Source organism: Thalia democratica, chromosome 6, assembly GCF_965202585.1.
Source record: "Thalia democratica chromosome 6, ktThaDemo2.hap1.1, whole genome shotgun sequence".
NCBI lineage: Eukaryota > Metazoa > Chordata > Thaliacea > Salpida > Salpidae > Thalia > Thalia democratica.
In genome coordinates, this window is record NC_139170.1 from 16668525 (window position 1) to 16740613 (window position 72089).

The 72089-nt window shown below is 25.3% G+C and overlaps 4 protein-coding genes across 4 annotated transcripts in view; all 4 read left to right on the forward strand.

Annotated features, from left to right (window-relative positions):
* LOC145837853 (uncharacterized) overlaps positions 1 to 1315 on the forward strand; it is an 8413-nt gene extending 7098 nt beyond the window's left edge. Inside the window, exon 4 of the mRNA XM_082945315.1 lies at positions 730 to 1315. Within this exon, the coding sequence (XP_082801441.1) occupies positions 730 to 1059 (330 nt within the window). The 3' untranslated portion in view covers positions 1060 to 1315. The remainder of the gene's footprint in view (positions 1 to 729) is intronic.
* A 26433-nt stretch (positions 1316 to 27748) lies between these two features.
* Positions 27749 to 33930, forward strand: LOC145837904 (uncharacterized). The gene is made up of 7 exons (XM_082945389.1): positions 27749 to 27853; positions 28281 to 28406; positions 28892 to 28993; positions 29696 to 29837; positions 31789 to 31987; positions 32100 to 32244; positions 32579 to 33930. Exons 2-7 carry the CDS (start codon positions 28295 to 28297, stop codon positions 33775 to 33777), a joined length of 1899 nt encoding a protein of 632 aa, XP_082801515.1. The 5' UTR covers positions 27749 to 27853; positions 28281 to 28294; the 3' UTR covers positions 33778 to 33930.
* Positions 33931 to 39297: 5367 nt separating this feature from the next.
* LOC145838862 (translocation protein SEC63 homolog) lies at positions 39298 to 41421 on the forward strand. The gene is made up of 2 exons (XM_082946483.1): positions 39298 to 40832; positions 40896 to 41421. The coding sequence occupies exons 1-2, from the start codon at positions 39298 to 39300 to the stop codon at positions 41419 to 41421; spliced, it is 2061 nt and encodes a 686-aa protein (XP_082802609.1).
* Positions 41422 to 46627: 5206 nt separating this feature from the next.
* On the forward strand, positions 46628 to 57015 carry LOC145838141 (glycoprotein endo-alpha-1,2-mannosidase-like). Its single transcript, XM_082945689.1, has 8 exons — positions 46628 to 46793; positions 47797 to 47986; positions 52010 to 52102; positions 52281 to 52393; positions 53286 to 53362; positions 55237 to 55431; positions 55748 to 55918; positions 56300 to 57015. Exons 1-8 carry the CDS (start codon positions 46665 to 46667, stop codon positions 56589 to 56591), a joined length of 1260 nt encoding a protein of 419 aa, XP_082801815.1. The 5' UTR covers positions 46628 to 46664; the 3' UTR covers positions 56592 to 57015.
* Positions 57016 to 72089: the final 15074 nt, after the last annotated feature.

The following is a 72089-nucleotide window of genomic DNA, read 5'->3' on the forward strand; positions in this document are numbered from 1 at the left end:
TTACAATTAAATAATAGTGTGTTAGTAAAAACTAAATTTTGTAGTAGTTTTTTAATGTTTACACTTTAGTACTTGAAATTCTAAAAGGCATTATATAATTCTGTTAAATGTTTTTGTTGATCTAATAGTTGATACAGACTGTTAATATATTTTTTTAACTGTTTACTTCAATGTCTAAAACTTTAAAACGCTGATGTTTTTTATTTGAGTGAAAAGTACGTAAAATTTAATTTATTGATGACGTATATATTTTTTACATATCATTAATGAATTTATAAATAAACCAAAGCAGCAAAAAACTTGTAAACTTTCGTAACTAGAAATGAAATATTTTTTTACAACTTAAAATTAATCAAAGGAAATCAAGACAAAATTATTTCTTTAAACTCTTTATTATTGACAGATACTATTTTCAATTAGTATTTTCAGTTTGTTAACAAAAAATTTTTTATAGTTTTATATCACCTTAGCTACTTTACTTGTATTATACTGACTGTTAACAGTTTTTTATTCATAAATTTCGTGGTATAATCAGGAAAAAAATATTAATTATTATAATCACCTATTTACCATACTTTTCTTACGTATATAAAAAATTAAGGAGCTAGTTATAAAATATGTTGATTACAACTATATAAATTTGTAGCAACATAACTTTATGCAAATGCTAGTTGATATTGTTATCTTTTTTTATGTCATACACCATTTAAAATATTACACTTGATACAGAAAGCGCCCAAAGACAAGCTTTTAGTTATGGATATTAAGCAAGGATGGGGGCCACTTTGCGACTTTCTTGGGGTTCCAGTACCTGATAAACCTTGGCCCCATAAAAACAAAAACGCCTCGCTATTAAAAGATTTATACAATACGAACCCCGTTTTAATCCGGGTGCAACGAGAGTTCAAAGTATTCACGACTTTGTTTGGAATCACAGTGGCCTATGCTGGTTACAAAGCTGTAAAGAATCGAAATGCAATTATTGGAGTTTGTAGCTCGTTGACCAGCAGTTTGTTTGAAATTTTGGCGAATGGTAAGAGTTTTGTATTGAAAGATTAATCATGTTTTTATTAATCTTAAAAATTTATACTTAATATCAAATATATTCTGAAAAACACTTATTTATTTATTTTTTTAATCGAAAACTAAAAAACAACTTTAACATATGTGTTTTAAGGTATCTTAGCTTTATTAAGATATATTTTTAAGGTTTTTGCTAAATCTACTTTATATAAACTTTTCGTAAACTCAGACTAGATAATTCACTCAAGCTGAATTATTTGCATTAAAAAAAGGTAAGCCTGTAATTACAATTTCGACGAATTTATGTTTTTGTGTTTATATGCTTTACAATGTACATACATCATATGTTTTACATTTTAATATAATTTTTATATTCACTTCAAAGCATTTGTAATTCGTAAATAATTATACATTGCTTAATTTTTTTTAACTAATATTTATTGTTGGCTCTTAAGCTTACTAAAATCTAATTGATTTTCTTTACAATCATTTTGCTTATACTATGTATTAGTGTTTATCTGTTGTATTAGTTGTCCGAGTTGTTACTTCTATTGACAGCAACTATAATTTTTTTAATTGTACTGTTTTTAAAATTTTAATCATGGACTTAAATTTTTATCTGCATGCTTAATTTTGTTATTTTTCTATAATTATAATAAATGTTATAGCACTATAATAAAACAATTTTGTTCTTTTTATACGAAAATAAATTATAAAAATGTTTTAATGTTGATATCTCTTTACTATCAATAAATATAATGGCTCTGTAGACTTTCGTTGATTCTTTACTACAGACCAGAGTTTCCTAGTTGGGCGATATTGCCCTCAAGGAATGTTTCTGATTATCAGGCTGGTAACTAGTAGAGTGGAAAAAATTTAAATGGGACATCAAATAGTGAAGGAGTGATGTCTAAAAATTAGTGCGACTATTCTTTATATTTCCGTCAAGGATGAGTTTGAGTTCCGTATATAAAAATGAGTTTGGGAAACCCTGCTATAGACAAATAGTTAAATTATCTTTATTTTTGATAAATATTACATAACCTTGCTATTTTTTAACTAAAAGAATTAACCAAATATTTATAAATTGTTTCTTAAAAGTGTTCTATTTATTTCCAGATTATTAACTTGCTTTTTTTTCTAATAAAAAGATGATTAACTTCTTTTTATACATTTAGTTTAAATTAATTAATTTTAATTTAGTTTTACTTGGGTTTAAAAAAGTGAAACTAGTCAAAGAAAAAAAGCTAAGTCTAATTTAAAGATATTTAACTCCTATTTAAATGAATTAAAACTTGTGTTTCTAGTTAAATAAGTTGCTAAGTTTGCTTTTAATATAAACAAAACATTTACTTTTCAATACTAAAACAGAAATTATAACAACAAGTAATGTAATCTTAAAAAGAAACTAGCATTATTTTAACTAATGTGACTCAGAATCTGATTAATAAAATTATTTTCTAAATATTTATTAAAGTTATCCTTAAAAATAATTTGTAAGCCAGTTTTTGCAACTTTGATTCTGACTTTTTTTGATCAGAAAATTTGCTCAATCACGTTTTTCTAAAAAAGCTGTACTAACATATGTTATATATGCAAACTTAAGTCTTTATAATTTTTTGATAAATATAATTTGTTAACTACTTCATAGCCTCTGTAATAATTTATTTGAACATTAAAAAAATTAAATATTCTGGAGTCAGTTAGTTTCCTACTAAGTTAGTGGTAATGTATTGAAGTTAAGGTCAGTCTAATATTAATTATAAAATTGTATAAGTTTACGTAGGTATAAAATACTAACAAATATATTAAAGCTATATTTATTCCTTATGTTCTAAGTTTTTAAAATCTAACTGATTTTAGTAGAATTAAAAAATTGTTATAGTTTACTCATCGTTGTAATCTAGAGAGACATTAAGAAAATATTAAACTAACCTCTGAGGATATAATTTAAATGTGGTTAGTAGACCTTCACAATACTTTCTATTTAAAACTAATCATAAATATACATTTGAAAGAGACTGTTTTTATGCTATAAAGGAATTTGAGTTATTTTGTAGTCTTTGATTAAATGAACTAAATAAAATTTCTTGGCTAACAAAAAAGATTTTAAAAAAGATAAACCACAGAAATCAATAAGTTTAAAACACTTGTTTAGTATGAAAGTAATGGTTTTGAAAACTAGATTATATAGTTTTTAAAGGAAATTTATACCTTTTAAAAAATGATAAAAACCTAAAAATAAGTAATTTTTCATTTGTTTGTCTTTCCAATAACGCTTGCAAAGTTTAAATATATTATTAAAAAAATATCAATAAAAAGAATTCATAATCTTTATTCAAGGTTATTGAAATATTTAAGTTTTCTACACCCATAGTTTTAATTAAAATCATTATTTTTTTTTTAATTTCAAAATATTCTAGTTTTATTTCTTTAGAAATATTTTAATAAAGTAAATTCGTTATAATAGAGACTTCTAGTACTTAATATTGTTTTATTGAAAGTGTAGCATTGAACTAAAACTCATTTTACTATATATCAATGTTAATATTATATATGTGTGTTTATACTTATTATCGTTTAATTTTTTGTTGTTAAAAAGTATTTAAAAACAATTTTTTTTACATAATCACAACAGCGGTTTCTCGCGACTATGCCTATCTGATGAGTCCCAATAAGGACGAAACTGGGTAGGTTGTCTCGGATGCTGTTGTTGTTGGTCGTGTATTATTTGTTGTGTGATGAAATGGTAATAGAATAAAATATTTACTTATTAGGAATTGTTAGAGCACAATAGTTTCTAATGTTAGTTTAAAAAAGTACAATTTAAATTTAAAATAAGGATATACTTAGAAAATACAAACTATATCTATTCTTAGACAGTAATGTAATATGTTTACTAATAGTGTTTCCCAGCAGTACATCTTTATAAGTGACAGAGCAATTGTCATCTTCATTTATTAGTAGTCATTTTTATTTACAGTAACTAATTATGTTTATGATGAAACTTTGTAAAACAAAGATAAGTAAAGTCAATGTAATAGTAAGTATATCACTAAAATTGTAGTTAAATAGACTATAATCAATAAAGAACATCCTGATATTAACTACAACAACACACCTGGTTGTTGGTAATATTTGGTTGTAAATATCTGATTATTGGTAATTAAAATTTATTGTAAACACAAACGTAATTTTTTTACTGATAGTTTTGTAAAGCAGGCTTTGCTCCAATTTTTTTTAGCCAAATAGCGTGAAGTTTAATTTCGATGAAATAAAGAGATAAACTTTGAAATTAGTTTTGAGAAATTACTGCAAGTTTATGAAGGTTATTTCAGACCTTAATTAAGTTTTTTTTTACTTCTTTTTCAGGCTTTAAGCAACTGGTAAATAGTTTTCCATTATGTGCAATTATTGTAAGTGGAAGTTTTGCATCCTCGTTTTGGGACAATTTTAGTTTTGGGTTAAAGTACTAAAAGTTTTCTTTACTGGAAATTAAAGTTTTTAGACGTTATCTAACTGTTTGATTTTAAATTTTAATTTAAAAAGGTATTGTTATAAACATTTAAAAAAAATCTCTGAAAGCTAAAATTTAATAAACTTCGTGTCATTAAAGCACGTTTTAATAAAATTGCTTTGTATATTTTCAATTTTTTGTTTGTTAATTAATTCAAACTCAGTAGATCAAGCTGTGACTTAACTGATTACAAAATGAGTAGATTTCGAAAATAGCAGATTGTTTATTATAATTACAAGGTTACTACTTTGCAACTAATATAAGAATACTGCTTTAGAACATCTTATTATTAGCAAGTAAATAATGCAGAAAAAAAAATCATACTGTCATTCTAAAATTCACACATAAATAAGAACATATTTGTAGTATTTACAATAAAGTGTCCGTATAAAACTGATTATATGTTTTAAGTTATCAATAAAATAGAAAAAGTTGTCTTACATTTTTTTTTTCACTTTAATTTTTTTTTTAATAAATAGCGTACTTAATAGTAAGTTGGTTTTAATTTTTATTACTTTTTAGAAATTAAAGGTTATTATTATTTTTAATAAAAAGTGAAGATTTTTTTTATAAAAAGAATTTAAAAATCTTAATTTAGTAAAAAAAGAAAAACTATTCGTTATATAAAGTTTTTGGAAACTAAGGTATCATAAAAATACTTAAAACCTAAAATCTTGAATGCTTATTATTTTGTTTAGGTTATTGTGAAGCTAATAACTGCTGTACAGAACTCCTATTTGGAAACTATTAGCATGACACTTTTAAAGTATTATAACAAAGTAAGTGCTAATTGTTATTGAAAATACAACATTTTCAAAACATTAAGTTCAAATTGATAGCGTAATTACAGTGAATAATATTAGTAGGTTTTGGGTAAAGTAAAAGGAATGAAACAAGTACTAACTGATACAAAATAAGATAGTGTTTGGCAACTGTTTAAATAAATGATGAAATTATGATGATATTGAACTTTAACTTAAATTATAAAATTATATATTTTTCTAAAGAAGCATAGCTATACTTAACTTAAAAGTTTAAACTAATATTTTTTGAACGCTTGTAACTTAATTGCTTTTTTATAATTGAATTTTTTTACTCCTAGATATTGTTAAGTTATAGCTGTAAAGCTAGGTTGGAGTTTTTTACTTTAGAATTTCTGTTTTTTTAAATAATTTTTTTAATAAAGCAGAGTTTCTCTTTAGCATTAATTGTTGTAATCCAAGATGATTAGTGATATGATAGCGCTTAAAAGTTCATTTGGTCGTACTGAAAATGAAGAGTTTAACCTTATGCCTTTACTAACAAGTAAACAATTTAAAATGAAGAAATTAAAACGAAAATTAAGAAAGTCTCAAAAACGTTTAAATGAGTTAAATATTAAGATTAAACAGAAAGAAATGACAAGCTGGGAAAATATTTTAGTATGGATTAAAGTTAGAATAGAATTTTATTGTAAAAAAATTGAAGATATTCTCAAAAATCTGAGCAGCGACGAAGAACGTGAAAATAGTGAAGACAGTTTCATACGCAATAAGATGTCGAATCTGGAAAGGTTGAAGTTTTCAATAGATGATATAATACTTGTGAGACACACGGAAAAGGAAAAGGATGAAAGTTTAGTGAAGTCTATTTACAATCTGTTAAAAAATAAATTCCCTGTAAGAGCTGAAATATTGTTGAGTGAAGTTACGAAAGTTGATGCACTTTTGAAAGAGAAAGAAGCATGTAAATATATAAAACTTGATCTGAAAAGAAAACTTATTGCACTAAAAGATGAATGTATGCTACTAAAGCATAGATTGAGGCAATACTGAGTAATTAAATGATACAAAAAGTGAGACTGTAAAATTTTGAAGTATAAATAGTTTTTGAATATTTTCAGTTGTCATTTTGGAAATTTTGTTTATATAAAATCATTTTATTTTATAAAATTCCTCTGTTTTTGATATTTCGGTTAACATTTATAAATTAATGTTTAAAGTTTGTTCATTATTCATTTTATCTACTTTTCTATTTAGGTCTGTCTAAAAATAATAATTAATATTAAACATATTAATGCAATGTGTAGACAATTATTTATATTAAAAACCCACAACTTTTATTATCCATTTATATGTAACATAATTAATACTGATTGAAAGTCTAAATTTATTTTCTAAACTACGTATAATAACTTAAATAATTATATAAGAACAACTCACTTTAACCTAAGTAGATTTCGCTTTAATTTTTTTAAATTTTTAATTCCTTTACAAAATGGCATAAATCCGACTAAAACAATAAAACATAGGTAGTGATCTACCAGATCCACTATACGGGTCCTGCCGAATAATGAATTTGTACTAATATCTATATCATCTGGTAGTATTTTACTTAAATACAGTTCTGTTTCCGCTAGGGTTCTGTGATTTTTTGGATACGAAAGAATATTGATCATAACCCTTATTAGATTAATGTGTACTAGCTATTGTTTAAATACTTTATTATTGTGATTTTATGGTTTGCTAAACAGCCAGTGCTACTAAAGTATCACAAGTTTCTAAGCAACTAAGTCTAGGTTTAGAAAATAATATTTTAGTTTGTTTTAATTCAAACAATTCAAAGTTCTCGACTTGAGATTCTATTCGAATATGATTTATTTATTGCAACTGATGATCTTCTATATGCCAATACTGGAGTAAAACATTCTTCTGTTAATAATAATTTATAAAAAAAAATTATATTTTAAAATTAGAAAAGTTTTTATGAGAACTTAATAGGGCTTATAGAAATATATTTTGTAATGCTTTTCTTAAAGATACTATTAATTGGAATAGAGGAGAAGACTACATAAGTTAGATATAAATTAGATTTTTTGGTTGCAATTACATATCGTGACGAACAATTTTTTATTTTGTAAATATAAATAACAACATTTTTTCAGTCTTAACAATTTTAAGTTTTTACTTTTTAGTGAATAGCTTAAACAAACGTGTCCTTACTATATCTATTTTCATTTAAAGACAATATCTCAAAGTATACTATGCTGTAATTAAATACAATGTGACTTTATTTGAAAATTTAATAAAAACGTTTTTACAGTGTAATATACATATTTTAGTAAATAGCTCGTTAGTGTAAAAGTTATTGTAAAATCACCTGAAACTATGTTACTAAGAAAGTTACGTCGGACCCCTTTAGATTAACAGGGAGAGTATTTCAGAAGTCCTACTAGTGGTCTACCTGATTTGGTCAGAACCGACGTTTTTGCTAATATCCCTATCGGATTTTACTAAAAAGTACTAGAAATTAATACTTAAGTCACAATTAAGATAAATTCAATGAAAAGGAAAAAAAAACTACAAGTATTTTTTTAAAGTCAATATTTTATAAACTATTGTGTGAAAACAAATTTTTTGAAGACTTATTTAAATACTTTTTGAATAAATAAACGTAAATAGTTTTGCTTTATGATGAATAGACTTGTTTTTTATGTTTTATCTGAACAGAAATTTTTAGAACTTCATACCAATAAAAAAACATATTTAGATGTTTATTAAATAAACATGGTAAACATTTTGAGCGTAGTTAATTGACTAAATAGGTTACTTATCTTTTTTAAAGATTTTTTTTACTGAAAATTTACAATGATAAAAATATTGGTTTCTATTTTTAATCTCAATAGAAATTCTAAAAGCTACAAAGCAACAAAAATGTTTTAAGATGTTTAATGTTTTGATTAAACAAGAAATGTAAGCGTGATTAATTTAGAATAAAACGAATTTTTTAGAATAAAAAAATATTTAAAAATTTAGCACTCTATGTAAAACAAAATCGGAACACTAGAAAGCGAAAAGATTTTTTCAAGACCTGTACAGTTTAAAATATAAATTGTAAGCGTGGTAACTTAATCAAAAACTTAGAGAAACAGTAAAAAAAAGTTTAAATTATACGAATATCTGTTTTTTATATCTGCAAAACTTAAAAATATCATTTAATTACAGGACAGTTAATACAGCATAAGAAATATTTTCTAATTGTTTGAAAATATATACTTAGTACAGTTTTCCAAAATAATGGAGCAGGCTAAACTAATTTTATATATGCCTAACCGACAAATGACTTTTTTGATAAATGTGACCAACTAGAAATTAAATCAAAAATGAAGCAAATTAAAAGTAATAAACAAACAAAAGTCACTCGAGGTTATTTTAGAACTGATAAATTTAAAGATTTCGATACAAATTTATTGATCCCCACAAACTTATTTACTAAACAATGTTTCACTAAACTAATCAACTAAATTAATAAGGTTATCAGCTGATTAATGAGACTTTTTTTACTAAAAAAAGATCCAGATACGGCCGTATCCTTGTTTTTTAATAAATCATTATTTCTAAAAAATCATTAGCGATAGTAACGTGATAATTTTAGTGCTCAGAAACATTATATTTGTTAAAGAAATTTTATTTCACTACTACAGTGAAGTTTGTAGCCGGTAAGAAGGTTTTAAGTATAGCTTAAAAAAGTATCATTTGCTTAATAATCATTCAATTAAACTTTGTGTTTATTATTTTTATTTCACTACTACAGTGAAGTTTGTAGCCGGTAAGAAGGTTTTAAGTATAGCTTAAAAAAGTATCATTTGCTTAATAATCATTCAATTAAACTTTGTGTTTTTTATAGATATAAATAGAAAAAAAAAATTTAGCTTAAAATATGTACCACTGAACACTAAAAAAATATGAGTTTGTTTGGGTCATGAAAATGTTTAAATAATATAGTATTAATTTTTTTTTTATATTAATCATTATTTTCAACTATAAGGGTAAATCTTCGTAAGCAAACTAAAATAGTATTTTTAGTTTTTGTACCAAAACTACATATCATGTATTTTATCATTTATAATTGAATAATCTATATTTTTAAAACCCCCATTTTATATTTTCTTAACTAGCTTTGTTAGATGTTTAACTCTTTTTAAGATTTATACTTCCAAAAGTTAATATCCAGTTTGTTTACAAATCATTTATCTAGAATTTAACAAATTCATGCTTTTTTATAAAACTAAACTCTTTTTGATACAAATCAATAGCATTTTTGTATATATTAATATATCTTAAAAGTTAGCTACTCTTTAAATTTGAGTCTTTTTATTTAAGCTTGTGCAGTTTAATAAAATAAAAAATTTTGATCTAAAAAATACAATAGAACAATAAATATTATGTAGAAGATTATTGAGTAAAAACATATAGATCACATTAAAAAATAAATGATATAGTAGGTTTTTTTTTCTAACACTGTTTAGCTACGTCCTTTTAGTTTTCTTTTTATAATATTTATTTCTTTAACTTTTCTGGGTTTTATGAGTTAATTTTTTCTAGACAATAATAAATAATTTTGTAACCAAACTGCACGTTGTATTTTTCATACAAGTTCTACAAACTTGTTTCTTGAAATAATAACTGTGTTTTGCTTACTTGTGAATTCTAGCTTATAAGCAACTTAAAGTTTGTTCCTAAGTTGTTAAAAAATGTAGTTTTATTTTTAGTTTTTGTAACTTTTATATCAGGATCTTAGTACTTAGTTGTTTACTGAGCGATAAAAAAAAAGCTCAAAAATTTCGGTTCTGAGGACCTGGTGTACAAAGAAACCTTTCGGTTATCGAGTAACCACCAGTAATTACAGAGTTAAGGTCAAGGGTTTCCGAAATGCTACTAACTGAACATTAAGTGCTTAGGTTTTTTTTTAAATAATTGCAAACCTGCAGTTAATTATAAACATAAATTCTAAAGTTGCCAGATTTTTATAAAGTTTTCAATACAATTTCTAAAGAATTACATTTGAATTTTAAAACTAACTAAATTTTACTAAGTATTTTTTTTCTGCATTTTTGACAATACTACTTGAATCTAATCTTACATAATGATCGTTATATTTCAACTAAAATATAACAAATTTATGGTTAAAGTTCCGCAAAATACAGAAGAGCTTTACTAGCTAAATGTATTAACTAACTAAAGCAAGCTCTCTAATTCTAACATAAGTAGCAAAAAAAGGTCTCCCTAAACATTCCTAAAACTTTAAATTTTGATTTTACTTTCTATTTTAAAAAAATCTAAGGTATTTTATATTCTAATACTTTTATAACATATACATTTATAAATAAAAATAGTTTTTGCAGATTTCTTACTGCTAGAAATCTACTTAACAGTACTAGTTGGAGCTGTAAAATAAATCGTAAAGGTAAATAATTGTCTCGACTAAGGGAAACCTTTGCTCTAGGTACACTTTTCAAATTCAAAAGTTTCAAAATTGCTCATACAAAACAGTACATTCAAAGTTAGATTTTACAATAAAAAGATTTTAATACTTTACTCTTCAATATTTGCTTCAACTTAATTTTATATTCTTTAAGATTAATAATTTTTAAAGGCAAGTATGCAAGCAGCAAAAAGTAACAAAAAACAACAAAGCACTAAAGATGAAGAACTAGATTTCTCATTTTTTACTTCACAAAGTATAAAGTTGGAAACTAAATTAGGTCTGGCAGAAGTGTTTAGAGGTTATAGTCTCTCTTCTGATAAAGTTAGTTATAATTATTTTTTTTCAAATTTAGCAAAAATATTATCCTTAATCTATATCTCAGGGTTGCCACTTTACCTAGAAACCTGGAATTTGAGAAATTTTGAAAAAAACCTGGAATTTTTAATAACTTTAACATTTTCAGTTGTAAAATTTTGATTTCACACAAATGATCTATCATATAATTAAGATTTTTTTTCATCATCAAATTTTTTATTATTATAAAACACATTTAAAGTATCTTAAGAATATATTTTCAATGTTTTATACTATTTAATACTGTTTCTTACCTTAAACTTAGCTTTAAGCTAAAAGTAGACCCAAAAATGAGTACTTTTAAAAACCTGGAGGAAATTTTGAAAACCATAATAAAATTTGCTAAAAAAATTTGGCCACCCTGCACTCAGAATAACAGGTGTGCAGTATTTTGACAATGAGTAGAGTTGAAGTATAAACTTTAAACTTTTTTTCTTATAAGTTGTGTTTTTATTAAATACTGTAGTTATAATTTTTTTTTAATGTATTTAAGCTTGATTAACTAAGTTTTTCTGTTTTTAGCTCATGTTAATTTTTTAATTTTCTAGATAAATAAGGCTAACTCAGACCAATTAAATGTAAATCAGGCTAGTTTTTGGTCACTTAAGTTAAGTAATAAACTTCAACGAGTGGCAACCTTAAAACTTATATAAATAAAATCACTGTTTGAAAATATAAATTCAAGCGTTTGTTAACAAAGATCTAAACAAAAAAATTTCCCTAAAATCTATATTTTTCTTTAGTTTTTCAGCAACTGTTAAAAAATTTTTCAGAGTTATCTTTAATAAATGTTAAACGACTTATAGGAAACAGATTTTTTAGTTTTTATAAATAAAAGTTTTTGATATAAAATAAACAGAAAAAATTTTTGTTTTATTTGATCATAAATTTTTTATGGCTTTTATTTTTCAAAAATATTGTTCCTAAAATATACCAGTTGCTTGTAATGTTGAAAAGTACATTTCTTGAAAATTTGAATTAAATTGTTTTAAAAATGAAGGAGGAGTTAGATTTTTAGTAAATTTAACAAAACTCAAAGAAAATCGCCCTTGAAATTTTTTTGATTCCATATGGTTGTATCGGATTTTTTTTTTAATTGTTCTATCTAAAAAAAATGTGAAATTTTTTTAATTCTATACAAAGTATCTTATAGTATACACTTTATGCTTTGAAATAAAATCAGGTATTAATTTTTGTAAAAAAAAAAGTTTGAACCCTATGCCCTTAAAGCTAAAGGTATAATTAATAATTCTGTTTTTATTGAATATAAAAATTTCAATTAGTTATTTAAATGTAGACGTTTTTACAATAAATTTAAAAATTTTTTTGAAGTTATTTAAAAAATATTGACAAAAGAAAATTTTACAACTAGTGATTTTTTTTCTAACTCAGTATGATAAATTTGTTTTACTTAGCTACAGCCTAAAAACTCTGTATTTTTTCAAACTAAAAAATGTTATAGTGTTATGCATCTCACCAGTGTAGTTGCAAAGGATTTTGTTTTATAAAGTAAAACGGTTTTTTTAACAAAAATGAGATAGAAAATTTGACTTAGATAATATTTTGTAATTAAGATAATGCTGAATAGTTTGGTGTCTGTTCTATAAAAAAAATAACTCATATCATGCATAAATACTAGATTGGTTACTGGCATACTATAAAATATTATATTGACCTGGTTTATAATAGAGGATAGTGTTCTATCTTGTCTTGAAGCTAACAACTAATCAGTACTTTATTACTAGATTCACTAAAAACTATGTCTGTTACTAAATCTAGTAAAGTCTACTTATTAAGCTAACATGCTTTGTGTTTAATGAAAAATTATAAACTTGAAAAGGTGTTAACAAGGTTTAACAGTTGAACTAATTAATAAACATTATACAAAAAAAGCAAGTAACAATACACCACAAACAATGAAAAATAAATAATAACAGAAATAAGCTATGAGCAAGCTGAAGGCTACTGAGTCATTTCTTATTGTTTTTTTTTACAATTCAGTACAGAAGTTTTAAGATGGAATATATCTCCAACTAGCAAAAATACTAAAATAATGTAAGCGAGAATCAATCTTGTCACATATACCTTGCTCATATAATTAAAACTAGAAGTATAAACCAGCTTTGCAGTGCTTTATCATGATTTTTAAGACAACATATTAGAAACACAGACCTGTAACAGCTGTTTTTCACTCTAATTGTACAACTAGTAAACTGTTAGAGGATTAACCTTAATACTAACATTAAGTAATAAAAATGTTACATATTTTCAGATAATATAATAGAAACTTAAGGGCATAGGGGGGTAACCACTGTTTTTTAGTTTTTGATCTTATTTTATATAGTTTTTACTAAGCTTCAAGATGCTTTTTACAGATTTAAAAAATTCCAAATAATTTTTGAGATATAGTTGGTCAAAGTTGGAGGCAACAATAGGTTCTTCATGGGAGGCACAAACTAAAACGGCAAATAACTAGAAATCACTAAAAATCTATCTTCTCCTACGTTTTTTGAGATAACTACCTTAAATTTTCAGGAAATATTCCTTGAAATATTTAAAAAATTCTGTTGGAACAGAATTTAAAAAAATTAAAAAATAAAAATAAAACTGTTTTTTTTGTTTTTTTTTTTTATATAAAATTTTTACTTTTCAATTTTTTTAAAATTCCTTCCGACAGAGTTTTCTAAATATGTCAAGGAACATGTCCAGAAAATTTGAGGTAGTTATCTCAAAAAACGTAGGAGAAGATAAATTTTTAGCCAAATAGTCTATTTTTGCCGTTTTAGTTTGCGCCTCCCATAAGGAACCTATTGTCTCTGACTTTGACGGGCTATATCTAAATAAATATTTTTAATTTTTTAAATCTGTAAAAAGCATTTTGTAGCTTAGTAAAAACTATATAAAATAAGATCAAAAACCAAAAAAGGGTGTTTACCCCCCCTATGCCCTTAAATTCTAAAAATAAAGCAAGCCAAATATTTACTTCAATTTACCATTTGCAAATTTAAATGGATTTTGAAGTAAATCTTTGTTTAACTAACACTGTTTTCTGTCATGAAATATGTACAGATTTAATCCAATAATTCTTTTAATACTGCTTTCAACTTTAAAAAAATCAACATAACTTGTAATACTCAAAAATGTCATAACTTTGTTATTTTTACTTTATCATAGTTAATTACTAAAGTAATTAATAATAGTGTCAGTATAGTTTATACCAGGAGTTGGCAGATTGTAAAATGAATAAGTTTAATATGCTTAAATAAATCTGTTTATTATTGTTTTTTTTTTTTTGAAAAGAAAATGCAATAGATTTAACATTTTATAACACTAACATTTTTAATAGTTTTTTTGAAAACAGAATTATATTATTAAATAAAATTTCGAATTTGAGATTTCCGATCCCTGGCTTATACATTCTATATATTATTTATGTATAGTTTAGTAATATTATATTGTATTATTATACTAGAGTTCCAAATTTTATTTCAAAAGGCCCCTTTAAATAAATAAAAAAAGCCATGGCCCCCTCCAACAAGATTACTCAAAAAACTACCATTAAGGCTGCCAAGACCTTTTTTTTTTGAATCTTGAAAAATCATCAACATGAGAATATCAAGTCTAAGTTTCAATTTATGGCCTTCTGGCTCCCCCTTATACGTCTTGTTGTCCCTAAATTACTTAAATGTTTCCATAATACCTAGTATAAGTTTCAAAACTACCATTAAAAACACTTAAGACCTTTGTGTTTGCTGTCTATCATCAACTCCAGAATATCTAGTGTAAGTTTCAATTGATGACCTCATGGCCCCCCTTTGCTGCTCATGGCCACCTTAATTTCGGTAATGGCCTCCAAGGGGGCAACTTGGCCCAGTTTTGGAAACCCTGGTTTAGACACTGGATGAATTATCGTACATGTGTTTTAACATACAATTTTAGATTTGTTGCTTAAACTATTTATAAAGCAAATATTTTTACAACAGTTTTATTAGGTTTTCTTTTATTTGTAAAAACACTTAGTTTTATTGTTTTAATTAACTAAAATTATTAATTTAGAAAAAACATAATTTAAAATTGTGCCGCTCCTCTCGCGGTAATTGTCTCTTATTTATTTTCTTCTTTTTTCTCCAGCGGAGTATAAATTGAAAAATTGCGCGTAAAATTGGCTTTTAGTTTTGGCTGCGTAGCAGCCAACTTAAGTCATGGCTGCTTTTTGCTGCATTCAGTTGTTAATGGTTTCAATCTTGTTTATCAAGTTTAGTTTGCTTTTAGAACACTTTATGAGTTTAAACAAACACTTAGTTTCAGCTTCTTTGATTCATGTATTTTAATCTTTTTAAAGAATTAATAACTCGATTCATTGGCTTTATGCTGTATCGTATTTTTATCACCTTTTTGTTTTGCAATTTCATTGTAAATATAATAATTATCACAGACTCGAACTACGTTTAAATTAGTACAAGTAACTTATTATTAAACCTTTAGTAAATAGTAAGTGAGTCTTATTAGTTTATTTAAATCAATTATAGTTTACTTGTTATATTAAGGACATCTATTATACAAGTTAAAGCGCAAATTGTGTTATAAACCAGGCCCCTAACATTGTATAAGTAGGACGCCCCGTTAGCGTCAAAATATTAAAGATAACTTGATAGTAGTTTGAAAATAGATATGTATATGATAAAAAAGAAAATGTATTTAGTTTTGCTAGATTTTGTTATTATTTGTTTTTGCCATTAAATAGTATAGCATTGATTAAAAGAACATTCAATGAAATATAAACACTTTAAAGAATTTTAGGTTTTGTAATATGTATTATCACTCTTTTACTTAGAGTAGATATTAAGCCTTTTAAACTTGTCATTTTTTTACATTAAAAAAATACTCCTTTAAAGGTAAGCAAACACATGGAAAACTCAGAAAGTGGGAAAGTATTGCAGCTTTTAAAAGATGTAACTTCATCGTTAGACGAATTGACACAACAACAAGTGATGCTTGAAATGATGTTTGTAAAAGAGGGTACTTTTGATCTTACTGAACCAAAAGCTTGGAAGCGCAAAATAGACGATTTGAAGAACCTTTTAGAAAAGTTTGAAACTGTGAATGAAAACCAAAGTGTGATTGAAAACATTTTAAACAAAAAGTATGACCACACTTTCATGCAGATTCAGGCCGACCAGCGAACGAAGTCTATTGAAATGCTAAAAAACCTAGGTAAGTCATAACTTGTTGTTTATTTTATCACTTTTAAAACTGCTTACATGCTTATGAAAAAGAAGGACTAAATTTGAATATAAAAAAGTCTTTATTAAGTTTTAACAGTATGATACAAGAAGTCACACAACTATGTGTTGTTTTTGAAATTTTAAAATACCCTTAGAATTTTAAATAACACCTAATGGTAAAGTTCTAAATGTAATTAGTAAGTGTTCTTCGATTACAGATGCACTTGCTCTTATATTTTCTACTTCATTAGGGTTTAGAAGTTTTTATTTTTAGATAAAAAAGATCTCTATATTGATATAAAAAATAAAGTATGAAGTAAATTGTTTATCAAATTTTTACAATAAATCTTAAGTACAACCAAATTTAATTTTGTAACTAATTCAGATTAAATGTTTATACATATTTGTAGTGTGTCTACTTTGCTGTTACTAATTTTAAAATATTAACAGTTAGTTTAGTTTTCATTGCAAATTTTTAGCTTCATGTTTTTTATAATCAGATAAAATATATATTTAAGCATATAAAATGTACAATGTTTTAAAAACGAAATATAAAACTTGAAATTCTTTTTTTTTTTACTGTAAGAATGGTAGAAGTTGAAACAAAATTCTAGAGTTGGATAGTATTTGTTCACTTATAAGCATTTTTGTCACAAGTTTAACCCCTGTTTTGCTAATAATGAGTTTAGCATATTTTCTTAAAAAGTGTTATTATTTATAATATAAAACACACCAAACAAAATGAAGTCAAAACTTCATATTTAATCAGCTGTATTTGTAAAGAAGAGAATGTAGATTAAGTAAAAAGTACAACAGCATTCTTTATGTCATTATGATTATGTTCATTGCTCGGCCCTTAAATTAAAGATTAAAATTGTTAAACTTATTCTAAGAATATTGAGTAGAGTTTTTAAAGTTATCAAAAAAAAAAAGTTTCAAGTTTGTCATAAAGCTTACTTAAACTTTTGATAAAGTGTGTTGTTTCGGTTAATAAAAATTAGTAATCTAAATTTAGTTATTATTATTCTTTACTAAAAATGTATACAACTATGATTTTTTTTATACAATTATCTAATTTTGTTAAGTACTTACAGTCAGTTCTCGGTATTTTATCTTAGTTTTTTGTCTTTTTTCAAATTTTCTTATACTGCAGGTGTTTTAGTTTTGCATACTGCTTTTAATGTTTTTGTAATGTTAATATTTTAATTGATTATATTTATTCGGGTGCACGACAATTCAAATTTTAAAAGTTTGATAAGACAATTCAATTTCTTATAAAACTGAGTGTTGTTAAATATATTTTTAATAACTAATAGTTCAAATCTTTTCTTTTGTAATGTTAACAGTTTGACATAGATGTAAAATTTTTATAATTTTCAAATTAAAAAAAAAATTGAGATAAATCTAAAAAAATTTTAAGCTTACTAAAATATGGCACGTTATAGTAATTTTAATTTTATTTTGTTTTTTACTTTTTACAAAGTATTTGTTTACAATCATAATCTTATTAGTTAGACCTACTTGTCTGAGTTTTTAAGGTCTTTTTTATATAAGGAGGCCCCTTAGGGTTTTTTATAAAAATTTACATTCTCAGAATATAAATTGTCGGAAATTGAATTTTCATGTAACCAATTGTTCACAGTACTGAAAAATAAGTAAAATACCTTGATTTAAGATTGAAGAAAAAAAAATTGTTCAATGGGAATTTAAGTAACAAGCTTTAAAAGTATTTTTTTAATTGATTAATTTAGGAAAATTTTTCTAGTAGGTGGGTATATCTACCAAAATAAAATATTTTGTTGGTCAGATTTGCTATGAAAGTCTTTGTTGGACACGTCATTTTATAAAATCATAAAAAAAAACTTTATAAGCGACATTGTATTCAAATATAATATAATATAATGAGCATTACTGAGAACTGAAAATCAAGTTAAAAGCAAATTAAAAAATAAGTAAAAGCTTTTTTTTTTCACAAATTGTTTTCCAGCTAAAAACATGTCGCGGGCTAGAATATTTTTTGTCTACGATCCGTGGGCTGTACGTGGCCCATCCTTAATTTAGGTGGTTGAACTAAAAATAAAAGAAAACCTGAATTATCAAGTGTCGTAATAAGTTAATTGTGATACCTAAGTAATTTTTTTGCTAAAAGTAGAAATCTTTTATTTAACTCCTCTGTCTATGATAAACATATATAAAAGCAGTTGAGTCTAGAAAGTCGTCAAAATCGAACTATAAAACGATAAACAAAAACATCGGCGAAAGTCAGCAGAGCAGAAGTTTTATAGCTCAAGTTTAAGATAATGGATGATAAAACGATAAACGTATTTAATATCTCTGAATTTAATAAATTTAAAATAGTTTAAAGAAAATTAGGTTTAACATATGTACTTTGATCATTATGGTTGTCCTATTTCTGTAAATTTAGACATAGCGGAGCAAAACTAGTTTTTGTTTTATTATCTAACTACTTAAACTAACAAGTAGACTTGATGCAAATTTTAATTTTGTTTACAGATTGAAGTATTTTTTGTAATATTACTTTTTTTTTCAGCCAAATTATGCTCAACTGTTGAGCAACAGCAACAAGTTTGTCAATGGAACGAAAAAGTCCCACACATAACAGATAATCTGACAAAAATTTCATCAGACATTAGCAGCAGAATAAAGAAATTATCATCATCCCAATTTTTATGACATAAATGTCTTATTCCAAAGTTTAGTACTTAAATAAAATCTAGATGCCTTTTTTCAAACTCATTTATATATTGTATAAAAATTACCATACTACTAAGTACTTTGATTGAAAAAGTGTGAAACAGTTTACTGCTATGAAATAATTTTTGTGTGTAGTTATAATGTTTTAGTATAAAATTTTTGACTTAAGATTTTTACTTACTAATAATATAGTCAGTTTTAATACTATATTAAATTTAAAATTAGTTTTTCTTAGAAAATTTTTGTTCTTGTTATTAACTTTTGAAGTTCAAGGTTTTTAGTTTTCTTAACAGACAGTTTACTACTTTGTTGCACTATTTTTTCTCGTTTATTGATGTATGAATTTTTATTTTTCTATAATTTTTAAATTTATTGTTATATTTTTTAAACATTAAACTACAAAAATTTATTTCTTCAGAATAAAATTTTACGTGAGGGTAATGATAGTATTTAACAGTTTGCTAAATTTGTTCTTGCTATTGAAATGGTAATAAATTTATATATGATATGTGAATACTGTCTGCAAGATGTTTGGTCAACTAATTAGTGTTTTTGACTTGTTTACTGTATTTAGGTAGGTTTTAAAATGGTATTGGTAGGTTTTTGAATTGCACAGCATCATTTTAGAACGGATTATCATTTTTGCACGGCGTTATTTTTTCTTGACTAATACCTTTTATTAGTTTATTTTGAAGTTGATTAATAATTAAAATTATATGGAATAAAATGATAAATATTTTAAGTTTTATTTTTAGATTGATGCAGTTATCTTCAAAAATAGTAATATAGATTAAAAACAATGAAGCTTTAAAACCGATTAAAAAATATTTTTAAATACAGGGTTGCCACTTTACCTGAAAACCTGGAATTTTTAATAATTTTAACAGTTTCAGTTGTAAAATTTTAATTTGACACAAAAAATCTATCATATATTTAAGATTTTTTGTCATAATCAAAACTTTTTTTTATTAAAAAACACATTATAGTAACTTTTCAGTATTTTTTCAATATTTTTTTACTATTTATCACAGTTTCTTAAATAGAAATTAACAAAAAACTAAAAATAGACCCAAAAATGTGTACTTTTAAAAACCTGGAAGAAATAAGAAAAACCTGGAAAAGTTTGAAAAAACGAGTGGCAACCCTGTAAATAGTTTACTCACCTTTTTAATATTTTGTTAATGCATTTTTTAACTCATAGATAAGTATAAAAAAGACGCTTGAACGTAAAAAAAAAAAACTACTTAATATACTTAAGTATTAATACTATAAAAAGTTGTCGCTGCTTATAATGATTAAAAAGTTTGAAAATAATTCGTTTATCGATAATAAGTTGTATTTACATATAAATTTCAGATGTTAAATCAGAATTTGCAGAAAATTAAAGCTTGTTTATAATTTAAAAGAAAACTATAGGTAATATATATCGCTATGTCAATAGTCTAGTTCAGGGGTCGGCAGCCTTATGTGACTCGCGGGCCAATTTTCTTTAAATAACTTGCTCGCGGGCCGCACTATTTAGAAAAAAAGCTTTGAGGGCCGCTTAATTCTAAAAAAAATCTAGTAATCAGTAGAAAAATATTATTTAAGGTCAGAAATATAACAATTTAATTAATATTGCACCATTAATAAAGAGTATTGATTGAATTAAGAGCCTAAATGTAAGTTTTTATTACAAAAAATATAATTTTTATTGTTTTTAAAATGTATATTTTTTGCAGAAAAAGAGCTCGTGGGCCGCAGACTTTGACTTAAAGGGCCGCATTTGGCCCGCGGGCCGCAGTTTGCCGACCCCTGGTCTAGTTACATGTTGATATTTTTTAAATTGAAATATTTTTTGTTAATTATTGTCGTAAAAGTGATTTAATAAAGTTTGCTAAGTCTACTTGTATTTTGTATCATAAAGTTTAGGTTAATTAAGTTGTTTTGCAATTCAAACATAAAGTTGTAGTTTAAGATTTATCTTTAAACAAATTTAAAACTTGTTTGAAAAAATTTGCATAAAAAAAGTGTTTATTTTTTTTTACAGTACAAATATTGTATGAACATAAAAAGATAGTTTTTCAAAATAAGGCCGTGTAAAGTTTTGGTTAGTTCCAAACTAAGTCTCCGTTCTAAAGTTATGCTCTTTGTGTGACCCTTAGTGCAAAAGTGACGCCGTGCGATTCTGAAAGTGCGTTCCCTGAAAGTACAGTTATTAAAACCAAAATAATTATAGTACAATATTTTAGTATACGTTTAAAGCCATTTATTATTGAAAACTATAGACTTTTAGTCTTTATAAATTTAAGTTAGTTTATATACTTTTACATTAATTAATGCAATGAAATGTTGTATAACTCTAAATTTTATAAAGATATCGTCCGATTAAAAACTTTGAAAATTTTAACTAAAGTTTAGTACAGTAACCTCTCGCATCTTTACGCACTCGTGACGTTACGCACTCTCGTTTAGTTAGGCATTTTAGAATTCTAAAAAGTTCAAAAAATAAAAGCCTATCAATAGGAGCCTATTGTACTCTATGGCTTTGACCTTTATAGCTTAGGTGTCTTTGCACCCCTACTTTCATACCTTAAATGAATAAAATTTACAATTACTCAAATTCTTATGGCATAAAATTTCATTCCTACTCAAAAAATCCATTTATATATCTTTAATACAATGCAAGACAAGTTTGTCCTTATGTGGGCAAAGGTCAAATTAAAAAAAGTTGTAGTAACAAATAGTTTTTATTAAACGGTTTTCTTATGTTTTATATATTTTTGTTCAATCCATTACAGCACCAAATGCATATTTTTAAAAAAGGCTATAGAAACAATTTTTAATATAGGCACCAAACCATTTGTTAAATGTAAAAAATGCTTAATTATAAATTGAATTTGCTAAGTAAATAATATGTAATTTTTTGGGTATCAAACAAGTCACATAAAATTAAAGATAATGATAAAGAAATCTACTTATAATTAAAATTAGTAAAATTTTTCTACAAGTATTATTATTTATATAATTTTACATCATATTCTTTAATAAACGTATAGTTTTATCTTTTGTTTTTATTTTTATAAATAATGTAAACAAATTGTTAAAAGTGGGAATATCCCCAGTCTGCTTTTAACGAGAAGCAATATCAAAATATAGCCATAGTAAGTATATTTGGTACCTCTAACCTCTCGTATCTTTACGATCTCTCGTATCTTTACGAACTATTTCTGTGGACACAATGTGCGTAAAGATACGAGAGGTTACTGTATTCTTTTTAGAAACTTACCTCTATTAAATGATTTTATTTCCCTTACTTCAGATATTATCATGTACATAAACTTCTGTTTTCTCGTTTGTGAATATATTATGAAGATTTAAGCGGACTTGTCTCAATTAGAAGTTTTATTTAACTTTTATGCCTTTTTTGTGAGAAAAAAAGTTTTGGTGTTTTTACTTATATCAACATAGCATAACTTATAAAATTTATTAAATGGATTTAGGTTATTCTAAAATTATTTGGTATATTACGTTATTAAAATTTTAACTTTAAACTTAATCTTGGTTTTCTAAACTTAATATAACACTGGACAAAGTCAAGTTTTGAAGTTAATATTATTTTATTAACAAAAAAAACTATTTAATCATTTAAAGTTGATAGCTTACTTGAATATATTGATATACCAGATCCATTGGCATCCTGACCTAAAAAAAAAATCGGATCTAAAGAAAAAAATTAGAATCGAATCCAGTAATTAACATAATCAATAGTCATAATTTTTGTAAACAAAACATATTTATTTTTAATAAAAAATCACACTAAAATTATAACAAAAATTTGTCTATTAAAACACTATCATTATAAATAAACGAATCCACTATATTTTATAATTTAACAAATTGATATATGTAAATAAATATATTAGAATATTTAAAACTTCTTGTTGGTATAAAAAAAAAATTAATGTTAAACTTTGAAGTTTGTTTTAAATTGGTACAATAAAACTGAAATAGCTTGTTTATAGTTGTTTCACTTCTTTTCATAACAGTACAGTGATTTTTGTACTGTTTTAGATAATTATGGATACTTTTATAGTTGTTAAAGTATATTTATTTATCAATTTAAACTTTCAAAATATCATATAATAGTTTTTATTTTTAGCAAAAGATTTTATAAGAAAAAAAATTATTGCGGATCACATCCTATTAGCATATCCGTTCACGATTTTTTCTATGTAAAATTAGATAAAGTTATAGTTTTTTTCATGTCAACAATGGTTTAATTAACTTCATTTAAACTTTATCTACAACAATGGTATACAATGCACAATAAATTATTGTAAAATTCAAAGTTTTTTGGCACAATAATTAGACCCCTACTTAAGTTAAAGTTTATTCTTAACATGTATATCAAAGAAAACATCGGCGAAAGTTTATCAGAACCAAACTCTGGCCTTTAATGTGCTGTGAGACAAGCTTAAATTACCACAAGATTTTGATCATACATTTTCGATAATTTAACCACAAGCTTTCATTCGGCTGATACCCAAGTAACACTTTACCAAAAACTTGATGACAAATGATGGAATAGGTATGATAAACAGTATCTTGTAATAATCATGTCGGCAGCAGTATTTTTTAAAGCCTGAACAAGTTTACACCGATTTGCAGATTTTTTTTTGGCTTTGCTAAAAAAATATGGAGTATAGAATAAAATCTTACCAAGCGTACTATACAAAACTAGTCGTTACGATTATTTTAGTAACATTTTAAAGTATTACATACTTTAAAAAATGGTCGTGAGTTTGTATTATACATATAACAGTTTAAATTGGAAAAGGATATAATTTTATTTCAATCAAACATGTAAACATTTTTTAGTTTAGAAAATAACAGTTTCAACAATTTTTTAATAATTTATAGTAAATGTGTGAATATTTATTAGCTTAAAAAAATTAAAACAAGAACTTTACTGTTAAGTTTGTTTTACTTTAGGTTAAAATGTTAAACTTTTGTATATAACAATTTTATAATATTCTGCTTAAAATTACCACGAGTTAAACAGAAATATGGAAAAAATAAAGTTTGTCTGTATAGGAGAAAATCTACCTGCATAAAATTGTTGCGTTAAATTCGAGTATTACAAAAGTATAAAATTAAGACAATGATTGTATCGAGAAATATCTTTTCAGCTTTTGTTTAGTAACAATAAAGAAAATATATATTGAATACGTGTTTTTTAATTTATATTCAAATCTATTAATGTAAAAGAAAGTTTTATTATGCACGTACTTTTAACTTGGTTATTGTCAAAAAATATAATATTTAGATTTAAGTTTATTACAATAACTAAAAAAATACTTGCTTTTTTTTAGACGTGTTTTTTAAGTAAAATTTTAATTTAATTAATGTAAAAGAAAGTTTTATTGTTTATATGCTTTTAACTAAACTCTTCATAATAGTCTAGCTCAATTAATATCGATGTTTTTAAAGTTTTTATAAAAATAAGGTTGTATTTATCTTTTCGACTTTTATTTAAGTTGTATTTATCAACAAAATAAAAATTATAGTTTTTTTATATAGCAAAACTTGAACGATTATAAAAAAAATTAAAAGTTTTTATATACATGGTGAACTATTTACAAAAACTCTTTTCAAATAGAATATATTAATATATTTAATAAAAATTTAATTGTATATAAATTACTGTGTTTAATTTCTTTTTATTATATATTAAAATATGCATTTTCTAAACTTTTATGTAAAAATAAACAGTCGGTAAAACTACAGCTTATGATACAAAACATAGTCTTAAAAGAAAAACTTTATAATCGCCTTCAAAAGTTAACTCATACAAAAATTTTTATGTGTGCAAACCTGATATCTCTGCATTTTTTGGATGGTTCAAAATTTAACATTGATCTTTTTATTTTAATAAGAAATATTAAAATTCATAAAAAAAAACAAATGTTTTCATGTTCGCAAAGTCTCTTTTAATAATAGATCAAATAAATCAATTTCTAATCAATTTTTTTTATGAGTGTACACTAATTTATTTCATTTATTTATTTTTTTTTTGAGGTTTGAAACTTTGAACAGTTATTTTCTATTAGTTTGTAAAAGCATGTGGTGTACGACTCGATAACCGAAAGGTTCTTTTGTACACCAGGTTTTTAGATCAAACTTTTTCTTTTAACGTTCAATACTAACTAGAATTTACAATACTAAGATTTAATATAAGTGTATAAGTTTAGTTAAAACTTTATTAGGATTTTTACTCCGTAAGTTTTTTATAAGATAATTAAATGAGTTTTTAAATACTTGTGATTTAAAAAAAAATAGTAAGTATGGCTTAGGACAAGTTGTTTTAAGGTAAATTTTTGAGCTTTATAGCTTAATTTTAACTTTTTTCGATTAACTTATTGTTATTGTTTTTTTAATTATAAGAAGTGGAACAAGTTTTCTGTGAAACAAAATCATTATTATAGTTTTTTTATATTAAACAATTAATCTAACTTTTCCTAACTCTAAGGTGTATCGTCCTTTTAATATAAAGAGTTGTTTTACATATTTATTGATTAAAATCTTCGTACTAATACAAAATACAAAAAAAGACCTTAACCATTTTTTATACATAGTTATAACAATAATAGAGATTTTTTTTCAAATTTTTATCAGACAACTTTTAATTAACTATTATTAGCCCAATAGTTTAAAACATTTACATACATTTAGAAAAAAGAAACAATATCAGTATCACTTAAAAAGAATGGAAAAACTCATAATACTTTTGTGTCGATATGATTTATATATAGCTAGTTTCTTACGTAGTCATTAGATAATTGTTTTGTAAAAAATAGCAACAAAGCAACTAGTTTAATACCAATCTTTTGTTGTGATATTTTTGTATGTCATAAGTTCTAGAATTAAAAACTCACCATCTGTGATTATACAAAACTTTCAACTTAAGTTTGTTTTCCTTTTTTGTTAGTAAAGAAAAATATTAATAACGACTATAATTCGAACAAAAATAACAAGTTTTGTTTAAAGCAGGTATTTTTTATATTAGTTCTTAAAACATGACTACAAAACATTTATGTTGCTGCTTTACTTCTACAGTTTTTTTTAAACTTCAATCGATTTTTTGTGATAACTTAAACATTATTAGTCTAAAACTCTAAAAGCTAAGTGCTTAGATTTCTTCTTAAAAAGTATAAAGTTTATTCAGAGCTTTTAAAAACATCTAAACCATAAGAAGTACCAAAAAAGTTTAACTGTTCAAGCCATTTTGGGTTGTGCTTTTTAATGAAACTTTTTCTAAGTTCTAACACTTAATTGAGGTATATAAATTTTTTTGACTTCTACAAATACTAATTTGAGTTCAATCTATATATGGTTTTCAAAGAGGTTATTGACTAGTCATAATAATGTTTTTAATTTTCTTTTAGCTTAAATAAAGTTTAACAAAAAACATTGAGTACTTTTTTTTATGATTAATTTATACTTTTAACTTTATTTGATTGTTACTTAAAAGAAATACACATAAAATCGTTAAATTCTTACTTGAATGGTCTAAATATTTTTATCCGATTGTCTTTTTACAATATCCTTATAAAGAGTTTTTAATTATAACAGTACAATAATGTTATAATATTCTTTTATATGTCTCAATAGTTTGTTTTTCAGTTTTTATTTTGCGCCTCGAAAATTAGTACTTTATTCGTACGTTTGCCAAAAAAAAGTTAAGATTGATGAGCTAAAACAAGGATCAAAAACCAAAGCCCGCGGGAAAATGCAACCAACGATAAAGGTTTGCGAATATTTAAATCTGGTCTGGTTCACTTTTTGAATAAATTATATTAAGAGTAAAAAACAAAATCAAGTCGTATTTTGTTGAAACAATTTATAAAAAAAATCACGTTGTAACTATAAATATGGCCCGAAAAGATCTTTATTTTTAGCCCGCTACTACCAATAGCCTGCCGGACCGTGAGCTAAAAAAAGTATAAAAATCAATTTCAGAGCAGGAAATTTAAACTATTTAAACTTAAAAATACTAAGAAGTATGAAAAATTAGTTATCGTAGTTATTATTAGTTACTATAAATTCTATAATTTAGATCTAAAAATTTTTTAAGTTTATTAAACTTGACGTAATTTTTCAAATACCTTGAAACTAAGACTTATTTACGCTAATTAATTAAAAAATTTGTAAAACGAGTTTAAAAAGCAAACTGGTGTTTAGTTTTTGTTTTTATTAACTTAACAGTTTATGGAATAATTTAAATACCAAACTTAAAATAAATTTTACGTATATACTACTATACAATGTAAAAATAATACTAATATTGGTATATTTAATAACAATAAAATTTACTTTGTTTTTATTAGGTATTTACTAAATACAATTTTCGCAGTAGTTTGATTTTTTTGTGGTCTAATTGCAGGCTATTTAGTTATACATTTGTATTTTTTAATTTAAGTGTAAATATTTTATATAACATTTTTCAACTAAAATAAATTTTCACTGATTTTATTTTAGTTATAATTTGAAAAAGTCACACGGAAATATTAAAACGTTCATTGTCTTTGATACAGCCTACGGCTAACAGTTTAGAGAAATATATCCATACAGTTGTACTTAAAGTAATTTCACATAAACCATTTATAGTATTTTGTTTATGCGATGATAGTTAAATTAGCTTTACTTGTTACAATCTCATGCTTTAGTTGCGTTTTAAGTAGATCATGTCAGATTACTCAGAAAAATTTAGCAAAAAAGGGAAGTTGCCCAAGTAAGCTACCTTAAAATGTGTAATTTTAAGTGAGTAAAATTTTTAGATAGGTTGCAATCATAAAAATATTTTTTATTCTTTAATTAGTTTAAAGTAGTGTTGATTTTATAATTTACTAAAAGTTATAATAAAATCTTTAAACATTTTCTCAAAAAATTTGTAGTAATACAGACTTATAATTTAAAAGTTTAAAACCTTTTTTATTATACCGTTATACTGCAAAAAATACATTGAATAATACTTAATCTATAAAAACTGTAATAACTAAAATACTAAAGAAAAAAGTAAAACATTATCTATTGTCCTGGGAAATACATTAAACTCTATCTAGGGAAAATAACTTGATAACTGAAAGATTCTTCAAACACCAGTTCCTTAGACCAATTTTTTGAGTGTTTTTTAGTTCAATATAATTTATCTTTTTTAGAGGAAGAAAGTTCAATGGTTTGCAGAGGAATATGCAATGGTGATATTTATGAAGATATAAATAATTGCCCACTTCATTGTTGTGTTAAAAACAAAAAATGTTTGATGAAAGTATTAACCAATTCAGGTAAACTATTTTGCATTGTGTAAATTTTAAATACTATATTTAGTTTACTTTTTATATGATGTATAATTATTTCTTAACTTTTACTTACTGTAAGTAGTTATCTAATCAAGCGTTACTAACAAACACAAGCTTTTTTTTTCAATTTAAGAAATTCTCAGATATTAATACATAAATTTTATTGCAAATTATTCTAACTAAAATACTTAAGTATACATTTAACAAAACATCATTTTATTTTAAACATTATTCCAATATAAACTTTTTTATAAATGTTTCAATTTTTAGAGTAACACTGACGTTATTGCACAAAAAATTTTTTTAAACGAGTTACTTTAAACTTTTTTTCAAGTCAGAGTTATCATTATACTTTACTTAGATCTAAATTTATTTTGATTAGTACTTATTTACTTTTTAGTGCTTATCAGATTAAAATATTCCAATACTTTTTTTGCGCTAACCATAATTAAAATAACCAAAACTTTTAGAAAAGTTGGAGAACATTAACATCAATGAAGCTAAACTGTCAAAAATAAATTTTCTTCATGCAAAAACACTTTTAGATCAGACACTTTTGAAAAAAAGATCAGGTAAAGTTCTTTAAATTAAGTAAAATTTTGAACTTTGAACTGAGTAATTAAAGTTTAAGAACATTAACTTAAGTGTTTTTCTTAAAATTTTTAGCTGTTTATTTTAATTTTTTATTATCAAGTTTTTCATTTACTATTAAAGCTTTGTTTACTGTTTCTGCTTAAAAAAATTAATCATATAAAAATTGCACTACACTAGAATAATTAAATACCCAGTATCAAAAGAGCTTAATTTGAAATTAACATTTATTACAACTTTTATTAAACTACTATTCAATTTTCTTCTTACGTTCGAAAACATATTTTAAAATTTCTTTTAAATACTGAACTAACTTTCAATTTACAACACATTTCAAAAATTTTTATTTTGATTTCAGAGTATTCATAAATTTTGGTATCAAAACTTTTTTGAGAAAATGTTTAAAGATTTTATTATAACTTTTAGTAAATTATAAAATCAACACTACTTTAAACTAATAAAAGAATAAAAAATATTTTTGGTATCAATTTGTTTATTGAAAACATCTAATTTTTTTAACTACTATTTTCCATAGTTTTATCATTAAATGTCTCTGATATTTTTTAACACTTGCTTTAATTTTTATTTTGTTATTTATCGAGATCAAAAATTTCTGAACTACAATAAAAACATATGCTAATGAGCGCTATTTTCTAAACTATTATTCAATTTAAATTTTGAAGATAACAAAACTGTCGGCATTGAAAGCAGATCTAACAACTTAGATAATTGCCTGCCGCAATTTCCTTTTAATTGTGAGCTTTCGCCTCATGCAATGACTATTGAGTACCTGCAACCTGAAATAAACATTCCTTACTGTCACCGGTAAGTTTTTTCAGTAGCATACTGTATTGTTTTAATACATTAATCAAATAATTTTCACTCTTTAAGTGCTTAAGTAGTCATCTATTTTAGTTTGATTACTTTTTCTCGTCAATCAACCTTAAAAATAAACAATTTTTGTAAAATTTACTGGTAAAAAATATTCCAGTTTATAGCTAGATAAATTTATTTTTAAAAGTTTTACAACCGAAACTAAAATCTTAACTTTACCTTTAAAAAAAAATTATAACGTAAGTAGGTAAATATAGTATTTATAACAAAAGAAGTGAGTGAAAACTGTACTCTTGTCTTTATATGAATAACATTATATTACATACTGTTAACTGTTTATTCTTAGTCGTGTTACAAACTGATACATTTTTAGTTAACTTAAATCAAAATAAGTATATGTCAAATTCAATGGTTTTCACTTAGTTCACAAAAATTTTAAAAGGAATCTATTAAAATAAAGCCATTATAAAATTTATAATAACACCACTTTATTTTTGTTTGTGGATTTACAACTAAATCGTTATGATTTACGATGATAGTTTAATATTATTAATGTCAGAGGTATTTTAACTTTAACAATAAAAAGACTGCTAAATTTTAGTTAAAAATTTTTAATTTGCATTGAAACTCTTATAAAAACTAAGACCTTTAAAAATATAAATTATTTAGCGCAAAAAGTTAATTTTTTAATCTTTTTAGCCTTATTGGATGTTATATATATAAATATATTAAACAGTTTAAAAAACTTTTAAAAAACATAAATATTTATTGATGGAATAATAAATATATACATTATTGTTACTCATTAAAAATGAAACAAATTGGACTGACACTATAAGATTAAAAATAACTATTGTTGAAATTTTTCAAACGATTTATAAAAATTTTAGGGATTTTACTACCAAAAATACAGCACAAAATGGCATTTCTTAAAAAACATATTTATAAAAGGCAGTTTCAATTAAACTATTGACTTTATGTTTTAGCTTTAAAATACTTAATCACATAACGGAGAAAAAATATTATAAGCTAAAACGATGAAATTATTAAAGTAAATTAAAGTTAAGGTTGTTTACTCGTATACACAAGTATTGAAAAATAGAGCTTTTATTAACCTTAAAAGGATAGTTTTTCTACAAAGATATTTTGCTCAAAAGTTTTAGTAACTTAACAACTTTTTATCTTTTTAAATAATTTAAATAATTTTTCAAGAACTACATGGTTACTTTTTTCTAAATTTTATTTGAAGTTTTCAGGCTTAAAACTTTTACCTTTGAAAAAAGTCAGTTAAAACGTGCAAAGTATTTAAATCTTCACAAAAGCAGTTGTACAATATTTTAGTAAAGGTTTTTTATAAAATATATTTAGCGATGAGCTAGTTTTTAAAAATGTGAATAACGACGAATGTACATCTTAAAATAAAGCTCCTAACTTACAGTCGTGTGATTAAAAAGTTATTTAAATAAAAATACAAGTTTAACGTAAGAAGAGCCATGTGAATTTAAGAGTTTTTTTGTTTACTGACGTATTTTGATCAATGAATGAATATAAATTTATAAAAAATTAAAAAACTATAAAAAAATATTTTTACCAGACGATTTATTAGCTACTCTTTTTGTTGGCTAATCAAAATATTTTTTCATACTGATGAAAAAAAATCTAAATTTATTTATAACCAGATTAAAAATATTGAAAAAATTTTTTTAAATATTAATTTAAGTTTTAATTGTAGGTATTGTAATTAACTATACTGTTCGTTATTGTATACAACATAAACTTCTTTTATTACGCTACTAAATCTAAGACGTTCTGCAATAAAATAACAAATGTTATAATTTGAAATATTATTTTACACAAAAACTTGATTTATTTTTAACCTAAAAATACAAAAAAAAACTAATATACCTTTTAAGCTCGTATAAGACTAAAATATTATTTTCAGAATACCTTGCCGCGAAACAAATCCGAATTTGAACTTTGACGAGGCGTCTTGCCTGTCGACTCCCGGATGCGCCTTCGACTCCTCACTGCTCTTCTACAGGCTTGTGTACGGCAACGCTGTCATGCCCACTGTGCCCGTGTGCCATTTGGCCATCAGAAACAAAGTTTTCATCAACGCAGCTGTGAATTTCGTATCAAAAGTTTGTTATGGTTTTTCTAACAACTTAACGTGAAAATATAATGCATAGGATTTAAAAAATAAAAACTTTGAACAAAGTTAATAAAAGCTTGTAAATGCAACGATTATTCTAGTACAATCTAAAAAGTTGGAATCCAATACTAACAAAGTGTCTCATAAAGACGAAAATAGTGGAAATTTTCAACAATCCTCCCGGCTGTGAAATGGTTCTCATGTTAGAGTTTCTCAAAAATAAAGCGAAATTAGCTGGATGGAAAAGTTTGTAAACTTTAAATTTTAAGTAAATATACTAAAAATTAATTTCAAAGACCAATCAAATAGGTTTTAGATTAAAACTTGTTGTTTAAAATGCTAACTTTTTTGCAAGGTAGATAAATTTATATCTGAAAATATATAGTTAATAGTTGCTAAAAAAACAAAATCGAAAAACTTAAATAATACCTTTTATAATGAACACAGTCAGTTTGTATGAAGAGTTATTTTTCACTAATAATTTAAGAACATGTAACAAAGGTTTTATACCAAGTACTAAAAAAATAAACTTCTAAGCTATAAAATCAAAAAATTATTTACAAATGCATTAAAATTCCAGACATAACCGGACCAGAATGCCATTTCATCGGGGCGTGCTGGCTGAAGGGCAGGTGCTTGCACCCTGTCAACAAAACTGGTCAGTTTGTTGTGCCGTCCACGCACGACATGCTTCCGCCAGGCGCTCCAATGATGTTCGGCGAAGCTGAATGCGTTCGGCTCTCTCCGCGAGAAAACCTCGCAGACGCCTACCACGCCTGCATGAAGTCTGGATGCTCGATGAGCGTCGACGAGAGTTTGCTGCAGAGTAGCATGATCGAAAGTGCAAAACAACGACTGCACTCGAGCGTTCTTGACAAAGTCGCCTGCATGGTAAAAACAGGAGACGCAAGACCGGACAATTATAAAGATATAATAGAAAATTTAAATGTCGCTAGCAGGGTTTCCGTTGAAGATATTGTTGGCAGCGTTCCTTTGATAAACTTCGGCAAAGACTACGGGAGTATCAAACTTTTGAATGTAACAAACCACGTCGGTGTTAGCTTTGCCAGCGAATTCAAAGTTTCGAAGAAAAACCAATGCAACAAGAGCAAGTTCTTAAAACTAGCAGACGAAACGCCGAAGCTTGACAAATCGAGATGTCCATACTTGTTCAAACTGCTGCCTGGCCATCCTCCGCTGAGCGGCCGCCTTGATGGCTGCTGCGAGCTTCCAAGCTGCTTTTTACCGAAAGCTTTGAATAAAGTGGCGGGCGTCAAAATGTCGGGTGTCGCCGCATACCTGACACCCTGGTTGTCATGGAGCGGGTGCTCGAGCTCGTGCGGTGACGGGGTTCAAACGAGAAGCCGGCGGTGCGTTGGGGATTTCCCCTGCTCCAGCAGCGAGCTTAAGCAAACAAAATCGTGCGCCGGTCCCCTTTGCCCTCGTTTGGGCAAATGGAGCGCATTCGGCATTTGTGACCACGACTCTTGCATGAGATCCAGAAACAGAACATGCTTGCTCGAACCGTGCCAGTTGGAAGAACTGGTTGAATATAGAAAATGCAGTTTCGTAGAGTGCAAGCAGAATTGGAGCAGTTGGAAGCCGGATCCCTGCACGAGCTCTTGCGCCATTCAGCGAAGGTCCAGAATGTGCGTTCACGGCCGCGGGAAAATTTGCAAAAGTTTTTACGACTCTGAAAGGAGGTACTGTTCCGACGAATGCTTCGCGATCAAATTGAATAATAAATATGTGTTTAACCAAAACTTCTATTTACCATAGATTTTTTAAATATATTTATAGGAAATAGTTTATCTTTTATAAAAAAAGGCAATTCATTTATAAAAGCAAATTGAAATTTCTTTAAATTGTTTTAGATTTTTTAATTGTAAAATGTTAAAATTTTTCTATTTTTTTATCGATTACTATAAGGTAAAAATTTAAATATTTTCTAAATATACTTTTTATACATTTTTTAAAATACTGTTTTTTATGTTATGTATTTGATTAGTATGATCATTTTGTTTTTTAAATAAATTCACTTTCCTTAATATTAAAAAAAAAGTTAAGAATATATTAATTATCAATTTTAGTCGATGTTTTGAAATTTTTTGTTCTACACTACTAAATTACATTATACTTTATTTAAAGTAAAATAAACTGTCTGAAATTTAAAAACTACCCAAAAATATAAATACGACTAGTTTGTATTCCTATTTATTCTTATATGTTTTATTTTAATTTTTACAAAGAAGTTTAGATTTATTGAAAAATTATTACTATGTTTTCTTTTTTAAACTTTAACTATAGTTTAGTAATCAACCAAAAGATTATTATTAAAAAGGTATACAGTTGTTTTAGGATCTGGATTGATTTTTGGAATGTTTTTTATGTATTAAATTTGTCTTTTAAAAAACCTAAAATAAGAAAGAAACATTTTTAGTTTAACTACATAACATTAGTTATTAAAAGATTAATTCTTAAACAATATTTGACTAAAAGCCAAACAACTTGTCAAACGCATTAAATTAATGTAGTAGTAACTCTTAAAAACAAGCTTTAATTAGGTATTTTTTTACTCTAGTTTAAACACAGTGCTTCCTAACTTGGGAACGGGTCAAAATTGCACGAAGACAAAATTGCACGAGGTTACTAAATTGCACGAAGAAAAATTTGCACGAGGGCACAAAATTGCACGAGGGAACAAAATTTCACAAAGACAATTTTGCACCAAGGGTCAATTTTGCACGAGTTACATTTTTGCACGCGAGAGTAAAAAAAAAAACAGAAATAAAAACTAAAGGATGAATTAACACAAAAAAAAAGCTACTGACCGAGGGTAAGGGTTAGGGGTAACAACGAAAGTAAAATAGAAAAAAAAACTATATAAAAAAAAAAAATTACAAAAAAATTATTTCAAAAATTCAACCCGTGCAAAAATGTCTTCGTACAAATGTGACCTTTCGTGCAAAAGTATCTTTGTGCAGTTTTGTGCACTCGTGAAATTTTGTCCTCTCGTGAAATTTTGTTCGTTTGTGCAAATTTGACAGCTACTCTCCTCACTTATCCGGCCAGGTTGGGAAAGCGTTTTTTTTTAATTATGGCCGGATTAGCCTTTTGCTGGATAAGGAAAAAAATCGTTTATTTTTAATGTTAATCTATCTCTTTTATACTAATGCAATGCATATAATGAAACGAACACTTAATTTTCAGTTATTTTTTATTTTTTTCTTAACGAAGCCAACAATTAAAACAGATGAAAAATTAACAAAACAACACTATGATAAAGTTTAAAACTAGTTTAAGATTAAGAATAATAAAATGTTAAAACTATTACGTAACTATAAATTGCTGGCTTAGTTATAGAAATTAAATTGTAAGTTTATTTGTAGTAAAGCATTGATTTTAGCTGAATTATATATCTATATCTCAAATGAAACCGGCCGGACATGTAATGTACTGGATAAAATAGGACATGATGAACGAGGAAGCACTGTACTATAATAAAAGTTATGAATTTAATGTATTGGTTTGTTTATATTACATCATAATTACACTAATCTTTCTAAGTTTTTATCTATATGTTTTATTGTAGTAGTCAGTAAACTGTCGTTCGTGAGTCAAACGTCGCCAACTATTTACTTTTCTATCTAAAACCATATTTGGTCCTAGGACCTGGTGCACAAAAAAACCTTTTAGTTATCAAGTCGTACATTACGGATACCTTTTAACGTCTTGTCCAGGACTAATATTATAATTAAGTATTAAGTATAATAATACTATAATTATAATATAATACTATAACCTTTGTGGTATAAACTTACAACTACGCTCTAATTTTTATAATTAACAGTTTTGTTTTTATCCTCACTTTAAAACATTTTTGGTATAAAACAATATCTTTTTCTTGATTACTACATATATTTACGATCGGCGAGTAACTTTAAAAGCACAACTATTCTGATATAAATCCAAAAAACAAAGGTTTTTTGAATTGTACTAAATGGCTATTTAAAAGTTACTGTTTTGCACTTGTATGGATCCAAGCTTACTTTCTATTCTTTTATAAGAGTTTTAATACGTGAAGTCCTTCTAAAGCATAGCGGTATAAACACGTGTGTTTATATACAACTAACACTTTTCGTAACATTTTAAAGTTATCTACTTAAATTAAAGTAGTGCCTTAAGAGCCCTTGTTAGATTTCTGTTTTACCAAATGGTGCTTAGTTAATATTATACACTATATTTTAAATTACTTTTTGCACTTAAATAATCAAATTAGATACATGAAGATTTAAGTATAGGGACCCATAGCATTTATAGTCCCTAAATAAAAAAAAACTTAATTTAAGGCAATTCTGTGTCACCTTTGTCATAGTTCAAGTGCACGAAACTTTTTTAAAGCAACTAATTTTGACTTCCTAAATTAGAAAAACTATGTTTATTGTAATTATACAGCACAGATATGGGTAATTTCTCTAACCAGCGGGCAAGATTTAGCATTCGTTTGTACATAAAATGTCAAACAAATGTACATCGACTTTTGCTGGTTGCTTGACTGTTGTAAACTAATACTAAAAATGTTTTAACCACAAAATTACAAGTTTTTATAAAGTTAGAACTACAATGTTAAAACTATATCAACTATGTAACAGTTTTTAATATTTTTATTAATTCTAGCAGGCAACACATTTTTTCTTAAAGTGCCGAGAGTTAACCACCTCTACTGTACAGCATACATACCATTTGGCTGCAACTGTAGAGTCAAATGTTAATGCTCATTCAAAGTCGTTATAAATATAGCTTCTTTAAATCTAGCGGTAAAAACTTATACTTTTATGAACTTAAATAATTAAAGCTGAATGCTATATTAACTGCAAAAATGTAAACACAAGATTTATAAAAAATGATTAACCATCTGTTCCTTAAGGTAAGTATAATTTTACACTTAAGCTCAAAATAACAACAAAAATGTCGTTTCATTGTATACTTTATTTCTTAGTGTATGATATACAGCGATAAAATACGTTTTAGTACTATCTAAAGTTCTATATTTCTTAGATTAGCTGATAATGATCTAACTTAAAGAATATCAATATATAACTTTTATATATCTTTTTTTGTTATAATATCACGTTGAAAATATAAATTTAGATTAGTTACTTCTTTAATGCCCTCGAATAAAAAGTGTAAACAAGTGTGCAACTTAAAGCTTAATACATTTATATCACTTAAAGTTGCATTTTATGTTTTTCTATCAATTTTCTTATCCAATCAATGATTTTTGTAGTTATTACAACAATAAACTAAATAAAAACTTTTTTTCTTAATTAGTTTAGGTATAACACTTTGAGTTTTATTATTGTTTTAAAAATTTACTGAAGTTAGTTTAACTACTTTTTTGAAAAACAAAGTTAGTTTAAATTTATTAAAGATATAATGAGGTTTAGTTGCTTTTCTTATCAATTTTATAAGCATCAAAACATTAATGTTTTGTTATGTTTTAGTACTTAAAGAGCATTGCTGTAAGTTTAAGTACTAAAATGGAGCATTGCTATAAGTTATAATTCGTACTGTTTAATACAATTTTAACTCTTTAGAACTTTATTGTTTATAAGCTTTTTAACTATTTTAATTTCATTATTAACCGAGAAAGCACTCAAATTTAAAAAGCAAATTTTACTTTTTTGAAGGTAACCTATTAGCTTACATACCATTTCTTCGATATTTTTTACAAAGGTTAGTTGTTCTATTTTAGTTTAAAACCTAGCTGTTTTTATAGCTTTATACGTGCAAACTTGATAATTAAGCATGTAAGTAGTTAATCTAAACTTCGTTTAGGTTTACAAGAAATCTTATTTTAGGTTTAACTTAAAATTACTAATCTTTGTTTATTTTGTTGGCTTTTTAGTTTTAAATACTTTAAAAATTTATTAGTTTTGTAAAGTTTACTGATAGTTTTAGCTTACTGATTTATTTAATCAGTATTTAGAACTTTATTTAAAAATCTTAAATTATATTTATTTTAAAAAGTTAAACTAGCTATCGAAAATCTCGATATTTTCTACAGTTTAATGTAAGGTCAATGACAATTTTTGTAACTATTATGTATGCTTGTATAACACAACATAACATGTTTTAAGAATAAATTATTATGTGTTTGATAGATGAATTTATGTATATTTATCTATGTAAAGGAAAACAATAAAATCTTTATAATCTATGCACAATGAGCATCTTATAACATTATTATAGTTAACAACGTATAAGCTTTATTAAAAGATTAAAACTTGTTAACTTTTCACTAATTAATTCTACTTGTTTACTTTTGTTAATTGTTTACAAACAAATTATTTTACATTAAAAAGTGAATATGTTTAAAAAGGTTAAAACAACTTAAAACAAATCATAAAACACTATAGGTTAAGTATAAGAACTAATTACCTAATTGCAACTTGTTTAAACCAAGTAAATTTTAAAAGTCTTAGAAAATTTTTTTTATCAAAATAGTTTGCAAGTTAACAAAATGATAATATTTAATTTTTTCTTTTTACTATTTTGTTTTAAGCTTAAAAGTTAAACAAAAAACTTTTATTTGTCAACGTCAATTAACTATTTATTTGTTATTTTTATAGCAATTTTAAAGTACACTTTATATTTTTATCTATTTGCTTATGTTTTTTTAAGCTGTTAGCATTAATAACATAAATTTTAAGTAGTTAGTTAACAAATAGTTAGTTTATATGTCTTTAAAAGTTTTTTAGTTTTTCATAGTTTTTTTTTTGATAATTTACAGCTTTTCTGTAATTAAACACTTTTTTCAGTTTATAAGTGTATTTTATATTTACAATGATTACAACACAACTTAAAAACTATAATTTAAAAAATACATTAACTAACTTAGAGTATTAAATATACACAGATCTAAAAAAGTAGGAACAACTTTGAGAACTTTTTTTAAGAGTTATTTTCGACTTAATGATTAATTTTTTTTTTTATAATTATGTATTTACTATAAACTATAACAATTATCTTTAAATATAACCTTATATAACAAAAGCTGTATTTTTGAAATAGTTTTAAAAATGCAATAGATCTTACTAAAGTATTTTAGACGAGTATACTTTTTTACAAGTGCAACTGCAATATTGAAGTAGTAAATGTTAAAATTCTAATTAATGTCAACAAATCCGAATTTAAAAAAATTCTTAATTGTTTTCAAACCCTAATACTATGTTTTACACAGAAGATGTTCATATAGTTTTAATTTAACTTGCCAGCATATAATTCAATATATTAAAAATGGTACTAACTTGCGATGAAGCGATGTTCTGTTTTTATATACTGATAATGGCCATGTTGTTCATGGGAGTATTTACTTACTTTTGGTGGCCTAAAAAGCAAGTAAAGGAACATAGGAGACTAAAACTTCTTTCAGCAGTTCATGGGAGTAAAGACTGGCACAAAAAAGCATTGTTAGCAAATAGAAAAGAAGAAGGCAAGTTTTTTAAACTACAAAGTCTAATCCTAGCCGTTTGGGTCATTCTCTTTGCTATATTGTACAGTTTCACGATGTATCCAACAAGCAACGTCCAATACAATCCGTATGAAGTGCTGGAAATTGCCAGCAACTCTAACATGACAGTAATCAAGAGCAAATACAGAGAACTTTCTAAAGTCTTCCATCCAGACAAAGGGGGTAACGAGGAAAGTTTCATAAAAATAAAACAAGCTTACGAGACTCTTACTAATCCCGAATCTTATAAAAATTGGCAGCTGTATGGTCACCCTGACGGCAAACAAGTTACTGAGTTTGGCATAGCTTTTCCAAAGGCCTTACTAAATTCGTCCAATTGGGTCTTCATTTCCTTGTTATACTTGGTTGGTCTCTTTTCATTCAGACGTGTAGTTGAAAATAAATTTGAAGATAAAGACCGTAATGACAGCAGTAACCAGATTGACATGGTAACAGACAGGATTTACACTGAAGAAATTTTGACACGTGAAAATCTTAACAAATTATCTGGTGTTGTCAACATTTTTTCTTTTTCAGTTGATTTTCACGATAAGTTCAATCCAGAAGTTCGTGAATTGACTAACGAGGTTTATTTAAGCTTGGAAGGCCTTGCAGAATGTCTCACAAACAATTGTGGTATTAAGGTATGTGACAATAACGCACCGAAAAAAGACTTGTTCGGTCATCCATACACCGCCAAGACTCGCATGTTGCTGTACTCTCATCTAGTAGGTATAGTTGGCGGGTTAACAGCAGAACAAGAAGAAGATAGAGACTATATCCTAAAAAAATCTCCAAGTTTGTTAGATAAAATGGTCAACGCTTTCGCACGTGCAAGTTTCATGGGGACGTCAATGCTTAAAGAACCAGTTTCGTTGAACATCGCAATACTTCAAAAAATAATAGATCTTTCTCAGTTGACCATTCAAGGGCACATGGAAAACGATTTACCTTTACTGCAACTCCCAAATATTAGTGAAGTTACAGCTAAATATTGTGCATTTGGTCAAAAAGTCTCTGTTGTCACTCTAAAAGATTTGGCCTGTATTACTGAAGACAAACGAAGGCAATATCTTCATAAACTAAACGATGATGAATATGAACAAACAATGAGTATATTGAAAAACTTTCCTCATATTGAAATGGAAGTTGATGCATCGGTTCTTGGCGAAGAAAATATCACTACAAACGCTCTTGTTACCGTTAATATTCAAGTTAGCAGAACACCAATGTCTGAGGTTATGAAGAATAGTTCTAGTAGTAAAATAACAAAAAAAGATAAAGTTTTACTTGCAGCAAAAGGTGTTGATCAGGTAGAAAAGTATGATTCTTTGATAGAAAAATTTAAAGCAATCTGCGAAAATAAAATAGAAAATTTTATTAGAAGAAGTGAAGTCAGACCTCACACCGTTTACACTCGTAACTTTCCGCAGGAGAAGACCGAAGGATGGTGGGTTTTTGTTGAAGACAAAAACAACGAAATGTTGATGTTTGCGCCAAGAATCCAATCGATTTGCAAGTTGGATGCAATTGGTGAAGATGATGCAATCGAGCTTCAGTTTTTGGCTCCCGAGGAAGCTGGCAGGTACACGTACGTCGTCTGGTGCAGGTCTGACTCAATGTACGGTTGTGACGCGAGCGTTGAGTTGGAATTTACCGTGCACAAAGAACAAGTTGGAGAAGAAGATATTGAAGATGGTGAAGAAAATGATGTTGCTGCCATTGAAAATACTGAAGAAAATAGTAATGAAGAAACTGGAAGTATTCGAAAAAATATTCTTGGATCTGCTGAAGGTGTTGAAGAAAAAAACAAAAACCGAGTTGATAAAGCAGTTGAAGACAGTAATTCGGAAAAATTTGTCGAGTCTAAAAATGTCGATTTAAATCTTTTAGAAGAAAATTTGGATTAAAATTAACATATTAATATTGTTACTATTTAGCAGTATTTTATATATATCGTTATTTTTACCATAGAAATAAAGTACCAACTTATAAAAACACATAAGTTTATATTATTAATAAAAATAAAAATTAAGATAAATGTGCAGTGCATGGCTATTATAAAGAGTTAATTGTTAAGTTTATATGAATAGATATAGACTTAATTAGTTTTTAAATTACATTGCAACAAAATAATGTTTATAAAAAAAAAAACGCTCAAAAATTTAGTCCAAGGACCTGTTGTACAAAAAAACCTTTTGGTTATCGAGCAATTGTTTTTGTTTTAATTTTTATTAACAAACATTACTAGCAATTGGTGTTTTTGAACTTTTTTTGAGTCTTAACAAAAATCGTATAATTAAGAAGTAATTTTTATGATTAAATTTATTGCAGTTCAAGTTTTGATTTTAAATTCATTTAATACTTAATAAATTGATCATATAAAAATTTTTTATAAATTTTAAGGACTCAACACGATTTTAACTGAAGAAACATTACTGTTTCTGTAATAACTTAAGTATTTTATAATATTAAAAAAAAAAAAAATTCCAAAAAAAACGCAGTTCATAATCTTAAAAGTAAATATTTGTAGAAATAGAAAGTATACACTATTTGAAAATAAAATTTTATATTTTATTTACTAACAACAAATTGTTTGGTAATACTATTTGGTTTTTGAAAAACTATTTACATTTAGGTTTTATTATATGTAAACTAAACTTTGAATTTAGTCGTAGAAAAATACTAATTATGTGTTTTGTATAAGCACCAAATATGCTAATAAAATTAGTTTTTTTTTTTTTAAATAAATGTGTTAACATTAACTACCCTAGACAATCTAATATATTTAAATTGTTAAAAAAGCATTGATTATACTAAAAAATTATTTTATTAAAAAACTTATATCTTCATTCTAAAAATCATTAAAAAATCACTTTTCAAGTTCAAATTATAAATTAAGAATTTCTCAAAAGGACTCTTTCTTGTTTAATTTTAACAAGTTTTGTAAACTGATAAAGGAATTTACTTAAGTGGAAATTAGGTGTATAGCAAGGGTCTGCAAACTACGGCCTGTTAAGCGGAACTACCTGGCCCGCTGATTTTTGTCACGTCATTTAAAAAAAACCTTATGCTTAAAAAAAAAAAGATTTTATATTAACAATAGTAAGTTAAAATACTTTAGTAATTGACAGCTCTAGTCACTTAATTTACGGCAGAAATGATAATTTTTGTTAATGAACAAAAGTAAGTATTGAAATAGAGACTACGAGTTTTCAACATTGTTTACATTAGTTCGTACCTTTTTAATAAGAAAAATTTATGTGTTATCCAAATGAAGTTTAATAAGCCTCGAACTGCTACTTAGTAGAAATATTTTTAACCATACCATAAATTTAATTGTTAGAAAACTTAGCCTTTGTTTAGTTTGCTTTTTAATATCTGAAACTAAGTATTATGATTAATAAGATTATGTGATTTACATTAAAATTAAAGCTCCAGTACTTGGCGTAGATAATCATACAAACACTCTTTACTAAAATTATTTAAAGGAAAATTTAAAGATAAATTAGAGTGTTTTCAAAGAACACGTCAGTTAAAAGAGTCTGAAAAATTAAAAAGATACTCAATTTTGAGTTTTTGCTAAAGTTGTTTTATTTTATTATATTCAAGTCTATTAAATCTTAGTATTATATAAATACATACAATATACATCTATACTTTAAGCTTAGCCTCAAAGTACCTTTCTTCTGAAGGTTTACTTGGTTAACTATCAAAAAAAGGAACAATAAAAATTAGAAAGAAAAAATTATGATAATACTACGAACTAAACTTAAAACTAATACTAAGTTAACATATTTCAACTACAAAGATAAAGAAATATAGTTATTTTATGTTAAAGTATATATGTAATAAGGTTGTTTTTGATAGATGATTTTCTATTTTTAAGGGTATCGAAATTTGATCTAAACGAAAATTCTTTAATTCAACTTGCGCCAACTAGCATCATTTCTGTTATAGACTGAATTTTCAACTTATTTTAAAGCTCTAAATACGCTAGAGTAATGACATCTAGCAAACTTTCAGTGAAATTTTTTTTTTTAGTTGCGGGTCAACTGTGAGAAATAATCAAATATCAAAATTCATTTTTGTTATTTTATGTCTACTAAAATAATAAAAACAAAACCTAACAGCTGTTTTACTAAGCAATAATTACAATTTGCGCGTAAATTATCAAAGTAATCCGTAACAAATATTTTAAGTGCGCGACAATTCAAACTTTGACATTTCAAAATTCGACAACTATAATTCTCATAATTCTAAGATATTTTTAAATATATCTTTATTAAACATCTAAAGACTATAAAATTATATCTTGTTAATTACACCTACATGTGCATTTATTATAAAAAAAAGAGATATGGCTAAAAAAGGTTTAAAACTTGTTAGAATTTGTGCTTATTATATTAATATACACTTTAAAATACTTTTTCATTGTATTCTTATTAATTAAACTTCGATGAACACTTTACTTTTTTTCAAATACTAACTACTTTTTGAGATATTGGCTCTTATAATTTTTTATAAGAATATGATTTGTCATAATTTAAATTGTATGTAACCAATAACTTTTGACTGTGTTATTAATAAAGTTAAGATTTGTTGTGTTTTAAATTAATTTTTTTTTAACATTTTCTATATCTAATTTTAGACTAATTCTTAAAATCAAACTATTTTTACGATTTACTTTATTAAAAAGTTTTCCGTAACTGTAAAAACTAATACTTAGTAATATTTTTAATTTCTTACTCCGATTCTTTAATACAATAAAAAAAAATTGCACTTTAATTTTTAATCATGTTAGAATTATTTATTGCTTTTGAATTTATATGTCGGTTTTCAGTTAGGACTAGTTTTGTCTGATAAATAGTTATTTTCTAGTACTATACTAAGCACATAGTACTTATACTTTGTAAATTAAAAGCTTAGTTTTAGTATTCTAGATTTGAATATAAAGTTTTATTACAATCAAAATCTGAATATCAAAAAATTGATTATTGCTGTACAAATTTTTCTATCGCTTTGCTACAAACTTTAAATTAATTTGAATCTAAACATTCAATAAAAAAAAACATTAACTTTCATATAGAAAGTCTAGATTAATTTTAAGGTGTAAAAAACAAAAAAAATCAATTGTCACATTACTCAGCAAGCATACACTGCACAGGCCGATACTTGTTCAAGAAACATTACTTAAAGTTTAACAAAACTATCCTTTTTACATTGTTGATTAAAGAAAATATCGATAAAATTATTCTAAACTATTTTTTATATTGAAAAGCATAAATTAAAAAAAAACAAAAATTTGATCTTATTAGCTGAATTATCGGACGGCAAGTTTTTTAGAATGAGATCTGGTTTTAGTTTAAATTGAAGTTTGTCACAGTCACTAAAGACGCTTGATGTTTTAGATATATAAAAAAAGATACTTTAAACTACGAAGCTACCATTTTTTGGCATAATAAGTTTAGTTAAGCTTTGTCTAGTTGCCTTGAAAAAGTGTCCACAAAGCAACAAATGTCGAATAATCGATAATGGTAATGATTTGAGAAAAATAAGCGAGACTCTTTAGAGCCGAAGTCCGGAATTTTGCCGTGAGAATTTGTTTTTTAAATTCTATTTAAATGCAGTTTATTCTATTCTATAGAAATAAATTTTATAAAAAGTTCGTGTATATATATATTTTTTTTACTTACCACAGATGTTCTTGTGCTAAAACTTTATTTCAACTAACGATAAGAATATTCTTAGAGCTTTTTGAGACTCCGTAGATCTGTTCTTAAATTTATTTGAGAGCAGTGAAACGCCGTTAGTTGAAATAAAGTTTTAGCACAAGAACATCTGTGGTATACATTCCGATAAGCTTAGCTTATCAGGATCTCCAGGATTTAACGCCTTATAACGTTACATCTTATATTTTTTTTTACTTATATATGGCTTTAGTTTGATCATTTTTTTTTATTTCACTACTTTCCTTATTCTGACAACTTTAAAATTTTAAGACAAAAAACATCTGTTTTACTAAAAAAATGTAATATAAAATAAATAAAACATTAGTACTTGTATATACCACCAAAAATAACCTCTAAAAAATTTAACTTAATAAAATTTAAAACAAATTTACAGTTTTTGTCCAAGTTTATGTTATAAGTTTTGTTAACTAACCCATTTAAACATTTTGTTTTCTCGTTTTATTTCTTAATAGGTACCTACCATTTTTTTCTTAAAATATTTTATTTGTTTTTTATATTTGTCTATAACTAAGTTTTAGCAAACAACTAGTTTTTTAATCAAAATATTGTTCAAATAACTGTTTAACTTTAAATATTTTTACTTTTAGCTTTAGATTTTGGTGTTTATCTCTTTGTTTTTGGTATTGCAATACCAAGGTCAAGTCGCTAAAAAAAATTGTTATTACGTTAATTTGTAACAAATAAATGTGTAGCTTAAATTGATTTTAGCAGTATGTTTAGACTTAATTTGACTGATGATGTAGGCTTCATTTGATAACTTTAGAAACAACTGTCTTACAAAAACAAAAGTATTGTGTTCAAACTATGTAAGTAAAATATTTTGTATAATCAAGACTCTGCAAGTTTTCTTGGATTTTGTAAAATTGCCACACTTAAACAACAAATACTTCCCTTATTCCTGTACTTATAAAAATTCTTTGTTTTATATTTTCTAAAATTTCTTTTGTCTTAATAAACACAGTTTAAAATTTCACATGTTTATTGGTTAACTTAAAGCATTTTTTATGGTTTTTCATCGTTAAATAAAAGGGTAGCTTCAAAAGGTTAATTTTAAATATAAAACTCCTGTTATTTTTAACTTTAACTATTAAAACTTTTTTTTTTTTAATTTCTATCTGTAAGGTGGGTAAGAGATAATGGTGTAGAATATATAAAACAAAAAATTTAAAATGTATTTTAAAAATTTAGCTAACTCAGCATTTGTAGGTTTTTAGTTGCATTGCAGGGTTTTAAAGCTACCAAATCAAAATAATAAAAAAGTCCCTACTATGAATGTTTAATAAAATTTTGAATAAATTTAATAAATGCATAAATTAACTTAAGAATTGTCCAAATGAAATAAAAATAGTTCTTCACTTTTGAATTTCTCTACTTTTTTTGCAATTTTTTTTATAAAAACAATGAATTTGAGGGATATCAAAAAATTGAAACAAATAACTTTGTTGTTTGTTTTTATTTCAACAGTACTGTACATTTACTATTATAGTGAAATACCAAAACCTAGTTCTTCTTTAATTGATACTTATGAGGTAAGTGTATAGAAGTATTAATAAAGCTTTGATGTGCTTTTCAACAAATTTCAACACAAACAATTAGTAAACTTAATAAATAATTGTAAAAATACTTGATATGAGCAAAGTTTTATTGACAAATTTAATTTTACACTATCTAATATTGGGCCTGTTGCACTTCCTGTTAGGGCTGGGCTGAAGCAACTGGAGCTTTGGCTTTTACCTTCTTGGCCACAGACCTGGGTACAGTGACCGGCTCCTCTGATTTGGGCTCCACAACGTTTACGTGGTCAAGAAGGGGGTTCTTGGGTGTGGAGAAGCACGTGGTCCAATCTTGCTGGTGGGGTTGTGGGGAGGCACGATTTTCACTTTGATTCCAATGACACCTTGCCTCATTTTGACTAGCATAGATACTAAGAAAGTGTTAATATTTGCTAGTTTGTATAATCAGTGATTATCATTAGATGTTATTCTAACAGAGAGATTTCTTTTAAAATTAGTTTTGCTTGAGATTTTTCAATCAAAAAGTTTAAAAATGGTTTTGAAATAAAGATTAAATTGAAAAAGTCTTAAAATAAACACTCCAATACTTTAGGAAGAGATATATATTCTTAATATAGTCTGTTTTTTCCTTTTTAGTTTGTGCCTTCCATAAGTAACCTATTATACTTTCCAACTTAATCTAAAAAGTTACCTTGAATTTTCAAACATAGTAATAAATTACTGGTAGTTACTTTTTAAAGTAAAAATAAGATTAACTTTCAAAAAAATAATTTACATTTCCTTTTGGCTTTAATTTGTTAACTTGTTAATTGTTTAATTCACCAAAATGAGAGTTTGACAGAATAATATAAGACTAGTGTTTTTTTGTATATGTGTTGACCACTGGGTTTTGATCTCACAACATTCAACTCAGGAAGTTTTCATAGCAATAGGGCTCCTTTGCTATCAGGCTGCCTGTTTGAGAAAAGCAAGGAGTTTTAATCTATTTTGAAGCTCAAACAATATTTTTGGCTTAAAGGTTGTTGAAGAAGAAGTAGAAGATTCTGATGCTGATGAAAACATTCATGCTTTTTATTATGCATGGTATGGAAATACTGATGCTGATGACAAATTTGTTCATTGGAATCATCCCTTTTTATCTCACTGGAAAAAAGAAGAGTCCAACAAATATGCAACTGGAAGTAGACATAAACCACCAAATGATATAGGTAAATTATTAATTTTTTTTTTACAAAATTTATACACTATTTAAAATTATACTGGTTCTTAACATTTTCAAAACTGCTTTAATAACACTGATATCATTAAAAAACTTAATATTTTTATTTCAAATTCTTTTAATTTGTACTTTTATACACTTATTTTATCAATTTAGTACAATATTTTTACAAATATAGCCCATACAAGACGTTTTATATTGAATCTAGTCAACCATCTAGAGAAATTTCCCACCAATATAACAGTTTGTCTAAAACTAAAATAGCATTTTAATAGTTGAAAACTAAATACTAAAGTTTAGTATAAACTTAATTAAAGTATGAATAGGTTTTTATAAAAATTATTTACAGAGTTGCTAAAAAACCTGGAATCCTGGAAAAATTTTGAATTTGACAATTTAGGCAGAAAAACCTAGAAAAACCTTAAATTTAAGTATTGCTGAAAAAAAACTGGAATTTTAAAGAAGTTTTACCTGTAAAGTAAAGAAGTTTCTATTTGAAAAGAAAATTTATCATAGAAATTAAAAAAAAATATTAATATTTTTTTATTAAAGAACACTTATAAATTAGCTTTACAGTATCTTTTTAATTTATTTATAATATTTAAAACAGTTTTTTTAACTTAAGTTTATTAACATACTAAAAATAAACCTAAAAACTTGATCTTTACAAACCTGGAAGAAATTCAGAAAACCTGGAAGAAATTGACAAAAAAACTTTTGCTAACCCTGTAGACTAGGTATTAAAAGCAAAGAACCAAGTAAACCATCATAAACAAAAGTTACGTCCGTGCAAAGGAATACAACATTTTTAAAAGAAATTATTTAAACTAGATTTAGGGTTAAATTATAGTATTAAGCTATTATACTTAATATTATTTTTAATGAAACTTATTGCATAGAATAATATTAAATCTTTATATTAGTAATTTTAAAAATGCTTTACAAACAATTATTGAATTTAAAATAAAATAGGGCATTGTATTGTGAATCAAAAATGGTATTTACTGTAAAATAGTAATAAATGTACCAAATAAACTAAAAAAACATGGTATAGTTATATAAACTTACCTTAAAAAAACATACTGTTTACACTTTCTTACTAGTTAAGTAAAAAGACAGGATTTGTTTTTATGTTTGGTTCAAGCTTATGAATAGATTCGAAAGAGTATTCCACAACAAAGTAGGTATAAACAATTGTACCATGATTTCAGTTTTCTCATTTATTTATTATCGTGAATTTAAAGTTTATACCATTTGTTAGTTTACTTAATGTTGCCTTATTTTATTACACTTTCAAAGATTGATTGTGAATATTTTTAATCAAAAAAGTTATAAAACTAAAATATATAGTTATAATTATTAGTATCAAAGCTTTGCTAAACAACATTAAAAACTAAAGTTAATTAAACTTGCATAGTACTACCATTAGTTTTTATCTTTAATTAACTGTAAATCATTTTTTTAACTTTCAACAACTTTTAATAATTTCTATTGAATTTAAGGCCATAGGGGGTAAGCCATGTTTTTTACAAATTGATCTTATTCTATAGAGTTTTTTCTAAGCTTTATGATGCTTTTTATTGTTTTAAAAAAATCGAATAATTTTTTAGATATGACCAGTCAAAGTAGGGACAAATAATAGGTTAACTATGGGAAGGGAAAACAAAAACAGCAAAAAAAGACTATTTTATTCAAAATCTATCTCCTACATTTTTCAAACAATCTTCTTTAAACTTTCACAGTCTAATCTTTATACAATAACAAAAAATTGTTATGTGGACTTTGAAAATTTTATTGTAAAAATGTAATTTTTTTGAATTTTGTAATAATTTTTTTTTTTTAATTATTAAAGTTCATAAGTAAAGTTTTTTTTTAATGTAAGTAACATTTTCTGGAAATTTGAAGAAGATTGCTTGAAAAATGAAGGAGGAGATAGATTTTTAGTAAATATCAAAACTTCCGAGAAAATTGACCCCAAAAATTTAAATGATGTTTTTGAATTCTATAAAAACTGGCTTGTAGTTTGTACCTGAAGCTTTCATATAAAAGCAAAAGTTAGTTTTTGTATAAAAAAGTGTTGGAGTCCCCTACGGCCTTAGTTTACAATATTTTTGTTGTATTGACAATATTTTTATTATTTTTACTTTTTGTTTATTATTGTTTATATATTTAATTAGCATTAAAATTAATTTATACTTTAAAAAAAGATATTGACAAATACACTGAATTTTTATTGAAGTTGAAAATTTTTCAGTGAGTGCTTTTAAACTACTATTGTGTATAACTAAGCTATAGAATATAATGTTAACATTTATGAAACCTTAATAATGGATCCGTCATAATAAGTTTAAATTAAGGGCATGGGGGGGGGGGGGGGGTAAACACCCTTTTTTGGTTTTTGATCTTATTTTATATAGTTTTTACCAAGCTTTAAAATTCTTTTTACAGATTTTAAAAATTCAAAACATTTTTTGAGATATAGCCGGTCAAAGTTGGAGGCAACAATAGGTTCCTTATGGGAGGCGCAAACTAAAACAGCAAAAATAGACTATTCCACTAAAAATCTATCTTCTCCTACGTTTTTTGAGATAACTACCTCAAATTTGTAGGAAATGTTCCTTGATATATTTAGAAAATTCTGTCGGAAGTAATTAAAAAAAAATTAAAAAATAAAAATTTTATATAAAAAATAAACAAAAAAAACAGTTTTTTTGTTATAAAATTTTTATTTTTAAATTTTTTTAAATTCTGTTCCTACAGAATTTTTTAAATATTGCAAGGAACATTTCCTAAAAATTTGAGGTAGTTATCTCAAAAAACGTAGGAGAAGATAGACTTTTAGTGATTTCTAGTTATTTGCTGTTTTAGTTTGCTTCCATAAGGATCCTATTGTTGCTTCCGACTTTGACCAGCTATATCTCAAAAATTATTTTGAATTTTTAAAATCTGTAAAAAGCATCTTGTAGCTTAATAAAAACTATATAAAATAAGATCAAAAACTGAAAATGGGTGTTTACCCCCCCCCCCATGCCCTTAAAATGTGAAATAAATACTGTTTAGATAAGAATTTGGGAACTTAAGTAAACAAGACTTTTTTAAGCATAAGTAAGTAAACGGAAACTTAAGATGGTATAAGGATATCACAATAAAGTATATACATACAAGTTTCAAAATTATATAAACGTAAATAATGATAAAAAAAGGCTATGAAAACTTTTGATGTTTTAAAGGGAGGTTTTTTGAGTTTATGTTTTAGTAATTTGACGTATATATTATCAAGCCTTCGTAAATGTTAATAATATATTCTATAGTTTGGTATCACACAATAGTAATTGAAAAGCTTGTATCAAAAAAGTTTCTACTTCAAAAAAATTCAAAGTATTTGTCAATATATATTTTTTTAAATTGTATCCTATATAGTATAAATAACTAACATTGTTAAATGCAGTTTAATATTTTATTTTTTGCTTGAAAAGGTCGCAATCTCTTGCCACTGAAACCGGTCCCGAATAAAATATATAATTTGCATAAATCTATTTAAAGAAGCTCTTTACATCCCAGTAAATTGAGCATTCTTTTTTAGTTAAGGCAAATAACTATACAAATGTGTACCCTAAAAAAATAATTTATACTTTGTTTAAGTTCTTATCATAGTATTAGAGTGTTGTATTACTTTACTATCAGTTTAGTTTTGCTTTTATATTAGACAAATAGTTTCAGTCTGATTTTTATTATAAATATGTTTTTAAACATAAGGTATAAAATACACACATATTGTTTATTTTCTTACATACTTACACACTTTGTTCTAATGTAGGTTTATCCTTTCAGACTTCTATAAAGCTGTTTATAATTTATCGGTTGAAAAACAACCATTTAACCAAATATAAAAAACAGTTGTTTAGTTTTTCTGGCAACACTTGCTTGTCTGAATATTAAGAATTTATTGGTGTTATCTAATGCAAAATTTTTTGTATGTTAAAAAAATATTTAATAAATAAAGCATTTTCAGGTTCAAATTTTTATCCAAGTCTAGGAGCATACAGTTCATCTGACCTTATGGTACAAAAAATACATTTCAGTTGGTTGAAGAAAGCAAAAATAGGTAACTTATACTTTCCTCTATTTTTTACTTTAAAGTGCAAAATTGTTTTAACAATTGTAAAATTTAGTTATAGTAGTAGTTTTCATAAAAAAGCATCAAATATAAACTGCCGTTCATGTATATAAGTAACTTTATAGTACAGTATTTTTATTCATAATTCAAGATAATTTATCTTTAGGTGTTATTGCACTTTCTTGGTATCCTTTAGGAAAAAGTGATGATGAAGGTGAACCCAGATCAGAACAATTCATTAGAGAAATTTTAGATAGTGCTTTGTATTCAGGAATAAAGGTTTAAAAGTTATATATCCATGTGAATTTTATATTTCTGTGATCGTTACTTGGTACTTGTTGGTCAAAATACTGACATTTTAAATAAATAATAATATATACAATATATTTGTTTAGATTTAAAAATATTGTAAACTAAATTATTATAAGTTAATAAAACAAAGCATTCTTTTTTGTGCATAGAAGACTTTTTATTTCGAAACTTCAAGCAAAATGACAAAATAACTTAATTTACTCAAATATGTTTAGTTTTGAAAACAATTGACTGATAACGATGGTTTAGTTGGGTATAGAATCTAAGCTTTTTTTTTGTTCATATAAGTTATTGTTTTTTTTAAGACTGCGGTTTTTTTTAGCTATGACATGTTAAATTTTTATAAAGCATAGTTATATTAAAGCACCAATAAGAGATACACATTTTAGAGATAAATTCTGCACAAATTATTTATAAATCGTTCATTTCAGCATTCTTTTTAAAATAATTCTATTTAAAAAAACTCTATTTAAAAGTTTATTGAAGTTAAAAAGGTACAGAAATTCAATTTTCTGTTAAAGAAAAAACTGATGTTTGGCTTCATCTTCAAGAAAAAAACTTGCATTAAGATTGACACATGTGTGTGTTTGAAAAATATTAAACTTTTTAATCATTTAACTTTTAAGCATTATTTGAATTTTAAAGAATTTATAAACTACTGAACTAAATATAAGAAAAATTAAAAAAGAAACTTTTAGAGTCTTTTCTTCAAAAGTTTATTAAGTAAGTTTATTATCTTTCGCACTTTTAAAAGTTATAAAAAATTAAACTGCACATTAATTAAAATTTTTTAAACTTTCTTCATATAAGGTTTAGTTAACATGTTTATTGCATCTACTAAATTTGTTTTTATTTAAAGGTTTGCTTTCATATAGAACCGTATGAAGGACGTACTGCAGAATCCGTGGCAAATGACATTAAATACTTAATTAAGACGTTAGTAGTCAAACATTAAACTGACATTCTACTTTATTTTTATCTTAATTTATAAATGGTTTACAAAATATTTTAAATTTCAAAAGTTTTATTTAATATATCAAGTTAAGTTGATGTTCTTAAGTGTTTTAATGAACATATTTGTATTGTATGTTTGCTTTCTAGTCTTGTAGGTATGTCTAGAAAACAAGTAAAAAAAACTTTTGTTTACAAGTATAGGTTATTAAGTTATACTTTTCATTTTTTACAAAACTTTATTTTATATTGTTTTTTAGTGGCATTATATTTACACATTGTACGTCAAAATTTATATACTTTTAATTTCAATCGACTATGTAAAAATAGTTTATAGTTATTTATGAATTAAATAGTAGTATTTAAAAAATGTTGTTTTACAAAAACTTCAATTTGGATAACAAGTTGAATTTGTATTCTTAATATGTCTTATGATATCTAATGAATAAAATTAAAACAGTATTTTTGCTAAGATGTATAAAATGATTTCAAACTTTTATTATAGTTAAGCTAGAAATCATGGCTTGGCAAAGCATTTTTCTAAATGTTTTGACTATTAACGTGCAAAGTACCAAAAGTTTCTTTTAAAAATACTATACAAAAAGTTACAGCTCCTTCAAGCTTATCAGAGCTTAGTTTATAGAAATTATTTTATAAAACTTTTTCTTAAACTTCAAAATAAATAAATAGTTTTTTTATCGAACATTTGTTACTTGATTTTATCAAAGTATTTTATGGTCTTTGAATAATTTCTAATTTATTAAGTAAGTTCATGTCTCACTATATATCTATTTCTGTTTAAGTTAAGACGAAATGCTTGAATTATCTCTTTGTTTTTTTCTTAACACTACTTTTTCTACATTAAAATGGTCTGGTATGGTTGTTCTATAAGCTTTTACAACTTCTTAACTTTAAAACTACTTTTTTTTCACAATACTGTCACTTTTTTATATATAGTCAGTAACTAAGTTGTAGTTAAATCTCAACATTTCAAATGTGATTAGGTTAAAGCTTTTTAGACAATGTCCAGTTACAACCGAGCCTAAACTCAAACATATGATATTGTATCACTGTTTATACCCAAAGTTAAACCATGGTGTTTGGAATGCTTTTATGAAATATATCCAGCTAACTGAAGTTAGAAATGATAAACGTTCAATTAAACTTAATTAATTTTTTAGATTAAACTCTCAGTTGTAGTCTTTTGCGGTTATTAATTATTTTGATAATTTAGAAATGTTGTTCATCAAAAATAGTCATGTACTGTTCACAGTGTACATACTAAAGTTTTTACATGATTACAGTAAGGTACAAAGAACTTAATTTATTACAATACTCAATTTAATAAGTAATAAAATTTAAAACAAATATGTATTTTGTAAATATACTTACTTCATAGTGTTTTAAAAGCTACTTTTTGGCTTTTCTAAATAACTACTTATATAATATTGGCATTAATTCTCTGACTTTTTAAAACATATGCACATTAAAGTAAATAAGGAAGTTTTATGCATAATTAAGATAATTTGGTAAGTAGTTTTTAATGGAAAAAATAACTAATATTATAGTTCAAGGGTATTTTAACTACACAATATAAACTGTTGAAAAAAAAATTGTTAGAAAAAACATAAAAAAAGTTTTTATTAATGCTTGGAAATTTTTTTCAAAATAGTTTCTATTCAGACTAACTTACACAAGTGTAAATTTTGAGAAGCACTTTTATAAATTATAATGACAGTAAACTCCTAGTTATGTCATTTTTTTGAAAATCAAAGCACCTCTTAAATATGTGTATATCGTTTTTCAGTATAAAGTGTATTTTTTTATTTTAAACAAATTATAGTCAACTAAACAATTAGATACGGAACGCACGACTCCATGTACACCAAGAGGAGACCGAACTCTGCCAATTGGCTGCCAATGTTCTACATTTACGACTCGTACCTAATAAAAGCTGCTGATTGGAGCAGAGTTTTATCAAATGACAGCGAGTTGCGGTCCTCCCAAGATTACAATGCAATCGTTATTGGCCTACTTCTAAAAACTGATAATTTGTTAGTTGGTTTTGAGTAAAGTGTAAAAAATTTGTTTGTGTTTTTCTTTCTAACTAAACTATAAAATGTTAATAAAAATTTTCGACTACTTTAGTTATATAAAAAAATCTATCTAATAATGGCATCTTTATTTTTAGATAAATTTAAGTTTAAAATAAATTTCTTAATCCGTTTTAAGTACATTTTAGCCAATTTGTCAAAAACAATTTTTGTGAAGACTTGTAAAAAGAAGTTTTGTAATTCTGATGAATAATGTTTAAAATAATCATTTTTGTTTACCTAGTTATTTTAAATAATTATACCGCATTTTATAAAGAAAACAAGTACTTGAATCAAATTTTGATGGATTTTACACTTACTTTGCCTCAAGTAAAGTAAGCCAGGCAAGTGACCCCAAAAATTGGAACAAATATCAACAGTTTGCAGTTGACAACAACTTAATATTTATACCGAGTGTTGGTCCTGGGTACATCGATACAAACATAAGGTTAGCATGTAGACATTTATTTAAATTGTGTCTTTAGTTGTATACACTTTAAAGTTTTTATCATGGTACGTAATTTAATATTCATTAACATTTAAACTTACAGCGAAATAAATAAGAATTCAAAAAAGGTTGAATAGAATTTTATTTTTTTTAATAAACATTCTAAATGCCTACTTGATGTTGTTTTGATACTTGAAAATTTCTAGTAGTATGAGTCTGTATGTACACTAAATGTTAAACATTACATTTATTATCTGTTATGATTTGAGTAAGGGTATATAAAATTTAGTTATAGTAATTTTTTTTTATCACTATGTACTTAAACAAGTTATCAAAGACAAAATTTTTAAGTGCCTCACCAAGTTTACTTCAAAATTTCAGGCCTTGGAACTCGGCGATGACTGTGGAGCGGAAAGGGGGAAACACCTACAAGGAGAACTGGAAGAGCGCGGTGGACAGCGGTGCGCGGATAATTTCAATAACTTCGTTCAACGAGTGGCACGAAGGCACGCAGATCGAGCCCGCCGTTCCCATGACGTCACTGGTGGACCACTACCTGGGGGGGAGGAAGCCCGCCATGTTCACGTACAAGAGCTACGTGAGCTCGCCCGACTACTACCTGTCCCTCACGCGCCTCCTAGTGGACGAGTTTCAGCAGAGCGGGCCGCGATGAGATTGCTTTCTATAACTTATTTGATAAATAGTACTTTTGTTTTCAAACTTGCCTTCTTTCGGAGTTTTCTGATGTAAACGCACCGTGCTGTTAATTGTATTAATTTGAAAAGATGCATATATTCATAATTATATCTGCCAGCATTCTGTTACCAAACAAACACTTTTGACTATTTTTAAAGAACAATGTTTTTGGTTAAAAATATTTAAAGTAGTAAATATTTTCTCATACCTAACAATAATTTTGAAGCAAAATAGGTTAGTTAATTTTATAAGCCCTAAAATAGTACTTAAATGTTTTCTTTAGACGTTCCAAGTATGACGAAGCCTTTATAAATTAACTAGTTTTATGTATAAACTTAAGTTTTTACGTTTAATTTTAGAATAATGCTTTTAGTTTATTTAAAAATGATTATTATTTTATATCTTTATCACAAAACTTTCAAGTAATATTTAATTAAACTAACGTTATTATGTTCAAATTTTCTATGAGTTTATATTTTTAAATATACCGTTTTTAAGTTATTTTAAACTTCTTTAGAATGATGAATAAGTGTTTGTTTTGTATGTAATGTACTTTAAATTGGCTTTTTGCAATTTTGAATTTATAGCGCAGTCTGTATAATGTTTTGGTACAAGATATATAATTTATACTAATACCTCTTAAACAGTTAAGAAATTTATGTACATCTTTAAAAAACTTAAAGTGAATCAACTGTTAAAAATTAACTTTTTTATTTATAATTTTTTTTATAACTTATGCCATTGGATGCTTTTGAGTGTTAATAATCTCAATTTTTACATTATTTCAACAGAATTCTTATGAAAAAATTTAAAAGGTTTAAATCATTAAAAATTAAAAATAATGTTTTCATAAAACATTTAAAATAAGAAATTTTAAACTAAGCTTTTACTTTTTTTAACTAGTTAAACTTGATTTACGTTCTTCTATTTGTTGTAAGTTCACCTATAGCTGATACTGTATATATATTTTTTCTTTTTCAAATTTAAATTTAGCAAAAAATACACTGTTATGTTAGTTAAACAAGTAAAATGACTTTTTTTTCAAGTATGCAGTTGGAAATTTAGTTTCCTAATTTTTTTTATTATATGTGTTTTTTTTCTGATTCATTAAACGTTTTACTTCTCGTTTCTTAAAGTTTTAATTAATTGTTATTCTCATGGAAAATAAAATAGAAAATTTGTTATTACAAAGTCAGTTTAAGTCATAGATAATATATCGATAATTAAGTATATTAAGTAAACTGTTTAACAAACGATGTAAGATGAAAATAAACCTGTTAAATGTAGCTATTTAAATTTATATCACAGTTAAAAAAAAATCTAAATCTTTGATCGTAATAGAAAGTTTAAAATATTAAATATAATATCTAATATCTTAGAGTAAACTTAATGAAATACTTGCCATACGCTCACGCTAACTTTTAAGACTAAGGTTAATTTATTTAATACTTTTCGTAACTAAGGCTAGTTTCAATTATTATTTGCATGACTTACGGTTATAAGTTTTAATATTTAAATTCATAATTTAGCTTATTAGTTAAACTTCTGCCAATTTCTTTTGTTTATTTGTAAAGCTCAATTAGTTATTATTTATACCAGTTTTTTGCTTCTATCACTTAAATTAGTTTTGTTTTGAGAACAACCTATTGACTCTTGCTTTTTTCAGCTACTTTATTTTAAGGTAGTTTTAAGTTATTTTATTGCATTAACAAAGGTAGCTTTTGATTATTTTACATGATTTTAAACGAATTTAATATATACTGTAATTAAGAAGTAAATTTACGAAGTATTTGTTAATGAAAAATAGCTTTTGTTTCCGTTTTTGTATATAAACCCGAAATTGTATATAAAACATCTCAACTTTGTAGATGATGGCCGAAATAAATACTGGCTAAAACTGATAAAACGAGCGTGGAGAGTAATATCTCACATTAAGCTGACAATGGCTAAGACGTTGGGCTTTGAAGATTTGCTTGCGTCAATTTTTCGGACTATACCCACAAACGGTCGCTTCAGTACTTCATACTTAAGCTCGCATGGTTAGATCACAACAGCGGTTTCTCGCGACTATTCCTGCCTGATGAGTCCTAATTAGGACGAAACCGGTCGTAGGTTTGTCTCGGATGCTGTTGTTGTTGATCGTGCGGTGAAGTTCATAGTTTATTATTAGTATATTAAATAAATGAGAAAATGACTTGTTTAATTAGAATAATAATAATTTAATGTAATAAAAACAAAAGTATGTAACTTTCAAAATTAAGAAACTGTATACCATTTAAAGTATTTAGAACAGATCTGATTATAATTTGTAAAGAAACGATTTGTACAAATTTTAGTGTTTAAGTAGTAGTAGTTATTGTCCATAGCTACCAATCATCTGATTATAAACGCTTGTCCTATCTTATTACTACCTTTATGTTTCTTTGTTTAGTTCTTATTACTTAGCTTTTTAATTAATTAATTTTTATCCATACCCGTACTAGTGTTTATCAGAACTGTCTTAGTAATAAACTTGTAAAGTTCTATCGTGTGGCAAAAACGCAGTACAACTGTTTTACAAGTGACTGATGTTAATATTTTTTTGCAAACACACTGATGACAAATAAGAAGAGTTTTGGAAAGATAATCCTCCCAAATTAAACACAACTGAAAATATTGTAGAGTACTTTCTCTCCAATAATCTTAACGATATTCCAGACCCGGAAAAAAAACCTAGGTTTTCTAAATTTTTGTACTCTTTTTCATATGCTGCTACTTCTCAGCAACTTTTATTCAGCTAACAAACGGTAGTTTTACTTCTAAGTTACATGTTCTTTTTAGTCTAACAGTGAAACAAAAGACTTAACTATATTTAGCTAACTATTCACCAGCAAGTCAAAACTTGCAAGATATTAAAACTACCACTAATTGTTATTCAAAGGTAGAGTTTTAAAAACTAATTTTGTGTCCTGGTGTTAGTAAACACACGCAAAGACGTCGTATTGACGACTTCTATATAAGCGTTAATTCTGGTTGAGTTTTCAAAGACTTATTATTTTAATCAGTCAAAACTTTATACTTTTAGTTTTTATTCAAAACTTTTATATGCTTCGCCAGCTGAATATATTATACAGTTTATGTTAAAAGTGCTGGATGTATGTTTTTTCTTCTATGTAAATGTAAAAATTATGAGGAATTTCTTTTAAGGCGTAAAACTTAACTGTTTAAAACATCGTTTACGATATTTCAAAAATAACAAGTAAAGCTTAAAAATTTTTGTCGCTAAAAGTAAAATTTATTTCAGTTAAATTTAACTTTTTTTCTCAAGATTTATATCTTTTCTTGGTAAAAAGTCTTGGTTAGTTGCCAGATAAACACCAATATTGAACTTAAAGAATCTAAAGAAAATTTTAAAAATACAATGTTTTAGATTTATAGTATAAAGTAATCTTACAAAATATATAAAACAAAAATGACAAAAAATAGGTTAATATTTATTAGTTATGATTGTTTTTTAGTATTTCTTCGATTTTATTTTAGCATCATACATTTATTGTATAGACCTTTTAGAACTTCTTAAGTTTATTGTTTGCAAGTAATACTTTGTGACATTTTCACTTTAAATTTTTTATAAAAATTTAAGTTTATTAAAATAGTTGTGTTTTTTTGATGGTCTTGTCTCCTTCGGAATGTCTACCTTTTTTAAAAAACGATAAATAGAGTTTAGAAAAAAAAATAAAAAACTTATTTTGGGTTTAACTTCTAATTTTATTTTCTAAATAATACACATTTAAACTTAGTTCATATAAATAGGGTAAGAATAATTTTAAAACTTGCCTAGCTTAGCTAAGTTACAGTACATAAAAACTAAGATATACTTAATTAATACTTTTTTAAAAGTTTCTGAACATATTTATAAAGTTTCTTACTCAACATTTATACTTTTTAAACACTTTAGAAAAATAAATTAGCCAACCAATTTTTTAACACTAAATAGTTTACTAATCTATTTACAATTGTAACACTATTTAAAATTGATTATCTATTTCATTCAAAATTTTATCTTGAAATAAGTTATTTAAATTATGTGATTGTTTTTACACTAGGGAAATTTATAACAACCTATTTTAAGCTGGAAAATTTTTATTTCTTAGTACAATATGATACTTAAAACCGCCTAAAGCAGTTTCTTAATGTTTTATGTAATTTAGTATAAAGCAGAATGTGACTCAAGTTTAAGTTTATTAGTAAGTCTACATACAAGACTAAATATCAAAATATTGTCAAAATGTTTAAAAAACTTTTAAAACAGCTTATTTTTTTACTAGCTTTTGCGAGTTTTTGCATTTCAATGAAAATAAGTTCTTCTGATAAAGGTAAGTGTTTAACTTAAATTAATTTTACGCAATAACAATGTTATAAGGCTTATCAATAACTTGCAATTAATCAAAAAAAAGTACTAAACATATTGAAATAAATATTTTAAAAAAGGGAAAAACAAAAGTTACAGTAGTTAAGTTTTATGATAAGCTTAAAGTTAATAATCTTCTACCAAAATAACTTATAAAATAAGAAAATTTATACCAAGGAGAGTTGTACTGTACATATAGTAGGTTTTGAATTAGTTCAAGAAATTTATGCTTACTGTAAGTCTGTTTTGCATTATGTCTTTTGAGCTAAAAATTACTATATTAAGTTTATTAACTGAGTTCTTACATATATCTGTTTTAATAATCTAATCTTTAATTCTTTTTCTTGCCAGTTTTAACTTTTTTACTTTGTTTTACTTTATGTTTTAAAAGTTATATTTGAGCTTTATCTGTAGTTTTACTTTTATTGTTTTCTTATGGAAAAAGACATCAGTCTTTACCCAAGTTGATAAACATGAAAAATTTTTCTCACTTCGTCAGAAACTTTAAAATGTTTTTGTTTTTAAACATCATTTAGTTATAGGTAAATTTATTCTAAGAACAATACTAAAATTTTCAAAGGATTTTTTCTTAAAAAAGTTATTTAGTTTTGATCGACGTTTTTATTCATAGCTGTTAGTTTAAACTTTCTAAAATATTGTAGTGATAGATAGTTTGATAACAATAGATATTTCTATCTATCAAGTTTTAAAATCTAAACTGTTTTTCAACAACTTTCTTTTAGTTTCGGCGGATAATTTGTCAGTGAAAAAGCATCAAAGCAGTTCCTTAAAGAAAGTGATGTGTTTAAGGCTAACTCATTTTGGGAAGAAGCATCAGTATGGTTGACTGAACTCGGTTATGAAGTTGTTGAAGGAGCATGCTTTCATTGTTAATTTTTAGTATATAAAAACTTAATAAAATTTATGTTTTTTTGTCATTTTTTATCATTTTTGTAGATTTATTATGTCATAAACTAAAGTAAAAAAAAACAGAAGTTCAAATGTTTATTTTAGACTAATTATTCAAAAAAGTTAGTTTATAACATCCATATCATTTAAAGTTAAAGTAGTTGAAAAATAAAATTTCTAAATAGTTGATTTGATCGATGTGTTCTTATTTTTACTATAGCAAATATTACATATTTCTACACAATGTATTTACAATAAAATTGTTTGTTTTTGTAATAAATTCAATATGTAAATTGATAAATTTTAAATTAATTAAATTTTTTGACTTTAAATATATACATATAAAATGATCAATTTTAAAATCAAACATTTTTGTTGATGTTATTCATTTAGGAAACCCTAGTCTAAAAAGTTTAAAGAAAGTTTGATATTGAAAGAATATAATCAGTTTTAAAAATGGTATCGCTAAAAAGTTTAAGCTTAAACTCCTTCACATATCAAAAAACAATATGTTTTTTTTCTTTTTAGTACGTATACCTTTTTTTTTATACATAGATGTTTTTTTGCATATCACTTCAAAATAAAAACTTTATGCCTCATTTTCTGACAAAAAAATATTTGTTTCTAAATTGTATAAGACAGCTTTACACTATAATTAATAACGGTTAAGTGAAACTAGAGAAAAATTCTTTTAAAAGAACATTTTAAAATTTGTTTTTCTAAGGCTTTTAATGTTACTAACCTTGTTAATTGAACCACAAAAATATAAGCGCTCAAAAAGTTTGGTCTAAGGACCTAGTGTAAGAAAAAATCTTTTGGGTTATCGTGTCCAGGATACAGTTTACTGTGTTGTCCATTAAAAACATAACATAAAGGTTCAAAACTTTAATCTTTTCAGTATAATGTAGTTGTTTTAAATATTTATTTAAGTGTTTTAATGAAATCTACGAAGATAAGGAAAAAAAATATTCATAATGATTTTCAATCTATTAATAAGCTTTTTGATAAATTATTTATTTTAAAAAGACCTAAATCAATAAAAAAAATTATTTTTTTTGTCGGTCAATACATATTAAAACTCAGAAATTCATGAACTTTTTGGTAACATTTTTTAGAAATTAGAAATTAAAGAAAATTAAGATAATGACTACTATAAAAATAGTTTTTGAGTTCAAATTCTAAATATTTAATGCAGGGATAGGCAAACTGCGGCCTGCCAACCAATGCAGCCCGTAAAGTGCGGCCCGCGAGCAAGTTTTTATTCTAAATGAGATGCAACTTATGAAAGCTAAAATCTGCGACCTGCAAACGTGCAAATGTAGCTCGCGGATAAAATGTTTTTAACTTACACAAGGTATTCTGGGTTTCAAAATGAAAAGAAAAAAAAGAAGTCTCACCTGAGACTCTCAGGTATATTTAACATTCAGTTCGAAAGTTGCTTTTGATATTCTAGGTTCCGAAGTGAAAAGCAAAAAAGAATTTTTGTATGTTTTACGGGTAATTCTAAATTTAAACAAATTTTTTTCAGGTTTATAATAAACAGTAAAAGTGTAAACTACGGCTGTTGTCAGCAAATATTTTTTTTTTTAATTTTGCTAGCTACCACCAAATGCCAACTGATTTAAGTAGAGCATCAGGTTTAATCATAAAAATGAGAAAGCTCTGGCAAGTTTTTAATATTTTTAATATTACTCAAAAAACAGTTTTTCTAAATTTTTGAACTAAAATTGTCTTACTATAAGATACAGTTTTTAAATGACATGTTAAAAAAATCTAAGTCTAAATTGAAAAAAAAATTGAAACTAGTCGTAGAAATACTTTTTGTAAGTTACCTCAATACAACAACAGTTTTTTTTTAACTTAAAAGATATAAAAGTTTTAATTTTTGTACCTTTATATACTAAACCCTTTAGAAAGAATTTATTTATGAAAAATATACACTTGTTTAAATATACTTAAAAAAATAGTAAAAGTTAAAAATATCTGCATTAATAAAAAATTTAGTATTATAAGTAATGGTTAAAAATTCACGAAGTAAAAACCTTCACAGATTAATATCACAACAAAAAACTGTTTAAAAAAATACACTTACCTTTTTAAATTTTTGAATGAAGTAAAATGTTTGTGTAAAGTTATAATAAGCTGCTTGTTTTAATTATTTTAATTAATTTTTTTAAGTGTATATAAGTTTTTCAACAAGAATTCAAAAAGAGTATGCAAAAAATATTAGGTTAAAACAAGACAAAAATACTAAGTAAATATTACAGCTTTAAGCGAAAGCGAAAAACTATTTTTTGAATAAAATTGATTCGTTTGTAGTAGAAAGTTTTTGTGATTTAGTTTTAACATAAATAATCTAAATACATTTACTTTAGATAATTGTAAGTAATAAGTTTTTTACATAATTTAAAACCATAAATATGGTTAGCTTAATTAAATTTATATAAGCTTAAAAGTGTATTTTGAAGTTGGTTTGAATATATGAACGCATGGCATAGTGTTTAACATGAAATGCAGACTTCAAATTTTTGAAACAATTTTGAAATAAAAAGTAGTAATATATCAGAACTCTATTTAAAAAAAAATCTTAACCCGGCCGGATCTTAGTTCTAAAAAAAATAGATCAGGATAATGCCGAAACCGATTTTTTGATTCGGTAGATCATTACCTAAAGTTGTAAATTAAATTAACTAACTCTGATAATTACTGAACAAAACTTTAGTGCAGGGTTTCCCAAACTCATTTACTAAATCACCCCCTTTTCAGAAATTTGAAAAATAATCGCCCCCCACGATTTTACAAAGTAGTTTTTCTCTTGAGTACAAACTTTTGAGCCAAAAAAGTTGTGTTTGAAATGTAATTTAGTTTGGTATTTCTTATGCAAGAATTTTTATGGCTGTTTTCAAAGTAGTTTACAGGGCTTGAGAAAAAAAGTTACAGTTGTTTTCTTATACGCCCAGTAAAGTGTATTAAAATACTTGATTATTAAAAAGCCTTGTGTAATCTGTAATCAATCCTGTTTAAATATGAATTGTTTTGAAACTAATGAAACTTTTAGGGTAGTGGTGGACAACTTTTGTAACCAGCAAGTAATATTTACTAAAAAATCTTTTCTAGTTTCAACTCGTTAAAAAAATGTAATTGCGGGCTGCATAATTTAATAAAATAACATTTAAGAAAGTCAAACAACTCGATCAAAATTGTAATAAAATAACTTAATATTATTGTGATCTAGGAAATACTATTGTGAACTGAAAACCAAATTGAAAGTGTATTTTAAAACATTAAGTATCAAAAAACATTTTTTTTTAATTTTGCACAAGTAGTTTTCAAGTTATTTAGCAGGTCGAAATTTGACTGTATCTTAACCGTACGTTACCGATCTGAAATCTTAACTGAAACCTGACATTTTAATAATCTCTCATATAACGAATTTCGGACATTTAGAAGTTAATATTAAATAACTTAATTAAGCTGTTAGTTATTAGCCTATAATAATTTACTAGAAGTAGTGAAAAACTAAAAGCTAGTGTTGAACTATTAAAATAAACAACACATTCTAATTGTTAACATATTGAAAATTAAGATAAAACAAAAAACAGTTGTATTAATAGTTTATAATTCCTTAGTATACAGATTTTTTAACAATAATAAATCAATTTAGAAAATAATATTGAGTTTAAGGATCTTTCAAATGAAAAGTTTAAAGTCATTTAAATAGAGACTTCAAATCTATACTCTTTTAAAACCAAAAAAAAATAAATAAAAACTTTAATGGTTATCAAGATTTTTTTATTTATACAGGTTAATAAGTAATAACAAAAGTATGTCAAATAATTTTCTTTTAAACAAATACTTTTATTACTACGCTATAAAAACTTTTAGTGTAATATAAAACGAAAAATATAAACTACAAAATTAACCAGGTCAAAATAAAACTATTGAAAGATTTAAAACATAAACCATTTAATAAATACAGTAGACTTCCGCTTGAAATCGCACTTTGAACAAAATAAAAAAGTGCAAACTCTAAAATTATTACCTTTTTTTTTACAAAATGATAAATTTAAATATGTTATATGCAACAACGTTATGAATAAACATAAAATCAACTAAAACATAAAACGAACATTCATTAAAAAAAAATCTATATAAGATATTAAATATTATGTATTTTTTGTTTTATTAATACTTAGTTAGTAATAGACTTTATTTAAGTTAAATTTTAGAAAATATAAATTTGCAGTTTTTTTGGGTAAAAAGTGCGAAATCAAGAGGAAGTCTAACGAAATTAATATTAATTAGGCATTATTCAAACCTGTTGTAGAATAAATAACTTAATAATTTTTTTTATTAAAAAAAAAACTTTTTAAATACATTTCAAATCAGGTTAAATAAGAAGTATTTTAAAAGATCAAATAAAATTAAAAAAAACTTCAATAAAATAATGTCTGCTACTGAAGTCTAATATAATGTTAAGGATGAGGTTCATGACTGCTTGCAATTTTTTTTTCAATATGATTCTTAATCAGTAAAATAAAGCCTCCTTTTCAAATATCTAAATTAGATCTTTTGCTCAAGATGTTGATAATGAACTGGAAGTTTTTTCAACAACATAGCTAGAAGGAAAAACTATACACAACAATCTAAATTCCTCTCAAATGATTGGATACTTTTGCCCTTTTTTTTTTGTTGAGTCCAAAAGTTTTCATATCGTTCTTTGGAAAAATTTACTTTAAGTTCAAGGTTAGTTTGTAAGTCTGAGAAGGTTTCCTGTAAGTCGTCTACTTCAAAAAGATCTGCCTCGAGAAGATCCATATTTTTATCTATATGATAGCTTTTTTAACAAGGATCAGACCACAAGTGTCGGTAGATTGAGACCATTGTACAAGTTTTTCGGTTGTGACTGACTGATGAGTTCTAATAAGGACGAAACCGGTCTCAGTCTACCGAAACTTGTGGTCTGATGATCGAATTGGCATGATCAACCCTTTTGTTAAATTTGAGCTTGTCTCACGGCAAACGGAAGTCCGGACTTCTGTTCTGCAGACTTTCGCCGATGTTTTTTGTTGATAGCTTTTTTGTGTCAAATCAAAATTTTACTATACAATATGTTGAAATTGTTAAAAATTCCAGATTTTTTAGGTTTTTTTTTTTGCCTAAATTTTCAAATTCCAGGTTTCTGGGTAAATTGGTAACCCTTTATAGTTTTATTTCTTAGTCTAACTTAGTGACTTTTCAAAAAACAATTGAAAACTTCATGAGGTGATAGTTGATAATAGATAACATAGATTTTTACAAACCATTTATGATCCGAAATAACATATATGTCAGGTTATAAAATGGTGAGAGGGATTCTGATCGTCTATGATCTATGTAATTGTCAAATAAAAAAAAAACATATAAATGAAAATATGTAATTTACTTGAAAGTAGGAGTCATAAGTACTTGATTTTTTTCTCTATATTTTACATAAAAAAAAATTTTATTTAAGTTTTATCTCAGGGTCAAATATTTAATACCAAGCTAAAATTAGTAACGTAGCAAGACAAAAAGTAAAAATTTTCTGACAGCCAAAAATTTTAAAATCGCCCCCTTTTCGCCCACTTACTAGTTATCGCCCACCCTTTCGCCCCCTTACTAATTACTGCCCCCGACTTACTAAAATCGCCCCCAGGGGGGCGATATCGCCCACTTTGGGAAACCCTGCTTTAGTGCTATGTTTGACAATAACTTATCGTATTGTACTTACAGTGTTAAAATCATTTAAAATCTTGTAGAACCCAAAATTAAAGAGTATTAGTAAAATAAAAATCTTAAAGTTTAACAGAAACATAAAGACGCAAAAATACTGTATAAAATATTATTGACATGAGACATAAAACGATGTGTTTTAATCTCATTAAGTTTTTAAATTAGCTGACTGTATTGTATATCAACAAAACTAACTTCGTAGAAATTTGTAGAGATTATAAGGTTTAAGATTTAAAGTTATTTGTTAAAGTTGATAAATAATTTTAAGCGTTTATTTTATATCGCTAATAACTCTTAATTTGGCAGAAAACGTTATTAACTCTAAGGTGTTTCGTTTAACTTTTTTATTAAATTGATCAATTTTTGGTAAATTTTATCAACTAGTATTAAGAGCCTTTTGCAAAAGATTGATTGAGACTGAATGGAAGTCATATACCTCGAAAAACTAAAACCTTTATTTTATTTTTAGGCTTGAGTATATAAAGTAGAAAATCTACAATAAGTATTTTTATAAACTTTGATTAAATATAACAAGACTATTTTTAGGGTTTTTGTAAGCAAAGTTTAAAATAACATATAAATTTTTTCTAGTAAAACAAAGCAAGTTTAGAAAATAAAAGTTTTTTTTTTCTGTAAAGCAGCGAGTCTTAACATTTTTTCATATTTTACTACTTTTTGGAAGGTTTTTACTAAATTTTCCCCTAATATACGAAATAGTGTTTAAGTTTGAAGAAAAAAACTAGATTTTTTGAACTTTAAGCTTATCAAATATAAAAAATCGTAAAAATTCAAGACTTTGTCTAACTTGAAAAAAAACAGTTAAATACTACAGAAAAGTTTAAAAGAAAATTAATAAACATTAATTTACATAACTTGGAATAAATAAAGTTTACTATCTGAAACAAGGGAATTTACTTCCAAGGGTAAATTTACCCCAGTCTAAGAATCACTGCTTTAAAGGTTATCTAACATTTAGGTTTTAGTTTTTAAACAAATATCCTACTTTTTGACCACAAGCTCTTTTTGTCGTATTTATACAAGGTCTGATCTTAGTTTGGAAAAAAAACTTGATCCGAGTTGATCCGGTAGATCACTAATAAACAATCGTTGACTAAAAATTTAAATTTAGCTTACAAAATTAAATCTTCAGTTTGGTGGAACCATTTCTGTTTCTGCAAAAAAGTTAATACATTTTCTTGTTATGTTTTTTTTTGTGCATAAAATAATGTTATGTAGATGACTTAAACAAGTTCTAAAGACGAAAAAACCAACTACATAAAATTCTTTAATACTTTACTTTCGCAGTGTATTTAACAATAAAATGCTATAGAATTTAATGTAGGATAGTTATGAAAACAATACTTGTGGAAACACTTTATAATAAAACTTTAAAAAGAAGTATTTTTTAAAGTTTTTTTGTCTCTGTTAAAAGTTTTTACTTTTGTGTTAGATTAGGATATATATAAATTTGGAAATTAATTCAGATAAAGATACTCAAGTTACTGAAATTATGCAGTTCATAATAAACAGTAGATATCATAAATGAAGTTTCACACTGACTGGTTGAAAATACATCTATGAGATGAAACTTCAAAAACTTAGACAACTTTAAAGTCAAGTTTCAAATTCTTCAATTAAGAATGTCGAAGGTTCTGTAGTTTATTTGCAAACAACCAGTTGAGTTAATAAAATTTTAAACTTCTCAGGCAAATAAATACTTAAATAGATAACTATTTGATTTGAGAATGGATAGGAAGTTTAGGTGGTATTTAACATTGATTATTTGGATATACAAAGAAATGTTATATAACTTTGCGGAATTGAAAAGGTAACTTCTAGTCCATTTGGAATCCTAAAACTTTACAGAATTCCTCTTCAGAGGTTTAAGAAGCGTGATCTATTTTTATTTATAAATTTTACTTAAAATTCATTTATTTAATTATAATTTAAATCTACATACTTGAACGCAGTATTAACGCTAGTTAGCCTAGTAAAAACTGTCTTATATAACTTTACGGAATAGAAGCTTTACTTATACTAAATGTTTATATTCAATAATACTTAGGGCCTCTATGTAAAACTAAGCTTAACAATAAATGAACATGTTGTACTAAACAACAATTGCAAACACTAAAAAATACATAATTAACATCATACTTTACAAACTACTTTAAATTTAGTCAAAACTTTACACAAGAATCTATTTAAAGGGAAAATACTTTAATTATGTATTCAACAAAATAAGATTCAAGTACTTAGTTTTTAAATTATAACTAATATAAAAAATAAAACCGTTAAAAATATACTTTAAAAACACAAGAAAACAATTAAATGACTATTCAACAAAAATAACATGTTTACTGCAGCAGGCTGCGGCCATCTCCAACCACTTTCTGTGGCTGTTTTATATAGCAACTGTTTTATACTTTATGCAACATTACATCAGTAATTTCTTGTCTGCACTGCACTATATATTAACTGCAATCATATTGCATCAGTAAAACACATGACACATGTAACAAGTTATACAAGACAGTTTTTACTAAGATAACTAGCGTTAATATTGCTTTAAGAATATAGATTAAAATTATAATCAAATAAAAAAAATTAAATAAAGTTATAAAATAAAAATAGATCACCACTCTAAAACCTCTGAAGAGGAATCCTGTTAAGTTTCAGGATTCCATATGAACTAGAAGTTACCTTATCAATTCCGCAAAGAAGTTATATAACATTTCTTTATATATTCAAATGTTGCAATGTTAAATATCACCTAAACTTCCTATCCATTATTTGAGATATAATTTTAAGCGTTTGTTAACAAAAGATTCTAGCAAACAAGTTCACTGGAATATATAATAATAACAAATTATACTGTATCCTTTTTTATTACACTGACATATGTTTATGTGTTTTAAACGAGTCAACACACTTCAACTGAGCTCTATAAAAAATAAATACTGTAAGGGAAGAATAGAAGCTTATAATAAGTTAGCTTCTATTCTTCCCTTACAGTATTTATTTTTTTACAGAGAAGCGTATATCAGTGTAATAAAAGAAGGATACTGTATAATTTGTTATTATAACTTATAAATACTTTTTTTTATATTTAGTTTTTTAATTTATCTTTACAAAGTCTTTTTTTACTAAAACTGTTTATTTATAGTCATTTTTTCAATTTATTCAAAAAATTATTTGTTACTTTTTAGATATTGAGATCTGTTCGGGCTAAGAATTTGGTTATCTACAAAATAATGGACACACATTATTCAACAATATTTACAGGAACTTTTGTAATTTAAACATTGATATACTACTAATATTTACTACCAGATCCAAGTTTCAAAAAGATGCTTTTAATAAAGTATAGACATAGATAAGGTACGGTTATAAAATGTAAATGTACGCAACCGTGTAAAGAAGCTCTAAACTTTTTTTACTACCAAAACAATGCACCCACATATATCTATGATAACTAATGTGTTTTGAGGAACTAAATACCGATAACTGTAATTGTTTTAGTTATATTTATTTGTAATAAGTAGTTATTGTTAATATTATTTTAAGTCATCAAAATGAATAATTTCTAATATCTAAAATTTAGTTTGAAATAAGTACAGATAATCATATTATTTTTATTTATGTCTTAATAAATTATTATAATATTGATCGAATTGGAATATCACCAGAAATTAAAACATTTTGTATTTGCTTTGAAAACTTTGATTTCTTTTTGATCTGTAAATAGTTGTAGTTATAAGTATCTAATAAAATTTATAAAAACACATTAGTTTTCATAGATAAATGTGGGTGCATTTTTTGTACCTGTTAGTAAATAAAAATTTAGAGCTTACTTTATATATGTTTATACTTTTTAAAAAGCATCTTCTTGAAATTTGGACCTGGTAGTAAGTATTGGTAGAATATCAGTGTAAAAATTACAAAAATTTCCTGTAAATGTTGTTTAATAATGTGCTTCCATTATTTTGGAAAGTAAAGTAGAAGCGCAGTGGGTTTCAGGTTAGGTAAAATTCCCTTTTTATATTGTTTACATAATTTTGATATTTATATCCATGTTTACAAACTTATATTAAAATTGTATCTTTACCAGGGCCTAAATTGAAAGTGAAAATTTAATAATGTAGTTTATTAAACGACAAAAAAAAACGCACAAATTTTTTGGTTCTAAGACGTGTTAAACGATACAAAGAACCTTTCGATTATTGAGCCTTGCACGACGGATATCTTTTGTAATATATAATAACTATTATATAACTTATTATATAACTGTAATAATTATAATAATTATTATTATAAATTATATAATAATATATAATTAATAATAAATTATATATAAATTATAAAAATTATTATAATAAATAAAATATATAATAATTTTTATATAACTGTAACTATTATACA

What these genes read in the sequence shown, in the direction of transcription:
- LOC145837904 (XM_082945389.1), top strand. Translation starts at nt 28,295, where the DNA reads ATGGTTTGCAGAGGAATATGCAATGGTGATATTTATGAAGATATAAAT. An exon ending in GAAAGTATTAACCAATTCAG is followed by an intron (nt 28,407 to 28,891) that starts GTAAACTATTTT and finishes CAAAACTTTTAG; the next exon opens with AAAAGTTGGAGAACATTAAC. An exon ending in CTGTGAATTTCGTATCAAAA is followed by an intron (nt 31,988 to 32,099) that starts GTTTGTTATGGT and finishes CGATTATTCTAG; the next exon opens with TACAATCTAAAAAGTTGGAA.
- LOC145838862 (XM_082946483.1), top strand. Translation starts at nt 39,298, where the DNA reads ATGGTACTAACTTGCGATGAAGCGATGTTCTGTTTTTATATACTGATA. An exon ending in GGTGTTGATCAGGTAGAAAA is followed by an intron (nt 40,833 to 40,895) that starts GTATGATTCTTT and finishes AAATTTTATTAG; the next exon opens with AAGAAGTGAAGTCAGACCTC.
- LOC145838141 (XM_082945689.1), top strand. Translation starts at nt 46,665, where the DNA reads ATGAATTTGAGGGATATCAAAAAATTGAAACAAATAACTTTGTTGTTT. An exon ending in CTTTGTATTCAGGAATAAAG is followed by an intron (nt 52,394 to 53,285) that starts GTTTAAAAGTTA and finishes TTTTATTTAAAG; the next exon opens with GTTTGCTTTCATATAGAACC. An exon ending in CTTCTAAAAACTGATAATTT is followed by an intron (nt 55,432 to 55,747) that starts GTTAGTTGGTTT and finishes CATTTTATAAAG; the next exon opens with AAAACAAGTACTTGAATCAA.